Consider the following 72,089-nt stretch of genomic DNA (forward strand, 5'->3'; position numbering starts at 1 on the left):
CACAGAGAAACAATTAACAATGCAGATGCAGAAGGGAAGTGAACTTCATGTTGATAAATGTAACCACCAGTGGCCTGATCACTCAAAGGTCTGTTACCTTAGCGTGTGGTCTTCCACAATGCCAGCAGGAGATGGTTTTCCAGGAACTGGGGAGGTCCAGAGCCAGCATCCAAGCATCTGCTCCAGAGCGTCCATAGCCAGTGACTTCCAGGAACATTTCTAATCCCATGGTAAGTGATGCTGATGCATTTGGATCATAAATGTGTTTTTAGGGAGAAATTCTTCCTTGTGAGGGTGGTAAGGCCCTGTCACAGGTTGTCCAGAGAAACTGTGGCTGCCCCATCCCTGGGAGTATCCAAGGCCAGGTTGGATGGAGCTTGACCAACCTGGGATGTGGAAGGTGTCCTTGGCCTTGGCTAGAAGGAATAATTCCCATTGCAACCTGGGAACTGTGGGATCAGCAGGTGCTCCCTTTCTGAGCAGGGACCTGCTCCTGGGAGCCCCATCCCAGGTGGAAGGTGGAGGCTGGAGGGATGCTCCCACTCTGCGGAGGAGCCCCTCTCTGGGAAAGATAGGGGAGGTTTTCGGGGCTCTGGATTTCTTCCTTCCATGGAAGGAAGCACTAAGTGCTCCAGAAAGGTTGTCCAAACACTCCCCTGTGTGCTAGAGCCCTTCGGGTTTCTCTTTATTCCACTGGGAATCTCAGCTCGAGCCTCTCCCTAGGTCCGGGCAGTGCAGCCATGGAAGCGCCAGGCGGGCTATGCCGAGCAGGAATCCGCTGATGGGGAAACCCGGGAGATTCGGGCTCACCGGAGGTAGCCCCAGCCGTGCGCTGTGGGGCTGCGGGCCGGGCCGAGCCCTTCCCGGTCACTCTCCCGTTCCCGGTCCCGATCCCGATCCCGATCCCGGTCCCGATCCCGCTCCCGGCCTGGAACGGCCGCGGCCGCCGGGCCCGCGCCCCGCCAGGGGGCAGCAGCGGGCAGGGAAACCCCGCGGCGGCCGTGAGGGGACGAGGGCGCGGAGCGGGAGAGCCGGGGCCGCAAACACCGCCCGGGAGCCGCTCCCGGAGGAACCCAGTGTGCCTGGCTGTGTCCGTGTGTGCCTGAGTGTGTCCGTGTCTGTCTGTCTGTGTCTGTGCTCCCCACGCTTCACTCGGCCCACGTCAGGCCCCGGGGCTGCGTCTCCCTGCCTTGTGAGCAGTGTTTGCGCAGCATCATCTCTCCCTTCGCAACAGGCCAAAGTTTCTGCCTAAGAACAGCTATCCTGGGGTGGTGGCATGGCTGGAGTTACTGGGACAGAGTCCTCACAACAGCCACAGAATCACTGAAGTTGGAAAAGACTTTCAGGATAATCGAGCCCTACCTGTGGCCGATTCCCTTGTCAGCTAGAGCAGGGAATGGAGTGCTGTATCCATCATTCCTTGAGCACCTGCAGGGACAGTGACACTTCCTGGGCAGCCCTCACCTCCAGGTCAGGGCTGACAACAGGGGGTGATGGCAGGCACTGACCAAAACTGAGTCCCTGTGCGTTGGCTTAGGTGCATCTCAGCAAGCTGACTTCTGGTTTGCACCAGAGCCTACAAAGGGAACTCCATGACAGGCAAAACATCACAGGGAATGTGCAGACACAAATCTGAAGCCCTTTCAGGGAGGCAGCACTTAGTATCCAAGGAAGGAAACCAAAACCACGGCCGGGCCAGGCAGAAGTAACAGCTCAGCTCTGCCCAGGAACTCGTGTGGGTGCTTTGTGTGTAGGAGCAGAGGAGTCCTGTAGCTGTCCAGCAGGGATGAGGCTGTGGCTGGAGGAAACACCGCCTGTGGGAGGAGTGTAGGAGCTGGTGCTGGGTCTGCTGGAACACATCAGGAAACAGCGACTGCTGGCACTGCTGCCCAGGCTGTAAAACAGGGCTCGGCTCTGTGGGTATCCTTGCCTTGTCACATATTTACAGGCAGATATCACAAATCATTTATACACTTTTATGTTGCAGTGAAGTAAATCCTATAAAATACTGTTGTTTGAGAATGTGGGTGCTGTGGTAGAGTTATGTGTAAATGCACCAGAGCAGGCTGGAAGAAGGAAATCAGCCCCTTGCTGTCCTGCCCTCCAGGGGACGAGGCTCAAGCTCAGTACGTTTTTTCCATCAGAGCGTGGTCAATGGAACAATTGTACAACGTGTTGATCAGGAAAAGGATGTGGGAGCTTAAGTGGAAAACCTGATGCTATCGTGCTAATGGCAGAGAGCAGCAGGAAGGATGGCAAACAGGATACTCACCACGCTCAGAGGAAAGAGCTCAAAGTGATGCTGGGGCTGCAGGGCTGGAGTCAGCCAGGGTCCGTTCTGTGAGCTGGGACAAGCTGGACCAGAAAGCAGAACGTTCCTGATCTTGCACTCCTCTGCTGGGAACAAGGGCTCCCTGCTGATTATTTTGGGGAAAAGTGAGCAACTGTTCGGCAACATCCCAAAGTTGGTGTAAAAACCAACTGGAGAAAAGTTTACTTATAGTTGCCTTGGAGACTTGGAAATGAGAGCAGTGGGAAGCTGAACAAAGGGGTGGGGGATGCTCTTGGCAGGACGTCCTTGCATCTAGAGAGTAAATGAGAGCAGGGAAATGGCTTTCAGTTCTTTTGGAAGAGTGTCTCACAGGGAAGGGATCCCATATGGAATAAGGAGCAGTTGGTGTACGTGGGACAGTGACTGTGCGTCAGGAAAGGGTGTTTGGGTGAGGGGCACCAGCTGTGTTTGGTTCAAATTGCCTGTGTTTGTAGTCTTTTGAAAAACAGGTGTTTAAAAAGTTGGTATCTCAGCTGGACAGAGCATGGGGATTTGTCACCCTGGGTGGGCCCTGGTCCCCTTCCTGTGTCGTGAGGGGTGGCAGGTGATATTGCAACGTTGAAGTGATACTGGTGGTGGAGTCAAGGTGCACTGAAACAGATTGTTGACGTAACTTTCCCTAAAATCAGCCCAGAGGTGTGAATTGGAATCAGCTCCAGACCCCTCCTGTTTGCCTTTGCAGCTGGATGTTTCAAAGTGTGTTCCTTGGTGTGTTACTGGTACTGCAGTAACATTTGTGTGTGTGCGTAGCCTCATTTACAAATGCTTTGCATCTGGGTTTGCCCACCCTCCTCATGTGCTGACAGTTTTATACTGATAAGATAGTGGCTATTAATTAGTTTATTTTAAAAGCAGCCACGTGCTTGTCATTCCTTGTCGGGTCAAAATGCTCTGAAGTCACCCATTGCTCAGCTTGGTGTTTTAATTAAAAAGACCCTTAAAAGAGGGTGGTTCTGTCTCCCTCTATTGCAGTCATGGCAAGTGCTAGCAGCAGTGTGCATCACTGCTGAGAGCATCCTCCCCCCTGGCCTCACATCTATTAGCAAGAGTAAACTAATGAGCAAAGAGCTGGTGGTGCTCACAATATCCAGCGTAAGGGCTTCCCAAAACTGCTGTAGGCTGACATGGAGAGATTACAAAAGGCTGCAGCCCCTGACCTCAATAAAGGCTTCAAAGGAAACTCCTGAAAAGTTTTTGCTGCCCAAAAAGGAAATTCTTCTGGTAATGTAGCACTTTAATAGCCAAAATTATACCAAGGCTTCTGCTGACTGGGTGAAACAGTCTTTGTTTCGCATGTGAATGCTGTTCTGTAAAGCATTTTTTTGCTCCATTTATAAAAAAAGAAGACTTGAGGGTTAGAAGATGAAGGTACAGCTTGCTCAGGCAGCCACCTGCAGTGACCCAGCTGGGCAGGGTGTGAGGGCAGGAGCCGGGACCAAGAGCCACACAGGCAGTGCCTGTGATGGGCTGGGATGCTGAAATCCCAGCTCCCAAAAAGAGACAGGACAAGGGAGGAATGGCTCCACGCTGAAAGAGAGGAAGCTGAGGCTAGATGTTAGAGAGAAATTCTTGGCTGTGAGGGTGTTGAAGCCTTGGCACAGGTTGCCCAGAGAAATTGTGGTTGTCCCATCCCTGGAAGAGTTCAAGGCCAGGCTGGATGGGACTGTGAAGAATCTGGTCTAGTGGAAAGTTGGTTGGGTGGCAGCAGGGTTGGAATTAAATTATATTTAAGGTCCCTTCCAACCCAAACCATTCCATGATTCTGTAATTCTATGAAGACCCTGCCTCAAAGAAGATGGTGGGGAAATCAGCAGCTGCTCAAGCACCCACATTTGCAGCGAGTCTGGCCCTGGAACAGGAGCAGACTCCGTTCCGGGCAGCCCGGGCAGGAGGTGACAGAGGGACCCGACCCACGGGGCTGTCCCGGGGAGAGGCTGCGGGCCGGGCTCAGCGGCCGCGCCGGAGCCCCGCCGCTCCCCTCCCCGCAGCCCTCGCCGCTCCGGCGCGGAGCTGCCGCTGCCGGGCTGTGCTCCACCGCACACCAGGTCGTCCCCTTTGCCCCAGCAGCGTTTGCCTCTTGTCAGGCTGCGAGTGCTGAAGGCAGAGACCTGCGCTCCGCCTGCGCGCTGGACCGTGCTGGGCTGGCCGTCATTCCCGAGGCCGGGAGCCGCCGCTGCGGACATGCTGAGAGCTGGGGAGAGGGGAGACCGGGGCAGCTCATCCGGCCAGTGCAGTTTGTGTCTAATTAAGTTGAAAACTGTCATCCTGTCTCTCCTCCTGCCTGGAGCCAGCCCGAGGCTCGGCCAGGGGCCGTGGGCAGCTGACCCTCATCGCCACGGCCGCCCCGTGGTGCAGGGCAGGAAGCTCCCATCATTTTTCCAACTCTTTTTTGTTTGCAGATGTTTGAGATTTCCTATAAACCGCAAGCTGCAGCACAGAGAATGGAAGGTGACGAGCACCTGGTGTGGCTCTCCCACATCCCAAAGGCAATGTCCATGGCACGATGCTCAGGTATGACTGCTGGCAGTCAGCAGCTCCCTTTGTCTGCCCAGTGCCACTTTCTTGGGAAGGGAAGTGGCTCTGTGACAGTTGTGTGTGTATGAGAGAAAGATGGAAAATGGCCCAGCACCAGGTAGGGAAACCTATGCACATTGGACTGAGCTGGAAAACCACTTGGAGGCCAGTTCAGGAAGCTCAAGGTGGGAGCAGACACTTCCTCATCTCCTTTACACACATCGGGGGGACTTGGGAGATGTGTTCTCCTGTCTGGAAGGTGGAGGGAAGAGGGACAGAGGCAGGTAGAGAGAAAAGTGAAAGAACCAAATTTCCTGGCTTTTAGGAATTTAACCCTTAGTGCTCTCCAATCCTGGATTTTGTTTGCAAATCAAAAATGGGGAAAGATTTTGGTAACCTTATAGTATCACCAACAGTTTGTTAAAAGACTAATTGCCAAGTAGCTTATGCATGTGGGACCATTAGTAATTCTGTAGCTATGCAAATTAAAACAGTGATGTATGATTTATAGCTTTAATAATGTTCTGAAGGCTCTTAAATTTTAATCACTTGCAACATCCTTTTTAATATTCAATTACTTTATTAACTAATTAGGTCACTTGCTGAAAAAGCACATAAGGCTGGTGCTATTTTAATATCAGCTGAACATCACAAAATACCTTTGAAATGGTGTAAATGGTTTATTTATTTTAAATAGATCATTAAGATGCTGTAATTAATAAATCAATTACAGAAAAAAAGACAAGAAATTGATAGATGCCAAATCACAATGGTAGCAGCTTCTCCGCTTACTTTATAAATGTTCACAGAGATGCTGAACTTGGTGAACATGGCCACTGAAGCACCTTCCTGGATAATTCGTATTCAGCTGAAGGGATAAGGTTTGAGATATGCTTGGTTCATTATAGATGCTTTTTGTATGGATTTAGCTTTCTGATTGATAAAAGCTCCACAAATGACCTTGAAAAGTGAAAGCACTTAAAAGGACAGCCCTCCTTTGCCTCGTGCTCTTTTGTCTGCCTCAAAAAAGATAAACCCGTGGCAGTGTGAGAGCGCTGCCGATGCTGGGCTGGAAGGGAGAGCTCCGGGAGGGCGGTGGGCGGCTCTCGCTGACCACCCTGCTCCCCTCACCCTGCGCAGCCCTCGCTGCTGCCCAGGGCTGTGGCAGCGCAGCCAGGAGGGAAAATTCCAGCCCGGCTGTAGTGCAGTTTTACACCTCCCCTTTACGCCTTGAAAACTTCAAGGCTCAGAAGTTAAACTTGTCACCAGGGCGGCTGCAGCTCTGAAAGAGACTTTGAGTAATCTACTGTCTTAAAACTACGGGTAAGACAAACACTGTTCTAGGAATTAAGTCAATCTTATTAACAGATTTTCGTTTAAATTATATTGATGTGATGATACAGAGTGCAAATTTTCTCTCTTGAGAAGCTGCTAGTAAGATCTGCAGTAATTACAGAGCACTCATCTTCCCATTTTAACTTCTCTTGCTTCCATTTTCTAGTAACAAAAACCTGTAAATCCGGGGGCAAAAAACTTTGTGTTACGATTTCTGCTAAACTGAAGACTGCTTTTCACAATTGAGCTGCACAGAAAACTACTCCAAATCCCAATTTATAGAGTTTCCTGGGAACTGAAACATACATGGAGTAAGTCAAGGTGGGGTACCAGACTGTTACTCCAGGTCCCCAAAACCAAAAATAAATGCTGCCCCCATCCCAGGGGTGCCTGCAGCATATCTGTACTGCAGCTGACAGTGCTCTGTTCCAGCAGTGGGGCTTGAGCTGAATTAATGGATTTTCTCTTAGAAAAATGCCACCTAGGTACCATTCCTCAGCTGCTGTGAGAGGCCACTGCCTGGGGTGACCATCCCTGGAAAGGAAGGACACACTGCACTAACACAGGCTGTGCAGAAAGCACAGACACCTAAAATAAATCCAATTCACATTTTATGGGAGCTGCCACAGGAAACAAAGGCGCAGAACAACGGTAAGGTACCAAATGCTGGTACAGCTTGGGACAACATATGAGCTTCCCACCTTGGAACAAGCACAGACAACAGCTCTGGAGGGGTCAGAGATACCCGTACAGTCCCATGAGGTCACTGTCACTGTTTTGAGGGGATTTATTTCACCCTACAACAATCCTGTTGTACAACACGGCTCAGGGCTGTTCTGAGCGTCCTTACAAAGCCCCAGGTCTCAGTCAAATAGGTGCATTTTTATCACATTCCTGTAACTTCTCCCCAGCCGTTTATTCACGTGAGCGATTCCTTCGTGTGGGAAACCCCACATCCTCCAGTGTCAGACCCAGACAGACACAACTGCTGCAGTGGCAAACAAAAGGGCACCGGTGCCTCAAACCCAGCCGGTGCCAGGAGAAATGAGGAGGCAAAAGGCAGCAGGATCCACCCGCGGAGCCCGGCGGGCCCAGCCCGTCCCTGCCCCGGCGCTGGGGCCGCTGTTCCGCCTTCGCCGCCGCGGAGCCGCCGTTAACCTCCCCGGCTCGATTCAATGTGACAGTGACACTTCACAGCACATTGCATCCAATCTCATTTGAAGCTGACAAAGATTGTTTCTGTTTTATATCTATTGGTTTATTAATGGCCTACAGCCTCTTAAGCAGATGCATATTCATTAGATAGCCAGCTGTTAGGAGGTTCCCAGATGTCGAAAGTAGCTCTGTCTTGGTATACATTCTTTTTTTTCCCCCCTTCTCATGAAACAAAGTAATTGTAGCTCGATTAAAGAACCAGTTAATTACTGAGCCAGTACCTTATGGCACGATTAAAACAAAAAAAATCTGGAAATTTGCAAGGAGTAAAGACATTTTTAAAAATAGAGATGAACTGAGCCTTTGCTCAGCTATGTTGTACACAAGCAGGATTTATATAGAAATAGAGAGTGGATTACTAAGAACCCCCAGCTGCAGAATCCAGGGATATACTGAGTTTTGCAACCTTTCTTAATTTTCCCCATTCTGCAGATTTTTTCTTTTACCTCTTATTATTCCTTAGGTGAATAGTGGATGCAGAAACACATAAGAAATGAAAATGAGACACATCTCGGTTTTTAAAGGTCATTTTACATGGAGAAGAAAAATTCCACAGCATCCCAGCTAGATAAAACTGTGACCAGATCATTGAACAAGCTGTAGAGATTGACCTACAAATTCCAGGGACCATCCTTCTGAGTCTCACAACATTAATCCAGCTCACCGAGATGTCTTTGCAACTTCTTTGCTCAAAGCTCTAAAAGCAGCTCCCAGAAGCAGGGCTATCACCACCACCCCCCAGGAAGCCCTTTGCCCATGGAAATGTTTAAAACATTAAAGTCAGCTCCAAATCCAGGGGATCTGGGCAAAAAAGGTTCCTGGGGATTGTGGTTTCTGGCTAACTGCACACAGCAACAGCCCCACTCCATCCCAAGGAGCTGCACTTCCATCACCAGAGAGGAAGAAGCGGTTGAAACCCTGTAACAATTTAAAATCTGAAACAATTCTAAACTTTAGTCAGTGACACCTTGGAATAAAACTTCTGAGGAAGGAAAAAAAATTAAAACCAGAAGTGCCCTCAGCATAAAAAGCCTTAATCAGAAGCCAGCGATGGCAGTATAAAATGTCATCTGCTGTGAGTGTTTACAGTCAAGCACAGAGGAACATGGAGGCAATTTTGTAGAGTGACTCCTGGAGCAAAGGCCTCTGAGAATAAAAGTGTCTTTAGATATTTGTTATCCTGTTATAGCTGGTATCACCTTGAGTATACAATGCCTGCCTGCATTATGTAAACACTTCATTGATAAATCCCTCCCCCACCTCCCCTAAGCTGTGTCAGACTGTTCTTAGCTGACAGATAGAGCTGAAACAGATGCTGCTATAAATACCCTTGTTTAGCTGTTTTGAGTATAATTTCTTTTGTAGAACATGGTGGATGCTCTAGTTATCATTGAACTTGCACCTGTGCTGGAGTTTATTGCTACTTTGTACACATCAAGATGCATTTTTTAATGATTCTATAAAAAAACCAAACATAGGGCTGGGTTCTGCTGCCCTTTCTCCCCTTCTGAAGTAGAGACAGACTTTACAAAGGATTGCACTCATTTTAATTGAACTATTTTAAAGTTTAGAAGCTACAGAATCCAGAGGTGATAAAAGTTTAACTCTCAGGGCCAAACACACAGGTAATTTACAGAATAATGAAATTCTATATAAATTGAATTCTGTATTTCTGTATACAGATCTACAACACCCAGCCAGCCAAACTCTTCTGGAGAGATCCCAGGTACAGCTGGATCTGGCTTCAAAAATGAAGAAAGGAGTTGTATTAACACAGCAGTATGATTTTGAACTCTGTAATGCAGCAGTTGCTAACTGGTAGATCTGTCTCCACACAGCAGCTCATTTGTATTTTCACCCAGAAACATAATTTATAGCTTAAAGATATTATTTTGTTCATACCTGAAATATCAGAGATGGAAACATTTTATGGTATTTATCTTAAGCAAGTTCAATATTGTTTTAAGCAAATACCCATTTTATATTCAGTCTTTAAATAAAGATGTAAACCACATTCTGCTAAGCACTGCTACCTGTGATCCACATGCTTGAGCTGGGGAGAAACTTGCAGGCTCTCATCACTGCAGAAAAGATGCACAGGGATGCACCTGGCCCACGTTCTCAAGGATTCTTTCCAGGGTTTCTTTGCTGATGTTTGTTTTTGTTTGAAGGACTTTGTTCTCACCCACCTGCAGAGGACCTGGCTGGCTGACAGAGCTGCTTCTCACACTGCACACACTCCCGGCTTCGTTAGGAGGACACTGACCCATGGGAGGAACAGAGATCAGGTCACCCCTAGGGCTGTTCCCTGGGCCAGGGCACCCTTGACTGAGGTGTAATTGGCACAAAGGCCCAGCCAAAGGGACCACGCTTTCCACTGGTTACTCCAACCCCTGACAAATCTGCTTCGTTATCACCAATGTTAATTAGAAGCAAAACCAAGGGTTCCTCTGAAGAGATGTGAACAACCTGAACAGGGACATGGTCCTTCAACTCAGAGCTGCCTATTTCACTGGCCAAACCCACCTTAGAAGGACAGCAGGAGGAAGAGACTCATCCTGTTCTCCCAGAACCTTCCAAGGAGGATTGAGAAGCACTGCACCTTCCAGCACGACAGGATAACAACACCGACTCCAGTTTAGCCCTCCCCAGTCCCATCTCCCAGCCCTGGAAGGAGCTTCCTTCCCACCACAATTCTGCAGACACTGAACCAGTCTGAGCCTTCCCATCTGTTCCAAGGAGAGGGTTTGAAGATGATTATTCCAAATAAGTGTAAAGGTTTCAGAACAGGAACCAGAGCCATCTCTCCTACTCAGCGGTTGAAGGCTGCCTTGATTACTTTGATGTAACAACACTTGAAAGCTCCTATTCTTTGAAACTAATTTAAACACATTGAATTGTTGAAAGATTAAAAACCGCAGTCAGCTAATTACACTCACTCTCATCTCTTATTCAGCAAATGAATCACTTTTCATTACCACTTAGCTGAAGTACATGAATTTCTGCCTAATTAGAAATGTTGTAGATGGAGCATTAGCAAGGCTGGAGCGGGTCAGGATATCTTGCCTGCTTCATTTTTAATTCCTAACGGTAGAGCCAGATAGGAAAGGCTTCAGATAAGAAGTCATTAAACAATTTTAAATTATTTATAAAAATTACTTTGCCCAAATTATAATTATTTTTTTTCCCCAAATGCTCTCATAAACGTCAAATGGAATGAAAGGAAAAGCAGCCCAACATTGATTTTAATGAACATTTTAATGTTATGTATAACAGAACATTATGAATACAATGGAAACAAAGTTTTATCAATTTAATAATAAAAAAGAAATCCAACATAAGAAAAGGGAGGCAATAAATTTCATACCTATAGTATAGTGCTTATTCTTAACAATATTCCCAGCTTGTGAATATAACAATGTCTTTGTGTTCCAGATTCTAAAATCTTGATTCATGTGAACTTAAATGCAGAATTACAGAAGGAAAAACAAAACCCCCCAAAACCTTAATTAATTCTTTTGCTTTCAGTAAATCAGTAAAATCTTTGACTGCTACAGGTCTCCTTTATTAATATATATATTTTTTTTACTCCTCTATTGGATTCCACAGCTGCTAATGCCATATTTACACAAAAGAATCACCAAGTGTTGTATAAAAGTCAGGATCCAATGCCATTGGATTAAGTTAGGTTCTACATTTCCATCACTGAAGTGTGATTCCCCTGCTGCTGATGCCCTAAACCAGTGGCTCCTTAGGGACATGGGTGCTACAAAGGATGCCAAGTGCCACTGGAAAAGAACTCCAAGAAAGTGCATTTTCTGGAGTTTTCTGAAAGGAAACCTTCCAGCAGTCTTGGGTAAAGCTTCTCCCAGACTTGCATGGGATATCAGTTGTAACATTAGAAGCACATTAAGACCCCAAAAATCTGTTGATCACCAAATTGCTGAGAGAGGATCTTTACAATAAAAATTTGGGTAATACAGCAGTGTGGCTGGAACATTAGCAAAAGTATATATACATTCCAGGTCCCTTTGAATTAGCCATAGTCACATATGTAAGCCATTTTTGGACAAAAATATATATTCTTATAAAAAACTGATCATAGTACTTGAGTGACTTCACAATTGTGGACTCAGTGGTAGTAAAAGGAATGATCCAATTATGACAAAGCGATCAGGGAGAGGGGGAAAAGAAAGTCAAAGCTCTTCAAGAAAAAGAAAAGTATAAAATTAGATTCAAACATTTTTACCCAGTCCCCAATCCAGTCTTCCATCAAGTCTCAAAGTTAAAATTGGTTCTTCTACGTAGGAAAGGTTTTCTGATGGTCTTAATACAAATTATTTTGCAAAATCATCCAACACATTCCTTAGAAGAATCTCTGACCTCTCCAGAATTTGAACACTAGTTATTTCAACACTTAGAAAATAGCTTTTGGTTCTTTATGTAGACACTTTAACTGATAAAGGAAAAAAAAACTGATCAGTGTTTCCCATCACTTCCCCAGCTATATCTGTGCAGCTAAAAATCCTTCATTCAGTCTGCCCATTTATTTTATTTTAATCTCATTTTATTTATTTATTTTACAATCTTTATTTGCTAAAATTGGCAAAATTTGCAAAGGCATCTTGCTTGGGTTGTACAGTCCCAGGAGTCAGAGAGGTCATAGCCATGTTGGGTACCCCCATTCCTATCGAGCCCATTCCTGTGGCCGGCACTCCCATGTTGATGCCCATCATTCCCTGGTTCATCATGGGCGCGGGGGTCATGGAGGCCATGCCCATGGTCCCTGACATCACCCCGGGCACTGCCAGCCCCATGGGCCCTCCCAGCAGCGCGCTGCTCTGCGGCCGCACTGGCATCATGTTGGGCTGGGGGCTGAGGTTCACAGCTGCAAAGTTCTGGGTTATGACATTCATCGGTTGTTGCATATCTGCAGCGAAGAGAAAGAGCACAAAAATCACTGAGTGCAACCTGCTCATGCTGAAGGAGCTCGTGTGATTTAAGGAACACTGCTGTGAACACGGGTACCATGGCCAGGCCTGCAGCTGTTTCCTGATTTGGACATCAGGAGCAATTTCTTTACTGAAACAGTGGTCAGGCACTGGAAGGGCTGCCCAGGGATGTCTGGAGTCCCCATCCCTGGAGGTGTCCAAGGAAGAACTGGACGTGGCACTCAGAACTCTGGGCTGGGTGACAAGGTGGGGATGGGTCACAGGTTTGACTCAGCAATCCTTGAGGTCACTTCTAACCTTAATGATTCTGTTGCACTCGTTTCCCTATTTTCTGCATGAAGACTCAGAAAACTTCTATAGAAGGTATGAATATCATTTTATACCAACAAATATTCTAGAGATGTTCTAAAGATTAGGAAGCCCAAAGTCAAGATACAGCCACAGTGCAAGCTCTACAGCAGAACCTGCACAGACACAGCCTCCTGACACACCAGTCTCCATTTAAAGAACACTTGTGTCACAGTGGTTTATAAAATAAGTGTGACTAAAGGAAGGAAAACAGTATGGACAGAAGATTTGGATCTCAGGGACAGCCTGTGGAACACAGACAATGCTCAGTGTGCATAACAGTGCAGTGATCACTTACTCTGTTGCTGCATCATGGTATTAAGCGATGGCTGTTGGGGTTTGGAAGGCTGCATCCCAGGTACTAAATTGTCCAAACTGATATTTACACTGGGATCTGACCAAGTCGAGGGTAGAGTTTTGCTTGCATTTTTCTGTACCATCTCTGTCCTTGCATTATAAAGTGAGTTAGGCTTCGGCATCATTGGGTTCACACTTTGCAGAGGCTAAAAAAGAAAAGTTTGTTGGGATTCACTTGAAACAATTTATTGGTAGGAAATAGGACTGAACAACAAGTATTTAGTTCTCCACAGAAGATAATAAAACCCACAAAGCCATGAACTTTAGCTCTTCCAAAGCAGGGCTGCCAGGTGCTGTTCCACAGTAAGATTAGAAGAGTATTTGTAAGCAGAGGTTAAGTCCCACATCAATGTGGAGTGACAGTGACCAGCAGCAGCCAAGTTTTGAACTCAAAAGTTCTGATTCTTTCCTCCTAACACCAAGTTGATCCATTAGTTTCCAAACCACTCTCCACAGCAGAAGGCACTTCTGTCTTTTGGAGAACAGACCAGTCCTCACCTCCACCTACGTGAGGCTGGGAACCTGTAACATTCTGTGGAGAATGGCCTTACGCTACCAAACTCAACTGCTCCAAAAAAGCAGCTACACTTCCTGCAGGGACGAAGCCCATCTTCAAGAAGAGACTTTCCTGTTTAAGAGGCAATTGAAACATTTTTGACAAAATTCTGATCCCATCTGACTGACCAGGTCTAATGCATTCCAGGAGAGGAATGCATTAATTTTCAAAGCTGTGACTAAGGAGAAGAAGGTCATTAGCAAACTAGCAATAGCAGCATACCTGTGACCTGGACATGGGTAAACTGACGCCCATGGAACTGGAACTCATCATAGAGAAATTCATGCTTTGTGAGGAGGTCATGGTTGTCTGAGAGGGTCCCATCAAATCAAACAGATCCATAGAATTGGAAGCAGCTGAAGGCTGGCCCGGAGCTGGCTGTGAGCCACTGAAGAGCTCTAGAGCTGGCTGCTGTGCTGTGCTGCTGAAGAGCTCTCCAGATGAAGCACTGGCACAAGGAGAAGCTTGGTTGAAGGCACTCCAGTCACCAAAATCTCCATTTCCGCTTGTTGCTGTACCTGAAGGAAAGACAACAGTGTGGGAGGAAGGAAGACAGAGAAGAAAGACAAGACTTAGAGAAAGGCACTGAGCAAATGCCATATTCCATGAACCGAAACAAATGAGAGCTGATCTGTGTCCGTCCAGATTAACATCTGCAGGTAGAACCTCCATCTGGACATCACTCCCTCTCATGAATATTCCAACAATTTTAACAAGGTACGAAAGGAAACATGAAACACCCGTACACAGAAAGTAGAGGATGTTTGATGTCACCTGTGGATGCCAGGCAAGCAGGGACAGGTTTGTTTCAGTTGAAGTACAACTGGAAGATAACTTGGGGTAGACTGGAGACTACAGTCAGTCAGAACAACACTGAGAACTTGGATAATATTTATCAACCTCTTATCTTGGCATTCTGGTATTTGCAGAGGGAACAGTTGCCAGGAACAGGCCACTGGATAAAGTAAATTCCATCACAATAATGACAACTATATCCAAATTTGGTTGTATACAACTGTAGCTTTTTGTATAAAACCACAGTGAGGGGAATAAAACCCAGAACTTGAGAGCAGGTTGTCAGGAAAAGCTTATTTGAGGTGATAAGGAATAAGTACTTCCCATCCATGGAGTGCTCAAATAAAACACATTAGTTTTTTAAAATTTGATTCCTGAACTAAATGCCTTGATTTGAAGCAGAAATTCAATCTTGCATCAATCATTTTTCTCAGCAACAGCTTTGCTGAACTCTTGTAGTTCATCACTTAAACACTGATCCATTTCAACAGTTGGGGTTTTTGGAGACAAGTGTTTAAATCAGAACACAGAAGTCAGAGCTCTCTCTCTCTATTTCTCTGTGAAGGCAGAGCCAACAGCACGAGCTGTTTGTAGACACCTGCAAGGGCACCTCTTCAGCATCACAGATGTTGTGACACAAAGCAGTGAACTGAGAGCGTGTCAAAGCTTGGAGTCAAACAGGAGGAGATGTTCCCTCCCTCAAAACACGTGTTTCCCTATTAACAGGGAAACTGTTGATCCACAGCACTGATGGGGGAAGAAAAACTTAAAACAGCATTTGCAGAAGATGCTGAATATAAAGCAACACCATTTTAACAGCTCACAGGCTACACAGTGAATCACACTCCAAGCCTGGGCCACTGGCCAGCTCAGCTTTTTGATTCTCCCACTGATTTGCTTTTGGTACTTCAGCTACCCCACAAACAACAGTGCTGCCATAGGAAATGAGCTTTGAGTGCTGGTGAACATTTAAATAATCTCTTGGATTTCTTTAGCTGACTGAACAAAGACTCAAACACTAGAGCTGGGGCAGATAAAACCAGTGCCAGTTTCCATTTCCTGCCCTATGCAATGGCTGCTTCCATAATGTATTCCACCCACTCATGGGTGACTGCAGCAGACTTTGTGTAAATATTTATCAACATACACCTTCAACCTTTAGTCATGTCTCTTCACCAACACATTACAATTTAAAGAAAAGCAGAAGAGTAAATTTGTTCACAAAATCCAAGTATTGCCAACAACTTCAGTGCATGAAGTGGGCTAATATTCATTAGCTCAGGGCCTTACTAGAACATTTGCTTTGATCTTCCTCACAAAGAGGCACTATATTAGAATGTTTCAATTAGTATTACATATTAAAAATTAAAACCTACTTTAAATATTCCTGATAGATAAGTAAATGCTGAGTGTGCTCCTTCTGTGTTCAGACCTGTCCATTGAGCACCAATAATGGAAGAGGGGGTAAAAGGGAGGAGGTTTTGCCCCTTCAGTAGGACTTCAAAGATGATTAATCAAGAAGGAAAAGATTTCTAGAGGGGCTTACACTGTTCAGGAATGATTAATAATTTCACAGGACTCCTTGTCCCTTGCATAATGGTGATTGGAATAGATTAATCATGTTAATGCAGATAAAGGATTATATCAATTTAGACTGTATTAACACAGGAGTTATTTGCACAGTAGGCAGCTCTGTGTTTGCAAAACAACTTGGGTTTGACTGTGAAAGCTTGTAAAAAAACAGAGTAGTTCTTTCCTACCAAGTACACTGAAGGTTTATTAACTAACCCAGGCCCAGCAGAGCCTTCCCAACACAGTAAAATAAAGGAGGAGAAGGAAACATGCTGACTAAAAGCTGGCTCCCAGGTAGATTTGCTGCTCAGCCTCTTTGCTGTTCTTTTCTCATTTTGTACCTGATGCTACACCCTGGCTGAGAAGCCCTCATCACAAACATCACTCCTGCTCAGATTAACTTCACAAAGGACAGCCAGCCAGCTCTCCCCGCTCCAGGGTTTTCTGCATCCCTTCGTAGATCCCACAAAGATTCCACCAAAGGAAAATGGATCACTTTAGGAGGTTTCCAAGCATATTTTATTGATTTCCAGTCCAATTTTAAGGGAAACCTTTTCAGATGGTGGCCATGTCTCCTGATAAGCTTGTCCTGTCTGCAGGTAAAATGTCTGCACATGCACTGAGCCAGGCTGCATCTTCCTTCCTCCCAGAGTACTTGTGGTCCAGTTACACACACACTTTACCCTGGAAAGGGAAGGGACTTTCAATAATGCCACATGGCATCTCCTGCCCTCCTTCCACCCTTCAGCAGCACTGCAATCCCTCCATCAATCCTACCTTGTGATGATGGGAAACTCGCTGAAGCAGCAGGTGAACTAAAATCAGCAAATCCTCCAAATGGGTCACTTGATCCACCTAGGAACAGAGGGAAGCCAAAAGCTGTTACAGGACTGTGCAAAGATCCATTGCAACAACTGCATGTGGGGTTTAGGAAGAAAAGCTGTTCTGCACTTGACACGATGCATTTATTGATTCTGCTCCCTAAGTCAGCTCTGTTTTCCTGTTCATCCCCACACTATGTTTACACAATCCTGAGCAACAATAAACTGGATTATTTCCAACGGTTTTGCAAATCTTGCAGTTTTGTTTTCCATAGGAAGAACTAAAACATGCAAGTTTTTGTCACCTCTAAAAATATAGTCAGAGATATTAAAATGATTAACAAGTTTTTAACTGGGGAGTGATGCTACCAGCTTGGCACGTTGTAAAATGAAAAATTTGGAAGCATAATATAAACCAACCATTCCTATTGTATAAAAGTTAATTTATTATGCTTCCTTATGAAAAATTACATGTCAGCTTATATTTAGTTTTTGTGTTACTTAAAGCATGAATGATTCTCCAATGATCTTGAATTAGGATTTCAGGGACAGAGCTTCCATGTGTGTTCATTTTTTTATAAGTTTGCTTCCTTTCTACAGCAAGAACATTAAGTTTTCCAACTAGACATTTGTATACAGCATATAAATTATTGACTTCTGAATACAGCACAGTAACAATTTTTCACTAAAAAAAGATATGGCCAAGGTATAAAAGCAGAAGATTTAAGAACCATATTGTAAAGCTAATTTTAAAAATAAACTCAGAAAAGTTATAAAAATCACCTAGTATGGTTGGTACTGCTTTTAAGCAGGGATTCCAGTGACCAGAGGAAGGCAAGAAGTTGACCTTTATTTGTTTGTCCTTAAAGATTTCACCTCCAAGCAGTCCCACCCTCAGAAGATGCTGCAGCAGTTCAATTACTGCTTTTAGTGTTCTGCATACATTATATAGGTTACATCACAGCTGCTTAGCCTGCAGTGCTTAGGAGGCAGCCAGGTGGGACTGGAACATCTGTGCTGCACTCAAACACCACCAGGGACAGCTTCCAACATCTGGTGCCATTTCGGAATTGTCTTATCGCTGCAAGACATTCTGCCCCATCTGCTACTCTCAACTGGGTTAATTAAAGCAGAACCATCTCCTTTTTAATAAATGGCCAGCAGTAATAAAAGGAACCATTCACTTCCTAATACATGTGTACTTGTATTTCTTTTTAATGTTATTTTACTGTAGACATTGCCAGGAAGGCGACTGCTCTTCCAAGGGGAAATGTCTTCTTGCTGAGCGTGTAGTGCAGGATATAAAACATGAGCAGAGAATGAAAGGATGGTCTCTGAATTTTCAGACACAGCACTACAGAAACTCTTTCAACACCTTTTCAAGAGGGAAACAACTTCACATGAAGTAAAGGAATTTCTTCAACACAAATTCTGAAGTGATCTAATAAACATCTCCTGTGTGTTTGTACACATTTTATTTTGACACCCGAGAATGAAAAAGGGACAGTGAAATAGCAAACTAAAAACCTGATCTGATCCTGTTTACCCTGTCACATTTTCAAGTGATTTTTCCCCCCGCTTATGTGCCTACAGAGTTCAGAACAGGTTAATGGTTTGAGAGTTTATATGCTGAATGAGAAACACAGATGACACACTCCTGACCACTTGCTTGAAGGAAAAAATAAAAATCAATGCTCCCTGCTACACCCATTATCCTTGGGCTGCCTGACAGTGCTTAGGGATTAATTTAATTTTAAAAACAGAACTAGGTTCAAACCTAAAATAACCCCTTAACATCTTCAGTCAAGTTTAACTTCTCCTCCCCATCTCTTCCCTGTTTTCAAGTGAAACAGAGTTTCAGAGAGAGAAGACAGAGCTTAAGCTGGATGCAGCAATTCTCTAAAGAAAGGTTAAAAAACCTCAGCTCAGTAACACCAAAAAATCCTCCCAGCAGGTCTAACCTGGGATTTTACATCTTCTCTTTTATGGCAAACAAGCACCCCCATACAAACTGTGTTGCTCCAGTAAAGAGTAACTCTGAGCCAAATCAACCCTTTCACATCTCTGCACCTGAAAATACACAGATAAGCAAACCCAGAGTTCCCTGAATTGACATCACTTCCCTGCCAGTTCCTTCACAGGACACATCAAAGGCTGCATTTGACCCTTTCCTCTGCCTTGCCTGACACAGGGATGCTCCCACAGCCTGTGCTGCAAGGAGCAGTGGTCATAACAAGTGACCTGCATGTGAAGGACAGTGCTAATCCTCTCAACGTGAGCAAGCCTCAAAGATTCCCACACGAGATCTGTCACTACAAATGAACCCTTTCCATCTGCCTGCTCAGGTCAGCAGAGGTTATTTAGCAGGACAGCTGGTAATGTGCCTCTTCTCAGCACCATTTCTAAATGCTGCTTTGGAAAAAGGAGAAAAAAAGATTAAAAAAAGAGAAAAAAGGCTGACTACAGCAATGAGCCATCTGATGAAAGATTTAAATACATTGTAATACAGAAGCTGCCATAGTTCTGTTTGAAATGTGGGCAGGTTCACTTTGAAGTGGAAACATCTATTCTCAATGAGATCTTTTTATAAAAATAAAAACATACACACTGTATATAAAAAGGTTCTAAACCTTTCTGCCCTAAGAATTAGGTAGAAAAAAATTCAGTATTGACTTGGGATAGTGGTTCTGATCCAGGATCTTAACTTTCATGGAAATGTGGTAACTCTGGTGTAAAAAATCCTCTGTACTCTTAGTGATCCCATAGGAATGCACTGAAATTTAACACACTCCTAAAAAGAATCTGCATTTTGGGAGCATAAGGTAAGTCCATGTGAAGATTAATAGATTTGCTACACATTTAGAGAGTGAAGGATGTGTTTTAAATGAGTAATTTAATTTATAGATAGCAATTTCTTTTTGGTTCTAGAGCTTGGATCAACCAAGTGCCAAGAGAAAATAAGACAAAGAAACAAGTTTGCCATATACCTCAGATGAAAGCTTCCATGAAGATCCTCCATCTCCACCTGCCCAGCCTTTGAACTGCACTATGAGAAATGCTTGAATATGAATGGATTGCACTTGCTTTTAGAGTTAATTATAAATAACTGCGTTACATACACAGTTTCTGACAGACTGAGCTAGCAGTTAATCTTTGTGTTTCTAACATTTATTAGTCTCATGCAATAGCACACACAGTACATTGCTACAAAGGGTTCTTTCTAGGCAGTTTCACATTTTTTCAAGTATTCATTTCTCAACTTATCTACTTTATTCCAGCAACAAACAAACTTCTCCTCAAAATGGGAAGAGACTCCAAACCTACCTGTGGAAGCTGGCTGGCTGGCTCCATCAAACAACAGGTCCACCAGGTCGTTAGAGGACTTGCTGCCAGAGGGGACAGCAGCCTGCAGAAGAAAGGACACCAGATCTCAACTCATGATGTTGTTCATCAATCAAATGACATGAAGTTTTCTGGGGTTTTGAAGGATTTTGTTTGCTTTTGCTTTGAAGATTTGGCATTAAAGCCAACGATCATGTGGCTAAATACTGAAAAACTAAAGGGTCATACTTTTTAATAACTGAAGAATTTGGTAAGTTTTCAGTAGGTGTGCAGCTTCATAGAATCTTTAACACTTCATGCCAAAATTCTTTTGCTGTCCTGTTTTTATAACTGAAGAATTTGGTAAGTTCAGTAAGTGTGCAGCTTCATAGAATCTTTAACACTTCATGCCAAAATTCTTTTGCTGTCCTGAAGAGAGCAAAACGTGCTAATGACTGTATCTAAAAAATTCTACACCTTAAAACATTTACAATTATACTGTTCCACAGACTGAGCTAAACAAAACATTTTTGATAAAACAGCTCCCTTGAAGGCTGCATCACAAAACCTACCCTAAATCATCCTGAAGAGAGCAAAACATGCTAATGACTATATTAAAAATATTCTACACCTTAAAACAATCACAATTAATTACCATTACATTGTTCCACAGACTGAGATAAATGAAACATTTTTGATAAAACAGCTCCCTTGAAGGCTGCATCACAAAACCTACCCTAAATCAGAAATAGTCTCAGATAGAAGGAAACAGCTTCCAAAATGATGTGCTGTCCTGCTGCCTCACCTTTGTTGTAGGCTGTGCAGGATGAGCAGCAGAGTTCTGCTCTGGACTTGCTTTATCTCCTGTGTAATGAGCTGCTGCTCCCAAGTCAATGGTTTTTGAAGGATTTGCTGAGCGTTTCTGTCTGATGGTGGTAATTTCTGTAGCTTGTGCAATATGAATGTGTTTTGTTGTCACAGTCTCCTCTTCATCTTTAAATTCAGCTTTGGGAGATTTGCCTCTTCTAGATTTTTCCTCATCACTGTCACTAGAAAAACAAAAGTGATAGCACAGCATTCGTGATGGACTTCTCAGTTCCCTGAGTGGACATTTGGCTTAAGCTACAGGAGTTTTGGTAACTGCAACAACAGTAACAACAGCTCATGATAAAATGCTGCTTTTTCCTACATTTGAGAGAGGAACTGTTCCACCCTTACATAACACATCACACCACACAGCATTGCACCTGCTGTACAGCAGTAGTGGAGAAAAGCAGGTTATTTTGTTAAGCATGAACTGCAAGTCCACGACAGAGGATAATAGGAAATCGGTGTTTAAAGCCAGTACATTGAATCACCTTCTGACAGGAACTCCCCCACACATTATGTAACACTCCAGCAACAGAAAGTGAAGTTGGCAGGTGTGCTCAGTACTTACACCAAGAGACAGAAAGCAATGAACCACATTCTGTACTGTCTTTCAGGTTTGCACAACTCCACTTGTATTTCAGCTCATTTCCTTTTCCAGGGAAACAGGCTCTCATATTCTTTAAGATGTTTGTGGGAAGAGACTGCTTACAGAATTATGCAATGCAATGTTACCATTATCAGAGCACGCACAGTTGTTCTCAAAATGTAAAAAATAAAAATATAACCCTTTTAGACAAAAACTTTTTAGTTGTTGTTGCACACTATTTGATTCATTTGTTACATTTTCTACTTTTGTATTTTAAGTCTTTCACAAAGAAAGTAATTGGCCCCCACCACCAGTCATGTTGCCTGTTACCATCAGGATTTGTACATAACAGTGAGAATTGCTGTAGAGAAAGCTTAAATACATTGGAATGTATTTTGAAATCATAATTCCCTTAGCAACAGAGTTGAAAGTGGAAGGGTTTTATATTTTAATAATGCATTAGAATACTAAAACTGAAAAATTTAAGAAAGGCTGTCCCTTTGTCAGAGGAAATGTGACAGTAACTGCAATATACTCTGGGGGGGAGCCTTTGTTCTCTGCTAACAATGGTGGCTTTTTGGGAACACACTGCATGTACATTTCCTCTGTGCATGTTACCTGCTCACCACTGGGGATGGCTCAGTGCAGTAACATCACTCAACACAAATGCTCACTCCCTTCTGCAATTCTTTTACTGTTAAAAAGATAAATTTCACAGCTGCTGACCAACCAGCAGCTCCTGGCATTAGCTTGAGCCAGAATTTCATAGAAAAGGGAGCCCAAATGGAATAATTTAACTTTATTTTTCCAAAGCACTTCAACCCTGCAGTGTGAGCCCAGCCCTGCTGCCCCACCTGTGTGCACAGAGGGGACCCCAGAGGACACCACAGCCACACCTCCACTTGTGACATCAGGATTTTAACAGGAGCCCCCAGAGCAGAGGGATCTGCACATTATCATGGTGTGCACAGGGCATCCAGCCCTGGAGGAGGGTGGAGGATGCTGCTAGAAACATCCAAGACCAGACAACAAAACTAAGGCTCAGTCTGTTCATGTGTTGTATTTAATATCAGCAATGCATTTCTTGTCCACACTACAGAGTCCAGCAATGTTCTGTGGGCTGAGGAAACAAGTGACAAGCAAAGTCTGATTGATACAGAACTGCTATAGATCAATCTCACTAATGCAAGAATGAAAAAAGTCAGTCTTTGGTGATATACAGCAAAATAAATGACTAAAGGCTTTGAGGAAAGACATTAAACATATATGCTAGAAAGGAGAATAAATATTACAAGATTCAATTTTCTATGACAACCTGTACTACTTCCAAACTCTCTCAGGAGATCCACTTTTTATTTTTCTTTAATGGTCACATTAACAAAAAAAATTTACAGATTAATGTTCGCTCTAAGTGTGTTTACTGTGCTCAGTAAAATTGCAGTGAGAATCTGAGAATTGCACAGAGAACTTAAAAATAAAATTACAGTAACATACCAAATAATTAAAAAACTTCTGCAAAGAAAGTATACAATTACAACTTTGAGAAATCAAAGTATGTTATTTTCCTTTGCCTTAAGTTTTTTGTAGTGAGGTATTTTTTTTTAAACAAACTTTAAGAAAACAAAACCAGTTTACTGAGGCTTTAAGTATAACTAAATTACACCCCAATATAAAAGCCATTCTTTAGATACAAGCTGCCCTTTCCTTTCAGAGCAGTACTGGAAGCTTTGCTTCCTTTCTATTCTGTTACCTGCATCAACCTCTCTCAGCACTGGAGAAATGAGGATTAACACAGTTTTAAGAATTCTTAGGAAAAAAAATGCAGTGTTTCAGAAGCACCTCCCTGTGTCTGCAGGTAATTCAGAAACAAGAATTTCAGTGTGCAGTGCTGGACTCAGGACAGCTGGTTTATTCACCTAAGAACTAACAAGCACTAAGAAAGAAAACCAGAGGTTTTCCCACCCCATGGGGTATTGCCTGAGGTTTTCACTACTTCCACAGGGATATATTACTGGAAAAAAGAATCCATTTCCCCCATAACACTGTTAGAATTTTTCATCTAAATTAGAAAAAAAAAGGCAGCAGACTTGGCTTCTCTAAATCTCACTGTGTAAAGTAGTTGCACTGAAATCTACTGTACACTCATCATTTTGCACCATTTAGCTCTCTGGTAAAGTTCTTATTTCCTTAAGCATTTTTTTCCATCTATGCAAACCACTGGCTTTGCAAGTAAAGTCAGAAATGCACAAGTTTGGCCAAGTTCTTCTGGTGTGTAAAGACCAAGGCTTCCAAGTTTTATTGGCCACAGGTAAGATGTGTAAGACACATTTATTCTTTGTGCTTCAAGGCTTTTATTGGCTTTACAGTACTCAAGCAATAATGGTTTATAAAGTTATTAAGACTGAAACAATAGAACATAACAGCACGTTTGCCAGCTGAGTGAGTATCACCATTTAGTCACTTTTCCAAGTGAAATGGCAACTTAATTGTTATTATATAGCAGCAGGCTACAAATAAGCCAGTACATTTTTGGCACTTTTTTCTACAAAAAAATTGCTCAAGTGTGAAAACACAAATGCAGAGATTTCATGAGGCATTTACAAAAGAATGTTATTTTGAGCCTAAGTTATATGATAATTAAAATTTTATGCCACCTTCAGCTTTAATATTTAAATATAGTTTTTTGCTAATAGAGCATGCACTAAGACATGTATTTACAGTATCCTTAAGGATAAATACAGACATTCTATAACCATCTGCTCAATCTCCTTAGGTCCTCTGATGGTTTCTGTAGAAACAAACCTCTTCACTCAAACCCTTGGATAAAATCCCTTCCATGGTATTTGATCCTCATGGCAGGAGAAGAGAAAAAGAAACTCCAGGCTAGGATTTGAAGCAATGTTAGAGGAGTGAAATGCTGAAATGCTGTAGCCTGAATTCCTTCTTATAGGAGAATAACCTGCAAGCACCAAACTGCCTTTGCTTATGTACGTCCCAAAAATTCCTCCTTTTATTTCGAGTCCCAAGTTTATCACTTTTATAAATTTTGAGACAAACAAAACCTGACACAGACCAAAAAAATAGGAGAAAAAAATCAAATAGAAGAGACAAGGGTTACAAGAGCAAAGCAAAAATGTAAAATGTAATATTAGCCAGAGAAAAAGAGCAGTGTTACTTGGGGCAGAGATGTACAGTGGAGAAGTTATCAAAATACACTGCTTTTGCTGAAGATCAGACTTCAGAAAGAACTGTCTACACCACTGAAAAACACAAGACTTCATCCAGCACAAGTATGAGACAGTTTTTATTCAGAAATAAAACAAATGAGGTAAGACTAAAAAAAAATGTTTACTGTACATCCCCTATGTGAAACATGGCTGGTGAGGTCTGCAGACATCATGGGACAAGTTGCTTTTAAAGAGAAGTACAGAAATGCACACAGAAATGTACCATTGTTACATGTGAAATTGTTTACTTTCCTTCTGATCCCTTCTCTTTGTAGTCCATTGATATTAGGTTCTAAGAGGGAACCCTGATGTGTGCAAAGAACACCAGTTTTATGATTTATTAATGCCCCAGCAAGAGAACCACATGGGCTTTCCCCCAGAAATGCTGCCATTATTATTATCTTTTTGTTTCCATGCAAAACTGGTTTAGTTTTCCATCACACAGATGTGTGCACGTGGATTTTTATGTTCATATACATGTGTGACAATCTAAGGATATTCTTGTAAAAAACATTAATCAAATCTCAGTGCAAATTTGATTTTTCACTTGTTTCCCAAAAGGGAATTATTTCAATATACTTGAGCACTTTCTCTACAGCAATTTCAGATTCTGTTAAGTACAAACTTGATCTCCAGATAATTAAATTCAATGCACCTGTTGAAGTGTGACAGATGTTAAGTTCTTTCTGTAGCCAAAGCAGAGTAGACTTTATCCCTTACTGAAGAAATTTAATGACCAGATGTAAAATACAAGAATTTTCCTGAAAAGCCCCAAATGAAATTGACTTTTTTTTTTAAAGAAATCACCTGCAGGCTGTTCTTCCTGAGATCAGCTCAGGGAAGCAGCACTGTGTCAAAGCAATTTCAATTTTCTTCCTTGGCACTCCAGCATTCAGAGTGTGTGCAGCATTAAGTGGCAGCCCTCAGTACACTGGCACATGAGCACTGAATTGCTGAGACAAGGAAAAGCTTTGGATGTTTCAGCCAAATTCCCTGCTTTGCCAGCAGCTGGGGCAGTAATGGAAGGCAGCCAAGAGCAGTTAACTACTGCCAGAGCCACACTGTTCCCCCAGGCCAGGGGGAGCTGCAGAAGCAGGTACTGAACCCAAATATGCTTCCCCCTACAGAAAAAAGAATGGCAGGGGATTGTAACTTATATTCAGCAATGTCAAGCTGCTTCCTAAGAGCAATCTCACAGATAAACTCAGGGTAAAACAACTCCAGTACCTGCACCTTTCTGGAGAGTCTTCTCTATCTTTCCTTCGGAACTTGCTGATGGTGTCATCGATGGTGCTGCCGATCTTGTCACTGAGCTCCCCTAACTTGTCACTGAAAGGGAAAGTTGACTTTTTATCCCATTCTTCATCCCATTTGGACTTGGGCTCAGGATCATATCTTTCACCTGGTAAGACAAAGATAAGAACTATTAAAGGTCCCCCTGTTTTGGAATCCTTTCTGGAACCCCTCTCAAGCCCCCTGCCCTGCACACCTGAGCTGCACAAGCTCAGAGCAAACAAAGCTCCCTCAGCTGAATCAACTCTATTGCAGCAAGGCACAGCATGGAATGCCCATCACTAAGGGCAGGAATGAAGGCTCAAAGACTTTTGTTCATGGCAATGACACAAACTCAATGCCCAGCACATCAGGATGCTGTTGGGCTCTGCTGGAGAAGCACCAGAGGCACGAGCAGCCCTGGCTGCAGACACAGCTGATCAGGAAGGGCACATGGCACTTCTGGAACAGCCCCTTGGTGCAGGATATTCCATTCCTGGCTGAGCTGTGTGATCACTGGGGGATTTATACATTGATATGAATACACAAAAACACAGTCCCAGAATACTGAAATAATGTGCATAATAACTTTTCATTTTCCACACTTAGCAATTAAAAAAATTTTTGAGAGATGAAAAAAGAAAAGTCAGTAAACTCACCTTTTCAGGGGCCACTGGATACCCTGAACATCTTTCCTGAACACTGTTATCAAGAAATCAAAAACTTTTTCTTCCAATTAAGTATTCTAGACCTCTATACTGATATTTTAGATTATAAACAGCTGACAGTTTTACTTGAAATTAGCCCATTTGTTGTACAATCCCATCAAGGAAGTCTAAAACACTGAAGTCTTGTTTGTACACACAGAGCCAACTTGAGTTTAATTCAAAATGTTGGGTTTTTAATTTAACAAAGACTTGACTATCAGAAGCACTTCACACTTCATCTTGTATTGTGATATTTTATCAGATCTGATAAAAAAAATCTCAAAATATAGGTGTATAAAGCAAACCAAATCAGTTCAGTTTCTAGACATTTATAGGCAAACATTTTATATTCTGGGCTATCATACACATGAAATAAGCCATTTTTTGTGCATCTTTTAAAAAATGTGAAACAATAGTGATTTTTTTTTTTAACTTAGGCTGAGTAAAATTGAGTAGCAAAAAGGAAGGACAGTGAAATAATCCCTACGTCAAATTACATACAAATGATATTGCTCTTGTGATGTTCAAGGTGCATTCAATCAAGCCATTTTAATAAAAATTGAGTAGCAAAAAGGAAGGACAGTGAAATAATCCCTACGCCAAATTACATACAAATGATATTGCAGCTCTTGTGATGTTCAAGGTGCATTCAATCAAGCCATTTTAATAAAAAGAAAATGATGATTGCAGCACTACAAGGTGCAAAATTTGAATTATACCTGTCTGAAAACTTCCTATCATATAGGGTGTATATTCTTAGTAAAGACATAGGTGCAAGTTCTCCCACGACAATTGTTTAGATCCATAAAACTTTTCCAGGGGAGATCCTGCTACAAATCCATGAAATACTCAGTGAGATCATCATTGGAAAAGGAGACACTGCTCAAAAATGTACTGCTCTTAAATTTTGCAGGAGAATAAAATGGCCTTGTTTCAGTTTATGTCAGGCTCTCAAGCATTTTAATGCAGATTCCTTTAGAGGGGTTTTCCTGTGCAATAGTAATTTTAAAATTAAAACAGACACCAACTAGAAGCTCCGTATTTTCCAAATAAACAATGAAAATAACTAATAAAATAAACTAATGAAAAATCTTAATATAAGCATTTTGTATTCAAATAACTAGAGTCTTTTGATTAGAAATCTCACCTGGGAAAGTTTGCTTTGTGGTGCTAGAAAGACTTTTTAAAAATCTTTACTCAACAAATGAAGGAATAATTCAAAACCCTTTACCACAAAAAGTAAATACAAGACAAAGAAATTAGTCCTTTAAATTAAAAAACCTGAATGATACCTAAAGAGCACCTGGAGAAATGATTCTACCCAGCTTACAAGGATAGATCACGACTCTGCACAGGGAAGTCAAAAGATAAGCTCAGTGAAAGAACAAAGGGACATGTACTCAAAGTACAGATACAGCGACTCATAAGTATTGCCTAAAAAGAGAATTAGCACAATTCCAAGCAGGTAGTAAAAGCCTAAAGGAATGTAACAAAACAAGAAATATCCTGCTTTGGAAATTTTTAACTACTCTACATATGAGAAAAAGGGAGAATGGAGAAGCAACCTGTCAAAAGCAGGAGGGATCAAGTCTAAGTGGAAAGCTCATAGGGAAGTAAAAAAAACAGAAAGCATCAGACACAAACAGGTAAAGTTTAAGCCCTGCACAGCTACTACTGAGCTCTTACAGCAAACCCTTCTCTCAAAGAAATCACCAATTCTAGCAAATCAGAGCCTTGTGCCATTGGGACTTTGGTACTCATCCCTTACTAAAAGCAGCCAAGGATTTACTCAGGCCAAAGAACACACAGACTGGCAGCTGGATCATGGATGGCATGCTGGGATACATCAGATGGAAGCTCCAGTAAAAGCTCAGACCCCTGCTACACACTGTTGCAGGGACTGGGAGCAAGGAGTAACATACTTGGTGCCTGTATTTAAAGTCAGCTCTGACAGACCCCAGGAAACTCACACAAAATCCACAGATGTATTTCAAGGCTCCAAACAGTATTATTTGGGAAAGCAAAAGTGGATTGGCAATCCCTGCCAAGGCAGCCCAGTACTCACTGTATCTGAACCCTCCGACACTGTCTGAGGACACCCCAATGTATTTGTCTTTGTTCTTCTTTGCTTTCTTCCTCTCCTCCCGAAGCCGATCGTCGTCTTGAGCAAACTCAACCATTTCTTTCACCTTCTGGCGGATGTTTATCCCCTGGTCTTTGCCATTCTCATCTGTGCAGGTAATGCAGGACAGAGATGATGGATGGAAGATGGGAGGAAAAAAGGAAAACAGTAAGTAAGAGGCAGCAATAGTGAACACTAAATTGTTAAAAAAAATTGAATCATAAACACAACAGTCAAAGACTTCGTGACTACTGCATGAGGTCCACTGCATCTCTTTAAAAGGGACTAATTAACATAAAATTTAGATAAATGAGTTTGCACTGAATGGTGTGCTTAAACATAGGAGAGATTAATAAACACTGAGACAGAACTCGTATTCTCCCCTTGAACAATTTTAACCCCTCAGAACATCACCCTTTTCCCTCAGTCATTTTAACACAGTTTTTGCAAGTTTCACTGCAAGAACTCTGTCTCATGGCAGAACTGATTTTTTGAAAAATTGCTTTCAGTTGGGAAGTACTACAAGCTAAATGTGCTCCTTTCCAGCCTTTTTCACATTCAAAACACACACTGGCCTTGCTGCCTTTGCACTGTAAATATTATTTGGTGGGAGGAAAAAAAACCCAGCTTCAAACAGATGTGTGTGTTTTGGAGCTCTAACCTTTTCTTCCCATATGATTAAAGCTATTCCTTTACGGACACCACAGGGGACCAGTCTCTAGTGCATATTTTAATATAAACCCCAACATTCATGTTGTGTTGGTTCTGTTGTTATTAGCCAGTCTTTTCTGCAAGTTCTTGTCTTCACTAATTAATACTCTAGGGCCCCACGTCTTGGATTCTGCACTCTTCACACAACTGGCAACAGTCACATTTTAATTAGACTGGGGAAGCTTCTAAGCTGGTTCAGGTGACTGACAACTCCAACTACTGTTTTAATTTGCTTATAAGATTTTTCTATTGCTCACCTACAAAGTGGTAATTTTCCAGGGATCGCAAATCATAAATGTGTTCTCTGGCACTTGTAACAACACGCTCTGATCCATTCCTTATGAGGTAAGCTAGGAGCAGCAAAGACTATAAAAATACAAAGCACCTTATGATTGCATGAACAAAAACTCTACCTTTTTCTTTTTTTGTAAAAACCCCAAACCTACCCCCCTCCCCAAATTAGTAAATACTAACCTTCCCTTTTTAAATACATGCTTATTATATGAATCCCATGGAAACACTTTTTCCTCACATGAATCTTTTGCTCTTTAGACTATCAAGACTATTTTTAAAACTTTAGCTTGTTACTACTAAATCACAAGTAGTTACCTTTATCAGCTACTGCTTGTTTTAAGATAAAGTAGTAGCAATTAAGGAGGAAAAGTTGACCTGTGAAATGAGGCATTTTCTTTTGCCTCTTTTGTTCACAATTTTCCAATGGCTTTCACTAAAAGGTAACTCATACAGGAATTTAAGAAGCCTTCTGCAGGATTCAATGGATATACAAAACTGCATTTCAGGATGACTTTAGACAAGTGACAAAACAAATTAAGTTTAAATAATACTTTCATTTCAGTTCTCTATGTTGAGCATTTATATCTAGAAAGAAATAAGGCACTTTCTCTGAAGTAGTGCCTTTATCAGCTAAAACTATCATTTTATTTCAACCAATCCAAACCTGATAAGCAATTCCAAGAAGTCTTTATAACATTAAGTAGCTATGTGTGATAGCATTAAATATTAATTTCTATTGTACTTCAGGGAAAACAATTACTATGACTACAAAACACCAAGCACCTGTGAAAAGCACAAACCATGCTTTAGAATTAATTGTGTCTTGCTACAATTCTGGCATCAAGAAAAACAAAATATAACCTAGTCTAATACATCAATTCTAAAAAAGGAGGCTATATTTGCATAATTCAGTGAACACTGAACACCACTTTAAGTGCAGCACAACACAATCTCAAGCAAAAAGTTCCTGTACCAAAGACAAGAAAAATGCAAATAACTCTGATCTTTTCCAAAACACAATTAGGGCATAAAACTGTCATGTAAGATCTGCAAGGAAATTTGGCCCACTCAAAGGTAAACTGTAACTTTTAAAGCATTACAAATTGGCAGAAAATTCAGATTAGTTTGCATTTTATTTTAGGTATTCCTGAATTCCTTCAAAAAATGTTTTCCTAATAGCATAGTAACTTCTCACGGAGCTCATAGCAATTCCTTTGGGTAAATTGAAACTGTGAGTGCTACTCTAATACCTGAATAGCAGCAAAATAGAATTGCTCTGTTGTGTTCATTAAGTAACATCTTACCGTGCTTCTAAAACCAGAAATTCTGTGGGTTTTTTCATAGACAGCATTTGAAAAACACCTTTGATTTCAGCAACAGAATTATAAAACATTTAGGGAAGAAATTCTATGTTGCTAGAGGAGAAAGTGCTGTAGGATTATCTAAACAAGAACTCCACCAGGACACAGCATGAGCCCCAAGCTCTGATCCTTACACACCTTATAAACTCTCCTCCAGTTCTTTTTGTTGTCTTTCAGCATCCGAGTCCACAGCATGTTCATGAGCTCTGGAAACTGCTCGTACATAAACGTAGCCCTGAGGAAGGGAACAAAAGCAGCACAGAAATGTCGTTTGCCCGGGTTGGCCACAAGAGCTTGTTCACTCTCGGGGCTGGCAGTAGATGGCAGGAGTGATCTAAGCCCAACCACATCGGATGACATTAAAGGGAAAAAGCTGTCCCTGTTTTAACTCCCAGATCAGTCATTTACATCCCAGGACTAGGAAAGAAAAGAGTAATTCTAAATATCTGAGGTAGTAAAAGAACCTTCACTAATTTGTAATGAAAATAATGCTGAATATGAATACCCTAATAACCAGTGCAACTGATCAAACACGCAACTTCCAAACTGATTTTAACAAAAAAAACAACCAAAAACTTCAAGGAAGAATTCAATATGTTTTGCTGTTTTTGTAGAAGTTACAAGAAAGTGCTTTGAAAATAAATACTCCAAAAAATCAGCTATACTGAAAGAATTCTGAGAATACATAAATAACAAAATCAATTTAAGAAAATAAATTAAAAATACCTGGGCTTCATTTCTTGTTTGACAGTTTTCAATACATTCTATGATTATGCATTAAAAAAACTTAAGACTTTATTTACAGCAACTTTTGGGCATTATCAGTCTGAATACCACAGAGTTGATTTAGCATCAAATTTCACATTCTTATATAAAATGTACCTTTCTTTTCTTCATCACTGAGTCAAATTATCACTTACTTGGCAATCTCTCCCATGAGTTGCCCTGAAGGTCCCCACGGATCATCATTGGTTGCTTCTCGAACCTTAGACTCTATTTCTGAATAATTCATAACCACATTGGTGCTGCAAAGGAAAAAAAAATTCACACACATGAAGATTAGCATCAAAACTGAGAAACACATGAAAACTTAATAATGACACTAGTGCAGATCTCACTTAATGAGATACCTCTACAGAGTGGGAAAGAAAACAGCTTTAGTGCACAAGTTACCCTGAGGACACTATACACCACATTTAAGTTATCTTTAAGAAGGTTTTACTATTCTATTAGTCTTCAAGAATACAGATGAGAAACTGGGGATTACATTACAGCTGGATTCAGTCCAGTAAAAATGGCTTTGGGTCAAATTAAAATGCAAACCAAGCCACCAGAGTCAAAGCTGATGGCTTCTGCAGCTAGGTATGGTTTGCTTACAGGTTTGTAATGGTACAAAGTTATTTGCACCATATAACTCAATCAGAGGCAATTTTTTTGGAATGATGATTCAAGAGAAAATTAAGAACATTGGTACCAAACAGGTGTTAGTGAAAAAGTAACAAATAAAAAAATCACATGGAAGACTAAAGTAAGGGAGATGAGATTCACTAGAAAGTCTGTTTCCTAGCTTGAATTTAATTAATTAAGGGAAAACAGCAAAAGAGAAGCTGCAGAGCACTCAGTCACAATTACAAATACTGCAAGGAGCTCGGGCTGTCTCTTCAAGAGGTCACAGAAAAACCTTACTTGGAAAAGATTTTTTCTGTGATGTTAATGTTAAAATACTAAACCTGTGATTTCTTCTTAATTAATCCTCAAAACAGGTAACATATGAGCCCAGCAAGCTCCTCTGTGCCCCTAAAAGCATCCAGATGTGTTTGATAACATGATCATTTCCCTCATCTTTTAAGGTGAGTGAGCAGCCCTAAAACGTTTGAAAACTGCTCTCTGCTTCTGGAGCACCAGATAAGCAGCCCTAAAACCTCACTCTTAGTGAGAACGTTTGAAAACTGCTCTCTGCTTCTGGAGCACCAGGACTCACCCCAGCAATGAAATCAGCAGTGAAAGGAGAGCTGCTGGTCTCTGCTTCCCCTTCCTACCTGGACTGTACTCAAACAATACATTTACACCTAGCATGTCAGAAGTTTGAAAGTTTACTTAAAAGAACATCATAACTGATTCAGAAGCTAAGAAAAACCCCTGTGAGTACTTTCAACAGAAACCAACCCACAACAACAAATTAATTAAACTGTAGTATAGATCTAATGATTTATAATGCAATGTGGAGAAAGCATTTGCTGCTTGAGAACTTCTGAACCTGAACGACCTAAAAGGAGAAAAAAAACCAACAAGATGCTCAGTAGTGATCCCAACAGTTATCCCTCTGTCCATGTAGGAGTTTGCACAAAGCAGCATTCAAGCAACTCCTGCTCAATTTTATTTGGCATAAGCATAGCAAAGATCTTGGAACTGGGAGATATAAACAGCAGAAACAAGAATGAAATCCCCTGAAGTCTGAAAGGGGACACAGAAGGTAATTGTTAAAACAGAATAAAATTTCTGGATTTAATCTTGGATTCTCAGCATGAGAATTCCTGCTGTCAGATCCTGATGTATGATTTTATTCAACTTTGTGTCTAAAGAGAGCATAAGCTCCATGACTGAATAAATAATCAGCAAGCTCCCAGAACCTATCTATATTACAACAAGCATGTAAGGACACAGCAGCAGTTTGGAACAACAGCAATTAAGGTTTTACAAATTCATTTATGCTGAATACACCTCAAGCTTCTGTTTCTGGTATTTTCTTTACTGTACATACAAATGTAAACCAAGCCCATCTTTATTTCCCACATGTATGGAAAAAACACAACCCCAAAGCTCCAGGATTTGCAGCTTCCAGCACACTGGGTCCCTTGTCCAAAGCAAGGAAGGCAGGGAACTGAATGGAAAGGTTCTGCTTGTTTTTATAACCCCTCCTCCAGCATTTGTTTGAGAGACTTGATGGAGACTTGGGAGGAGGAAGCATAAAATGAAGTATTTCCTTAATTTCTTAGAGCAAAGAATTTAAGAATGGAAAATGCTTGAAGAGATGCAAACTCAGTGTACAAAAATAAAAGGCAGCATTGGCTATGCAAGAGCTCAGGGCACGTGGCTAAGGCAGCAGCAGGGCTGGAAGGGGGAAACGGAAGGAAAACAAAGGAAATTAAGTAATGCCAAGAGCAAAAAGGTGCAGTTAAGCCTCTCTAAGTACAGAAACATGCTCAACTTCTAAACCCCTCCTGCAGAAAAGTTATTGTTCTCAGCAACTAGGAGAAAGCTTTTTTACAAATGCCAAGCTGAGATCTAATGGAATGAACCACTCCAAACCAAAGCATCTTAGAGCCACATTTAATTCAGGAACAAATGTAAACTTCAAGGAGAAAAAAAAAAAACCCTCACTGTTGTATAGTTTGGCATCATTCCAGGTCACTTAAAAATAACCATTTCTAAAAAGGTGGAAATACAGTTTTATTCTTCCTTTCCCATGTTTTCTATGGCCCTCATTCCCTGCCCTACCCATGATTCCTGTGACCTTTGCAGCAAAAAAATAATTTATGTCCAGATGTGAAGGGAAAAAGTGACTAGCTTGATTGCCAAGACTTCCTGTGATTGATATAAATTTAATATCCGAGGACACTTTCCGACACCAGGGGGGGCTCTCTGATTAGTTTATCCTGGGCAGCTTCCAGGGAATCGTGCTGGATCGCATGGACAGGCTCTGCAAACAAACGGCCCTGCAAGCTCGGGGCTGACAGAAAGGAACCTCAGGCAGGGCTGAGAACCCCCCTCATCTGCCAGAGCACAGCTGGTTCACCCCAAATCGTTCACTGAGACCCTGCAGCACCGCAATCTCGTGACAAGAACATTTACAGAAACTTCTGACACGGACAAAGTCACTAAGCAGGAAAGTGTATTTTGAAAGTTACATCCAAAATAAGGGTACAGCATAAAGGGGTGGACATGAACATCACAAACTGTTACAGTCTTCTGTGTCTTACATTTAAGACTATTAAAACAGATTAATGACAACAGATTATTTTTATTCTTTATTGTACTACTCCCAAGTGATTTCAGTATAAATCTACTTTTTAAAAAACAAAATTGTTTTCAAAAGCCAAGAGAGGGCACTGTCACATCTCAATGGAACAAGCAACACTGTGACAGTGAGCAAAATGCTTTTAATTTTCTTGCAACTTTAAATGTTTGCATCTGCAATTTACAGCAACACTGAACAGGTAGCTCAAGTCTGAGACTCAATCCCTCTTAAGTGAATAAATGGACATTGCTAACAAAGTCATTGGGTAATAGCTGTAAATACCTAACCATCTCCATCTGCAGCAGAAAAAACCCATTTCCCCTTAAATGTTTTACATGCATTTTATTAACTATCATATGACATATATTGAAAATTGTTGCACCATGTACCCTGAAAACCTACTTTGTCCACAATTTTGTCTGCATTTTTCAAATAATTTAGTCAATGGTAAATAACTTCAAATTTTGTTCTAAATTACATTTTGAGATTTGTACATTTGAGGTAAAGATATCATCTGGGTCCAGGTGGCATACCCTACAGTGTGCTAAAAAAAAAAATAAGCAAGAGGGGGAGAGGAGAGAGATATGAAAGGGGAGAGCAGTATTGAACATGTCTCATTTGTGTGATTTGAGCTAAGAATGATGTTTAACTGGCATTAGGGAGAATAGGCAGCAAGAGGGGACAAGAAGTTCTGTACCTCCTCATATAAAAGTCAGATCAGAGAATCTGTGAAGGTACAGCCAAAACATCCATCAGTATCTGCCACTTCAACATTTAAAGTCTGAGAGCACTTGAACTTTCGGGCATGAAGAGGATAAAAATCCTACGGGTCCGAGATTGTCCTCAGCACTTTTCTTTGAAACAGGGAAATGAAAGGCAGCTTGTGGATGGCCTGCATGAAAATAAAACCTTACAGACCGCAGGAACCCTTCCCAGATGAACCCTTCACACACACACCAGGCAGGCTAAGCCCTGCCTTCCTCCTCCCTATCAGCAGATACTGAATGTAACTGACAATGTGGGCATAGATGCACATGACCACTAGTAAGTGATAAATGTATCTGCGGAAAACTTCTATTTGTGTTTCATTTCAGACTCCAACAGATGTATCAGCCTACTCTGCACAGGCTTCTGATTTTACACATGAATTAAGCTGTAACATTCAGGACAATATTGATGGGTATGAAGTATATTCTACTCTCAGTAACATATTAGTGCTTCATCACTGTAAGTTTTTCTTTTTCCCCCCCATAAAATAGCCACAAAATCATTACTGAAAAATATTTTTTTCTATTCCAGACTAAGAAATTATTTTTAAAATTACTCTTATGCTGGCAAAATAAAATCGTTGTACTTCCACCCAAGATGCTAATAAAAATTAAATAAACACTACATGCTGAATAGAAATGTTTGTTTCAGAGTGAAGACTTTTCATTGCTCAGGACTACAAGGTGTTCTCTACAGATTCATATGCTCTAACTGAAGTCAATTATCTGTTAGGAGATTACAATCACTTATACACAACTACAACTGTACTGCTTCCAGTAATAGCTTCCAATTGGTAACATTACAATTAGTTTTGTTGTGCCTGAACTAATTATCCACATCAATCATTGCTGGTTCCACACTGAAAAAGAATCCCACCCTACTTCTCTCTACACCATACACCAATCAGAAACTCTTTGGAAACATGGATATGGGGACACAAGGCTCTGCATACAGCCAGCAACATAAATGGAAGAGTATTTTCTCAGCTAATATCTACTCTAAAATTAACCCTTAAACAACATTTCATGGCAATGATTTAAATACACTGCCAGCAATCCTGCTAAAGGAAAAGATGCAACAATTTTTATGTGATTGAACACTTTGGTGAGAACTCGAGATGCAGCATAAAACACTACAAGGAGTAAAACCTCCACTGCCCATGGTCTTCCCTAAAGAACATCACACAAATATTTCCCTTCATGGTTCCCCCCCAGCATCTTCTCAATCTTCCACATTTTCTCCTTGGTCAGTGGTGTTCTGTTCCCCCACCACACTGACAATACATTCAAGTACATGAAATCACAACTCAAAGGAAGCTTGCAGTTCATGGCCAGATTTTGGGAGCAATTGTTCTTTGATGTTCGTCATCAGGAAAGGAACAGTGTTATACATCGAATTTTCAGATCAAATAAACTCAGCAGTTTGTACAACTGCTCAAATACCAGCAGTATTAAACATGCAGAAACCTTTCAACAGCATGTGCACAGCTAACCTGCACTCGAAAAAATAGAAGGTATAAGAAGGTATTTATAGGCTAAAGATAACGAAAGATTAATAAATATCTATCCATCCATTCAGAATGGAACATACTTGAAAACATATTAAGGAATCAGAAAGCCTAACAGATCTTTGCCAATGCTTCTGCACAAAATGCCCTGGGGCGAGAGTCAGAGCTCTCCATTAAAGGCACGGTCAGGATTAGAGCTGCCATTGATGTGGGTGGCGTCACCCAGGGCACAGCTCAACTCTGGGCATCACATCCACAGAAGATTTGTGAAATGCCAGGTCTAATCTTATGACAACTAAAATAACCAGAAGCCACAGAGAGGGGACATTACAACAGTTTCTTTATAGTGATGATAAAGGTATTGGATTGGACAGGGTGAGCCTAATTAGAAACACTTCTCAAGCCTCTGGGAAGCTGCCCACTGTGCTGAGGGACTCGGCCGCAGGAACAAGAAACCTGGCTACACACTTCAATTTTTTTCAATGTATATTTCAAACCAATTACAATATCATGTATACATGGGACTCCTATGTGCATAATATTCTGCCTTTAACTATTACTCCAAGGACACCACTGGATTATGCACCTTCTGTTTTCCTTTTTTTTAATTTTACAACTGGGAACACTAAAATACTAAAAGCTGAGATGAGAAACTTTCTACATTTTACCACCGTTAACAGTTTCCAATGAGACACCATTCTGCAAATATGTGCTTAAGGACTAAGCACAAAAGAACCAAAATTTAAGCCTTACTCGTGTATGTACCATACATCCAGTATGAACATTAATGCGATTCAAACAAACAGCAACACTGAAGAATTTTTTATTTTTAAAAAATTTAGTCTATTAGAGCAGGCAGGCTCTGGATAAACAGAGGACAAGAGAAATTCTGTTACTGTACAGCAATATGAAGTGTGGTGCCAAAGTCTTACAAGAAGCAAATATTTAAACCTTTTGTTATTTAATGTGTCAAAACAGACACAACATGATTTTATCTTTTGAATAACATTTAACATTATCTCTTCAATAGTGAGTCTCACATACTAATAGTTTAATCTTATTCTTTTAGTAATTTTGTTTGCAGTTTCCTTATTTTTAGAAAGTCATCTCTGTGTTTCCGGTGACTTTCACAGTGAATAAAGGCAAAGCACACTTTAAATATGGTCAGAACAGAACAGATGTTACTGACTCTGAATCAAATCTCATCACCTCAACTGGTGACATTGCAAAGGAGACCATCACAGTAACAGTCCTTGCATTCCACATGGACAAAGCCCAGTAAGGAAACTATTCCACAGCTCTGGGCTGGTGCTTTTGGATCTGAGTGGACTGCATTATTCAACCAGAAAGATTCATAAAAGGCATAAAATAGTTAAGAAAACATTAAGTAATTACAGCACAAGGAAGAACAGAGAACACACACACGGTTCATTTATTCACCTTTCCTATCTCCACCTAAACATCCCACCATTTCTATGGAAGGCACCCAGGTGACAACTGCAGTGCTTTCTCTCAGGGATGGGGTGTTACCAGCAGGGAGGCAGCTCCAGGTAAAGCTCTGAGCCAAGCCTGCAGTAACTCACACCTGGAGCTGGGCCAGCTCCCTGCCCCTGCGGTTCAAGTGTCACCTTTGTCTCCCAGCAGCTGATTTTCCCACCAGCTCCCTCTCAGCTGAGAGGCCACAGTCACCCACTAAGACAAGAAGGTGACCATGAGTGACAGCTCACATGACCCATGGCACATGTTTTAGGAGTATTATCCAAATGCAAGAACAGCAATTTGTGCTCAGATTTCCCAAAAACCAGTAGAGGGGCTGACAACTTAAGGCAAAATGACACTAACAATGTAGAGTTGCTTCTAGACATTTGAGATTATAGCTATATTTGTTTTTTAAAAGAGTGAAGGACTGAATGCACTATATAATGAGCCAAGTGAACATTCACCATCTGGAGAAGAGACAAGGCAGGCCCTGGCAATATTTTCACAATACAGTTATCTAGAAGACCCCCACCCACAGACACACACGCAATTAAGATGAAGCCCTCAGAGAGGAGTGAACACCACCTCATCTCACCATTTAACTCCTGTGAGTCATGCATCTAAACTATTTTTAGTATCTAGATTAAAAGGTTTCGGTAAAGGAGGGGTGGAGATAGAGGGAAAGCTAAAGAGAATGCAAAGCAGCTGCTTTAATGTTAAATGATCCTTTTTTAAATTGCGTGCACAAGTTAGTTTCAACTACTGAGAACACACAGTAAATAAAAAAGCTACACAACTTGCCTGAGTACAGGATACATCTCCCCCACTCCCAGGTGTAGGAATCTTGGCATCTATTAAACTGTTAATTAGTTTCCAGAAACACTTTTGCCAATTAAAAAAATCATTTAATACTTATCCATCTGGGCATGAAATACTTTCAACAGAGCATTTGAATTGGTGAGCTAAAAAAGAACCGATCCCGACCCGCACAGCGCTGCCTCCCAAACCACCAGAGGCCAGGGCACCGAGCAAGCAGCACCCCATAACCAGGGGCAGCACCTAGCAACTCCACTTGTTTCTGTGAGCATCCCGTCCTTCAGGCTCTGAGGCATTCCAGATGATCGCTGGTCCAAACTTGCTCTCCAACAAACCGAAAGGATTTAATACAAAGTCAAACAGAAAAATGCATTTCAGGATCAGATTTAAAAACGCATTTCAGGATAAAATTTCACTATCCTATGACACTGTCTCTTGCTATCTTAGAGAGCTCAATGTGCAGACTGGTTCACAGACAGAGGACATAATTTATCCACCTGTTATCCCAAAGAATACAATGGATATTCAGGAATCTGTGCACCTAATGCTATTAACAATTATTCAGAGAAGGCATTAATCGCCTTCCCAATAAAGATGGGGCTGCTCTTCCCTTCAGTGAACTCATGTATTCCATCTCAGCCAGCCTCTCTCCCCTTGCTGGGTGAAGACAAACTAACTAAAAAACATTAACAAACTTAATGCACTTTCATTCTGCTCCTGTCAGTAATGTCACTTTTGTTATAAAACATGCAGCTTAGATTTAGAGCCTCACAGATAAAACATATGGATACCAAATAGGAAGCCAGGAGTCCACATTCAACAAAGAAACAGATGGGGACCCATCTGCCAAAATGTCTGGTGAAATACCTCAGGTTACAGAGAGGTAACAGCACAACGTTAGTGCTGTTGACCGTTTGAAGTTCTTTATTTTTCAGCCACTCCTCAGAACCATTACAACTATGACAGCAGTCAGTTTAGTCCATGAATGCCAGGTATTATTCCAGACCTTCCATGCAAGGAGCAGTCATACTCCTCCTGGTCAATGATACAATCTTCATTATATACAGTAGGATTTGAAATACATTTTCAGCTTTTCAAGTTCAGTTTCATAATTTATGTGGCAGATGTGCAAGGCAAACTGCACAGAAAGAGATAAGCCAAGAAAAACATCCTGATGGCCACAAATGAATTACAACTTGTGGGAGGAAGGAACTATAAAGCTATTTCCTGTGCCTTACAACTTCTAATCACAAAAGACTACCAAGTAAACAAAACAGCCCCAAATCCACCACACACACTGTCAAAAAGAACAGTGACTTTAAAAATTAAATTGCAGCCTGTTAGAGAATACAGATCTCTCACTTACAGAAACCAACACTGCACCTTACTGAAGTCTTCCCTTTCAAAGTTTCCCCATCTCAGAAGTTCCCAACTGCAGAATGCCATATCCTAAATGGTTTTGTAATCTCTTGCTACAGCTGAATTATTTTTTGCAGATGTTGGGAACATGAAACATGAGAACATGGCAGTTTTAAAGCATATTTGTGCAAGGAACAAACACTTCCTCCCCCACTTGATTTAAGACTGAGTTCACCTCTCCTACTGCAGATTCCCTGCAGTATGTCAGTGTTAATACTTTCATACTCTTACATAAAACAATTCCCTGTGGTTCAGCAACAGATACATGGCTGCTTTATGTATCTTAATATGTGGTAGTAAATAACTTCTCAAACTCATCAAGAATTTTGCCATGTTGATAATATTGATTGTGAGTTTGTATCACAAACAAACTTCTTGTACCTTCATTTAAAGTTCAGATCCATTTCTTTATTGCCATTTTTAATGGGAAATTTTCATTCCAAACACCCACCCTCACATTCTTCAGTTACCATCCCCAAAACTTTACCCATTACAGGCCACCATCCCTTCAAATGCATATTTCTGCAGTTCCATTTTTGAAGGCTTAATAGTGTTGTCATTTTATTATATTTAATACAAAAAACATTCTTTAAAAGGTAACTTACAAAAACAAATGCAATGTTCCAGCAAGAAGAGTGAATCAAAATATTTCCTTTTAATGTACATAGTAAGAGCACCATAATAGTATTTCCACTGGTTTTCAGTATTAGTTTTTAGGTCACATTTTTGTTGAAATTGGAGGACAACTACACACAAAGCATTCTTGTGACAAATCCGATTAAACTTAAGCATGAAAACCAATTTCACAAACAAGTGGAAAAAAAGCTGCCATTGAGGCCACACTTGACACTTTGGTGGGACAGTGACACACTGAACAGTAAGTCTGGTTTTGATCCTGACATAAAAATGATGCTGCTACTGCCCTGTGCAGGTTGTCAGTCTCCTTGCCTCTTGTGAGCTTCCATCTGGCACATCAGATTAGAGTCACTGCTTTGCAGCTCCTGTTCCTGTGGATTTAATCTCTTTCAAAGTTCAACACGCTATGGTCACACAACAGCAGCTGTATAGTCCAAAAAGAAATGGACATATGAAATTTGTGTAACCATCTGTAACTGCAGAACTAAAGAGACTTCCAGATGCATGCTGTGACTCAATTTACTATTGCTCAATCCTCACACTTATTTTGCCACTCTGCTCCTTACACTTCAGGTTTTTCCTTCTGTAACAAACAAGCTGCAACAATTTTAACTTTTTTTTTAGACTTAAGTATCCCTCATTACAGAATTCAGATTGCACTTCAACCTTCACGAGTCAGCAAATGCAATCACAAATTTTCCACCACGTGATTTATTTTTAATTTTTCCCTATTTGTGATCCAGTCAGGTAACATGACTCCTACTGGAAACAAAGGTTTAATCAAGTAGGACAGAGAATGTAAGTGAAATGTCATCAAAAAACCACTTCTGTAGAATGCTTTCTATATAAATAAAATACTAGCACAAAAATGTCAATCCCAATAAACCCCAGTAGACAATTACAACATAAAACTAAAATTTAAATACATTATTTTGGGGAAAGAGAGACTGAGGCACTTCTACCCATAGCTTACACCCTCCAATCAAGTGCGTTTCTTTGGGCTTCATAGCATTCATATAACTTTGAGTGTAATTTTCCCTGAAGATAAAAAGCTGGTTTCAGACATAAAGCTGCTCATAAGGTGTGGTCTAAGTCCTCCTCCAAAGGAGTAGCAAGTGCTACTTCCTTCCTTGTAGGCACACAGAATTGAGAGACCACATTCAAGCCCACACCTCAAGTATTTTAAGAAATCTTCAACAGATAAAGAAACTCACAAGTGCTCCCAGTCACTGCGTTTTCAGGGTTAGGGCACAATATTTTGATGCTGAGAGAAAAATATTTACAAGAAGGATAAGGTTCTATCCTTCTTTCAAAACAACAACAAAAGGGTAAATGTTTTCAGAAGACAAGGAAGTTGTAGCTACGCTCAGCGTGAGGCACTAGTGAGCTCTGAAGCTGTACAACTTCAACTCACTCATGTACCTGAGACTTCCTATTTCTGACCACAAAAAATTTAGTGACCTTGAATGGAGGCAGAAGATAGGGAGGAGAAAGAAACCAAGCAACCAATTTTACAGTAAAAACAACACTAACAGTAGGTATGACACGCCACACCCTCCCAAATGTTCTGTAGTGAGCTCTGCAAATTTGAGGAAGTACCTCAAGTTTTCAGAATTTCAGAAGGTGTGGCATTAGTGATTTAAGTTGATCCCCAAAAGGTACCACTGCTTTGATAAACCCCATGCATCCTCTAAAGCTCCTGCAGTTCCGTGCTCTTTGTAACAATTCACTCACTACTCATGGAAATGTGCTCACCAAAAACTTCATGCTAGTTTTCTGACACCATGAAGATCTTGCACAAGTTCTAAGCTCACAGTAATGCACCAACTGGCCAAGGAAACCTCCTGACACCATACATGCCTCAAGTGTATTAGCTGAATAGTTACAGGTAAGAGATTTTACTTGGAAAAGCAGGAACGTTGCACAGGAGACAGTGCACCTGTGACACTAACCACAGTGAATTCTAAATAATCCAAACTTTCCCTACTCAAAAAACTGTTTCAATTATCTGTCAGTTGATGGAGTTTTTGGTGAGGACAGAAGAATAAACATGTGGAGTTTAATATTGCCAAAAACCAACATCCCAACAGTAATGGGCCATGCTTAATGACTCTTGTAGTTTCAGCTATCCCTTCATTGCAAGCTGAATACCATTAAAACATTGCCCTAATTCCAAATTTATTACAAATTAAGCATTTCTCTAAACACATGCTTGCTGTTCCGCCAGGGAGGGCTGAAAAAAGTTTAAACAATGCAAGCACTGAAGCTTTTAACACCCAATATGATCATTCTCTGCTGCCATATCACCACTTTGGCACCGTGAATCCCAGTCACCCCTGTACTTTGCAATATCAATTGCCTTCTCTGATCATTTCTGAGGAATAAACCTGAGTACAGGTAACTCCTCTAAGCCAAAGTAAGCACCTGCTACAAGCTCTTCTCTGATCAGATTCAGGGGCAAAGTACAGTAACATGAACAGGTCAGTCTGGAGTCCCACTCTGGAAGTGTCACCCTTGCTGCCTCCAGAGCTCCAGTTCCTACCAGCTCCTCTCCCTGGCCCTTCAGGCTGCAGGCAGCCAGGATCAGACAACAGCATCCTGACTGCACATAAATCACACACACTGAACATACCAAACCTTCTACAACACAAGCTGCTCTCTATGCCCAGCACCCAGACTGCCTGTGAAGGGCTTGCAGCTTCCTCCTGCCTTTAACTCCACAGCCATGACTCTGTTCAGCTCCCCATTCCACCTGTGGGGTAACAAAGCATTACCATATTGCAGCTAGGAAAGCCTGGGACACCTATCTCATCAACACAAGCATGGTCCAAGTAGCAGACGAAGCAACAAAACCAGTAAACCTTCAACTGCACTTTTAATATGGCTTTGTGCCCTGAAAAATGTCCTAAGGCTGAGGCAGAAGCTGAACTGCACTTCTGAGCAGGAAAAAGGAAGAGGAAACAACTGTTTATACAAAATAATCAAATTGCAGGTTCATAAGCCGTTGTCTTCCTTCATTTATGCAAATGTCCTGCAGTGGAATTGCTAAGCAGGAGGTATTCAGGAGAAGTGAGATCACTACCTTTATCCTGGCTATGATAAAGTGAAGTGCATTATCATTTACTGAGCTTATTTCTAAGCTTACATGAATTAATTCTACAGTTCCTGTTTGCAAAAAGACCCAAAATGCACCACCTCAACATCAGATTTTAAACCTTTTATTTCTGGAAAATAATCAAAATAAAACCAGAAAATGAATGCTGATGTCACTACAGAGAAGTTGACCAGGTTCTCTTCTCAAAATTGGTTCCTTTCAGTCTGCTTGTTTGCTATTTGAAGATGAAAGCAAGAATTATTCCATGAAGTGCTACAATAGCTGCTACACTCAATAGCTCTAATGCACCTGCAGAATTTCCTTTCATATCCAATACTGAAATCCAATCCAGAAGACCATTACATATCAGACAATATAAGGAAGATGTTGTTTTTATGTAAGATTACACGGAATATGTCTGGATGTCAGAAACTTATTTCTCAACTCCACTGCACACAGAGAGAGAGGAACACACAATCAAGGTCCTTCAAACTTCTGTTTCAGTGTCTCCAAAACTATCTTCTCCCTCTTCCCAAGAAGGAAGCTATTCAAAACAATAAACCTTCCCCTGCATCCCAACTTGTTAAGAAGAAAGAACAAGAAATTCAACATCTTATAATTAAATTGCAATTAAGACTTTGCAATCTCACAGGAGGTACTTTGTACACCTTTAGCATAAGCAGGGCTGTGCAAGGGGAAATCTTCTCAGTATCATAATCTGACAATTTAAAAAGATGCCCATTACATTGTGAAAAGACTAAAGGCAAGTATGCAGTGATAATTCTGCACAATAATCTGGGAGCATCCAAGATTTTACAGCTAGAGAAAAAATACAGTCCTCTTCCTGAACTTGCTCTGCCCTCAGGACTTTAGTCCTGAACTGCCAGCTCCTAGGAAAAGCACAATTATTTAGTTTTCCAACAGTAAGTTAAAAAAACCCCATACAATCAAACAAAAAAACCCAAATACTTTCCTACTTCAGATCCTTCATCTGTTGATAAACCTGAATTACCACATTTCTTCTCTGATACAAGTTTATCCAAGAATAAAAAGTAGTCATCATAATCCTAAATAGACTAAAATTGCTTAATACCAATTGTCTTTAGTCATTCTATTTTCCATGAAGGTAGGTTACAACCTTGGAGCTTTTCTGCTGCTGTATTACGCAGCTGGACAAAGAAATTTTGGTTAATAGTTAATTAAAAGCGTCCTTTCAGAGCTATTCAGAGCGGAGTATGTGAAAATGGGCACAAGCAGTAAGAACACACCATTCAGAATAAGTATTGCAACGGCAACGTCACATTAATGGTATTTCATGAAAATTTTTAGGTTGGTATCTCACATTAACTAAAAAGCTTGGCAAACAAAACCCCACAAGTTCACAAACATGCACTCTGACTGAACTCAAGTGTTCTTTTGTGAAATGAATCTGGTCAATTACAGACAAATTAACTTTCACATTTCCAAGCCATGTTTATTTGTGGAGGATAATGATGTTTCCTCTCCTTTCATAGGTATCCCTTTGTTAAACTGGCTTCTCCAGGAGATCAAGTAACTCATGTCCTAAAAAGGTAACAGGAGCTGTTCCATCCGCCTCAGAGACCCAGTTTCTGGTTCCTGACCACACAGAGATGGTAATTTCAAATGACACTCTGTATTTGCAACAAACAAATTTCACAACGCCTCAACATGGGCACTATTTATTTATTTACTCACTAATGGTAAGATCGCTGGATTTTTCTGAGCTAATGTCTGCAGCTACAGGAGTTGCAGTTACTGTGCAATTAACAAAAAAACAACACTGGCAGTCTAAAGGCTGAGACTGCACTTGCCAATTAGGAGTCTATTAGCACTATGTTTTCAAGCTGTCTCGAGAAATGCAATCATCTGTTTGGTAGCAAGGAGAGCTAGAACACTGTAATACAAGTTAACTTATTTAGACAATTAACACCTCCGAACAGAGAGTTTCCCCCCCACACTTCATATGATCATATAGAGAAACAATTTAAATAATTCAGTAGTTGTCAAAACAAGGAATACTTTAAAGTGACAGCAATCTTTAAGATATCAGCTCTATTTGTAGATCTAAGTTACCAAGACTAATTTATTTTTCAGAAGATGCATTCACCCACTGCAACTCCAATAAAATTATCTAAGGTTATCAAAAAGTTTCTTCTCTTCACATCCCAAATGGTCTTAGAGAACCTTTCAACTGAGTAGTTTGGTAGGACGCAAAACACACACCTCCAAAAAATCACACAGGGAGGTATTTGTTTACCAAGTGTAAAGTAATGTCTTGAGAGGAAACACTGAGCACAGTCTGCAACCTACGTTAGGATGATTCTAAACGGCTTGACAGGATGGGGAGAGTAACCACCAAGAAACATATTTATTGCTCTGACTCAGAATGGAGCAGAGAAAAAAATCCCTCTCTAACTCCCAATAGGTCTCATTATTATTAAAACAGATTTTTAAAAAATGCAGGCCAGTCTCATTAAATAAATTGAATATACACTAATATTTCTAATTGTATCCCAAATGAACCGGTTAGTATCTATGAAGCATGCAGTCAATATTGAACTGGTCTGGATAGGACACACCCTTTGGATGAGCAGAGGAAAAAGTTCAACAACTTTGAGGTGGTTTCCTTATAACCCATAAACAGACCCTGACAATGTTGGTGTCAGGGTAGTTTCATTCCTAGTGGCAAACCAAACACCTCTAGAAAGATTTAATCTATTTAAACTAACAGTCTACACAGAATACCCACTTCTCCACTCTGATATAACCCAAATATACACCAACAGTATTTCTACTACAATAAGCTGCTGAAATTGAACTGAAAGCTTCTCATGTGAAGATCTGTTGGATCCTGAGATCAATTTGAACCTGAATCATTCCAAGTAGCCCCACACAAGTCACAAACTGTATTTCAGTTTATATCCTCTCAGAAGTTTGTGATCCAAGAGGGGAACCAGAATGTTGATGCTTACCTTCCCCATCACAACAGTGATACAAACAGAAAAGTTAGCATGGGACCTTCAAGTTGTGATACATGATAGGAAAACAAAAAGTTTGTGACGCAAGAGGGGAACCAGAATATTGATGCTTACTCTCCCCATCACAAGTGACACAAACAGAAAGGTTAGCATGGGACCTTCAAGTTGTGATACATGATAGGAAAACAAATTTAAACTTGCAACAAACTACTAACAGTACGGTTTTAAGTAAAAATACGTAGAAAGGTCTTATCATGGAAAAAGGCTCCACAGCCAACCTTCCTGTCCCTTCCCCATCACAAATTTAAATTTGCAACTAACAACCACTAACAGTACGGTTTTAAGTAAAAATATGTAGAAAAGTCTTATCATGGAAAAAGGCTCCACAGCCAACCTTCCTGTCCCTTCCCCATCACCACAAGCGTTTGTGGTGCCGTGAGCAGCTGTTTGTAAAGCGTGGCCAAATCAGTTATGAACCATAAAACCATTATGGGGCCTTTTTTAGCTGTTATCAGCAAGAGAGCACAAGCAAATACTGAACCACACACCAGCAGCACAAGGAAGGCAAAGACAAGGAATGGCCAGGTATAAAAATGCGTTAGTTTTCTATTAGCAGAAAAATAATCTTAAAGCTCTTCAAGCTGCTTGTGAAATCACATGCTAAGGGTGCATTGCTCTCAACTTGTACTTTGCCCCCAGCCACTTATTCTTGCCCAAACACCATTCCTTCCTTTATGCCAGTACAAATATTTGTGTGACGATGGAGTTAACTCTACCAGGGAACCAATCCAGCGGAGAACTAAACTGGCAAAAACAACTGGTTAGTCAGAGATTCTCTCATCGAGCAGAAAGTCTGTAAGTGCCAGCAAAAGGGAGAGAAGTGTGCAGGCTGTGGCAGACAGGAGGCTGTGAAACCTCTTTCACCATCAGCCTACGCTGACACCGACTGTGAAACTATAAACTCTGATTTCGTGGCTTGGGTTATGTTTTCTTATTGGTGAAAGTGCTGACTGTGTTTGAGATTTCAGGGCAACTACAAGGGGAGATTTAACCTGTGTCCAATGTTCTCCACTCATGTGAGAACTTTGAGGGTCCCTCTCCTCTCCCATCGCAACACTGCTTCCTCAAACGTGCAACACAATTGTATGGCAAATAAAGCTTTGGGAACTACTCTAACTCAAACTCAGACAATCTAAAAAGTCCTTTTGGGAGAGAAAGAGCTTCCAGTTGGGTCTGTTCCTCTTTCCAATTCCTCACACAGCAACCCAAACACCATCATTACACAGGACACAATGCAAGAGTAAGTAATGAATACTCTTTCTAACTGGTACTGAAAAAATAAGTGTACTCAGAGCACCACAGCCTACAGAGCTTTCTGAAAAGAAGTAAGGTAACAACTTATAACAATTTCACATGACCTTGCCTTGGAATATCTTTTGAAAAAATGAGTACAACCCAGTTAGAATCAGATCTTGTTTCCCAGAGGCAAAACAGGAGGACCATTTCATTCTGGAGAGTTCTGCTCTTCTACACAACTGCTCCTTCTAAAGAGGCTACCAAGCATCGTTCAAGTTTTAGCTGTGCAACAAACAGCTCTTCATTCCAAATGGAACAGGTAAATAAAGCTCCTGCTCCAAACTGACACATGACAGCAGCTGTCAATCCTTGTCTAACTGGGTCCATATTTGCCCTGTGTCAATGAGATCCAGATCACTACAAGGAGCTGGAAAAAGACCAACTGCAAATCTGACTACTTTATTCACTAGGTACATTTGCTACTAATTCTGCTTTTCATTATCTTGCCCTACATTAGTTTTGCCTTACAAACACAAAAAAACTGAAATAAGCATTTAAACAAAGTCTGTGAAACTGCCAACTTTTAACAAAATGTTATGCTGTTGTACATCATTACATCAGTAAAAAAACTATTAAAGGGAACAGTTCTTCTCAAGAAGTTTCAATTTCCTGCCCCTCTTCCCTAAATACCATCTCAGTTTAAGTTCAGAGTATGCAGTGGTAATTTGGAAGCTGAAGTTCCTCATCAAGCACATGCCAGCAAAGTATTTGAAACATACTTGAAGCAACAGGTCAACAGGCCAGTTACACCCTGGATGTTGGAGACGAGTTCACATTGGAATTCTTGTATTATGACTTTGGACAAGCTGTACTCACACTTCAGAATAAATCAATGAAAGATATTCCAAAAGTTCCAGAATGAGGCACACAGCTTTCAATCATTACATTTTTGTGTTCTTCATCCTGTGAAGCAATGCTTCACTCATTCTCCAATGCTCATCTTTGCTTTTAGAAATAAACATAATTTTCATATAAATACAGAAATTCATTTAACACTCAAAATGAATGGAGACAAATATAAAAGAATTGGATCAGCATTTCAAGATCGTATTTTAGGCCAACTGCAACACTTCCAGTTGCATACTGAAATAGCAAAAGCCTGAGGAGGGAAAGCAGTAGTGTGTCCAATGCCACAGAAGTAATGATACCTTGTACATGAAAAAATTATGCAAATCAGCTAATATTCTGTAATATACTGACTGGCAACACAACCAAGAGGAATTAACGTAGGAATGAGTTAAACACCTTGATCCTTTTGACCACAGCTGCACACAGTGATGTAGGTAAGGCTCTTATCCTTGACCAGTTTCATGCAGGAGCCCAGTCCTGCCTGGCAAGGACACACAAAGCTCTGCTTTAGAGACCATTTCAAGAACACAGAGGTGTCACACATACATCACAGATTCCTTGGAAATACATAGAGCCAACACCTGAGCTAGCCTTACACAACATAACACAGACTATTGTCAGCTACCACAGGGTGTAAAATGGCAATAACACATTTGAAAGAGCACTAACAAAAGCACCACTTGCAGTGCGCTGATGAAACTGCGTGCTTGGCCACAACTACCTAATGCCAACTCTTAATAAATCCATCAGCTTGTCATATTTGCCTGTTTGATGGATTACTCCACTAGCTGAATATTCAAACAAGAGAACACTGTACCTATGTATGTGAGATAACAGAGCAAATACTTTCACAGATGCTTATCTCCCATACTCAATTACATGGCCCAAAGACTAGAACCCTTTTTCTTCTTCATTAATACCAGCAACTTTCTGGAAGTCTTTTAAGGGAAGGAGGAAAGCCTGAAGAAGTAACTTGCTGTTACAAGTACTTGGCAGACACAGCCATGCCTGGCTGCAGAGCAGAATGCTACATTCAAATCCAGTCCTCCTCTGTACTACCAAGACTTTTGTCTCCCTCTCAGCTCTCTGGTAACCAGGCAAAGGACAAACCCTTCCAGGGCTGAAGATCATCATCATCATCTGGCTTGTAATAGTAATACAAAATGCTGGTTTTAAAGCAGTTATCAGCAGGACACCTCTTTAGCAGCAAATAGGAGAATAACTCATGCAGTGAGGGTTAACTAACTGTCCCTTACATAAAATTGTGGAAGTGTTCACTGCCCTGAAGATCTTGCTTATGCAAACCAAAATAAATCTTAAATATAGAGAAAACTAAATGATCCTGTGACTGAAGCAAAGGAGTTTACAGGAGATTCAGATAGCAATGGACAAATGTTAGACAGTCATTTACCCTTCTGCTGGATATATTTTATGATGGATCATTTACAATAATACCTGCTATTACTGAATGAGCAAATAGCATTTCATTTAAGAGCTCAGTAGTCTGGGTGGACAAATCCATGAACCACAACAAAATCGCCTGTAAATAAGAACAATTACAGGCACATAAAAAAGAGAAAGTAGTTAGGCTGGAGGATTGAAAAGCCCCAGCTAAGGGTACACAGGATCCTGCCTATTTCTGGGCAAACACGAGCATTCCAAAAGCAGAGAGCAATCAGAAGTCACTGTAAGGTCTGTAATTGTAGGGTAAATGACTGGGGTGCGTTTATCACATTAGTATCCTGCAGACATAGCATGAGGTAGCAGACAGCAACAGGAGACTGGGAGTCAACAAAGGCAGATTTTTAACTGTTACCAGCACAATGTGACTTGGTTAATTGACAGAATTATCTTACTACCTTCCCTCATCTGTGACCTGGGAGTGAAGTGCAGGGTGTCATTACATGCCTTAGGTTGCAACAGCAAGAAAGTGCAATGACAACAGAAGCAGTAATTCACGCTATTTTACCAATAATTCACCCTCCTCTTTACAGATTGTACAATTAGAAACACTAAAGAAAACATGCTGTTTATCAACCAGAACTTCTCCCCTGCCTAGTTCTACTGGAGCTCATGACAACAGCTCCTTTAATCTTTCCTTTTCCCCAAACACTAAAAATCCTTTCTCTTTGCACAGATGTAGCATCAGAATAAATAATAGAGGACCCAAGTGCCTACATGTAAAATAAACCTTAAGATGTTATAATGCTTCCTTATTACAATCAATTCTAAACAAGACTATTTGCTCTCCATTTAAAAAGAAATTAAACTATTATATACTGGGCTATTCATCAAGCTTGTGAAGTGTATGAAACAGCTCTGCAACACTTCACCTCCCACTCTAACACAAGGGAGTGCAAGCACGTTCCTTCTGGGCCACTAGAAAGGCGTGGCTAAGAGCAGTACTAGCAAAGCAGGGCTCAGTTAGGTGGACAAAACTCAACTGGAAGGAGCATGGAACAAAACAGGAGTATGGCAACTGTCATATTCCTATTACTAGCAAGAAATTCACAGGCTCTCTCCTTTAACTTTTTACTTAAAGTAAGTGACAACTACCTCACTCACCTGAGCTAATGAACACTTGGATAATACTGTCCTAACAACATTCAAATCTGTCACTTTCATTCCATTTTTTATCAAACTGTTTCTTATCCTTTGACATGTGGAAAGGTGCTTAAAAGGAGCTCTCTCACATTAAGGTCATGCATGCAGAAGATCACAAAAGCTAAGAATGGCAATGGAATCTTAAAGAAAGTGGCTGTAAGGTCTCACCACACTGTTACACAGGCAGCAATCTGATCTCAATGGGTCCAAAGGTTTTCCAGCCTGCCTGCTGCATGTCCTACAAGTCTGTGACAGAAATCAGGCAGCAAAAATGTTAACCTGACATATTAAGAGAAAAGTTATTCCAATGAGGGGTCCAGCTGGCCTTGCTACACACAAACACTGTGTTCTGCTTTGAGCTGAACCCCCTCGTGCAGATTAACAACATACAGGAACCTTTCAGTAAAATAAGAGTCAGCAGTTTCTGCTTCAAGAAGAGGAAATTCAACAGAACTAAACAGAGATGATGGCCTGGCTTTTAAACATGGCTACTAGGCCAAGCTGATACATCCAAGTTTCTGAGACATTAAAACCTGTTCTAACAGGATTTCTTAATATTCCTTGGTGGTTTTGTTTTTTTTTTTTTTTTAAGCTGTGGGGTTTTCTTTATAGAACTCTCCTAGAAATCTCACAGGGAACACAAAGCACAACATGTACATGTCCAGTAAGACTTAAAAGTGAAGTTACCAAATTGCATAACACTGTGTATTTCCACAGCCAGGACTCTTGAACTCACTCTCAGAGACTACAGCTTGTGCCAGTTCTGTTATCATACAGTGAGGAGAAACTTGGTTAAGGCCCTTGGTGATTGGATTATCAAAGTACTGATACACCTATAACAATAAAAATATGACTTTCCTTGTGTAAGCTGCTTCTACACAGTACCAGGCAGGCTGCAGATCCTCATCTCCTGCAGCTCACAAGCAGTAAATGCAACACTTGGCCTCAAGTTTCATCACAACTGCAGGATTGTTTCAGAGCAGGCACGGGGTAACCTGAACTCTGCCATGGGTGCCCCAATACCTGGGACTGCTCTCACCAGAGCATGCAGAGACAAAGCTGCAGATCCCCTGCTGCAGCAGAGCAGGGGGAGGGAGGGAGACCAGACTCCTTCCCACCTGCCAAATGTTCCTGCAGCTCACACTCCCACCAGCAGCTCCAGTGTGACATGTGCCTCTGTGCTCTGTCACAGCAACTGGCCACCTCCTGCCTGGAATGCTGAGGCACCACAGCTACACTGCAGCCCTCAGCTACGCCTGTGACAAAAGAGAATCGAACAAGAAATCTCTGCCATTGCCTCAGGAGTGACTCAGAACTGCCACCTGACTCACCAACTTTGCACCAAGCACCACCCTGGCCCTGAGCCATCAGAAACCTCTGCCATTTAAACAGGGTTCGCTGTCCTGGAGCCAGGAGCTGAGCACAAAGGGCTGCATTTATTTTCCAACTGTTTCGTTCACTTTCCAAATTCAGTTTTGAATTACTGGGGAAAAAGAACCCATACAAGTGAACACAAAAGTGAAAAGCTGCCTTCTTAAGTTAATTTATTCACATAATAATATGAAATAGAATTTACTCCAGAAGGAATAAGAGTATTAGACCTGCACCTTCTAAACTATAAACTAACCAGAAATTCAACAGAAATTCAATACAATTTCACACACTTTAAGAACTCTTGAACACACTGCAGTACCCATTAAGAAATTGAAGGGTGGAAGAATTTTGACGGTTATTTTGAAATTGCAAGAATAAACCTCATGACAAGCAGATTTTTTAGGTACATACAGGCTTTTTATAATTATTTGATTTAAACTGCAACCTTGTTTAAAATGCTCAGCCAGAAACACGGTATTACTGTTCAGTCAAACCTAATCAAGGCAGTTACTTAATATTTAAAAGAGGGAGTTGCATTGGTAATGAAAAGCAGGGAAGTTAACAAAGGGCAGAACAAAAGGATTCCACCACATCCTAGAACACTAAATCTAATACTCTACCACAGTCTTCCTCCTAAACTTCAACTACAATAGGACTACCACTCAGTATCTAAATAATTGTTTCATGCACAACAGGATGCAGATCCATACTTTGGAGCTACTAGAAAATGCTACCATAAAAACAAGAGGTGATTGTGAAGAGAATTACAAATCAGAATTTACCTGATTAACTTCATTGCCCAATTCCAACCACACCAAAGAAATACAGAGACCAAATACTTCAAAAATACTAAATATAAATTTGAATTTCTCATATGTATTTTGCAGTTGCTAACTTATTTTTTGGTTCTAGGACTTTGATGAATATTAACAGGTTACAATTTTTACCTGGGTTTTAGCATTTAAAGTAACTCACAGCTGTTTATCATCACCTACAGAACCTTCACACACCAAAGCATCTGAGAATTGTGTAAGAAAAAGTCCCTCATGTTGAAATAGCTGACCTAACCAAGCTCTCAGCCACTGAAGCACAAATAAGGATAAAAAAATAAACCCCAGATGAGTAAATTGAAACTCTAAGATAAGCATCAGCTGACTATGGAACCAAGATGCAGAGCTCTAAACCACTATCAAAGCTATCAAGGAAAATTTCAAGCTATTTGCACATTTCCCAAATCCTCATATAATCATATTCCCCTTTAAAGGAAAGAAGAGCAGTTTCTTGCTAAAGTTCAGTATGCTGCTGCCACAGCATCAGCTGTTATTTATGAGGCAGATTATATCATTTAGCTTCCTCTGCAGAGAATTTTGTAAGTCATGGCCTTAAGACAGAAGACATTATGACAAATCTGCACCACACACAATGGGACTATTGATCCTGATGTCTCTAAATACTATTTACTCTGCAGGCTCCACCTTCCTCCTGCCCCTCCTCCCCCTTTTTAAATAAACAATCTGCTTTATTTGGATAATGTTATTTCCAGAAAACTGAAGTTTATTCAACAAAACAAAAAAAATCGTTCACTTTTTGCACCTGCTCTAGAAACAGAATGTCTTTTCCAATTCTGGAAATAGAATGTCTTTTGCAATTCAGATTTTGATGTAGTGTTGGACTTACTTATAGCTTTAGAAGTAAACATTTTAAAACCAGTGACAATATTATAATGCTACAGTGATCATTAATCCTACAGACAAAAAAAAAGTACCTAAGTAAAACTTAGGAAAAAAACTTTATTTCCCTGAAAGGTCCTGGAACTCAAGTCAGGGCTGTACTTCTCATACCTCATTTGTCACATTATTAAAACTACTTTACCCCGGGCTGACTTTGTATACAAGAAGCTGTAAAAAGTAAATAACTTCCTCAGGGCAGAACTTAATCACAGTGGTTTTTGAATGTCATCCAAATTTTGGCCTAGAAAAGTCTCAGTCTAGCACAAAGCACTTTTAGCAAAGCAGTTGGGTATCATGAATAAGCTGACACTTCTCTTCAGTTTGCCATCTTTAAGCCTATACTTCACACAGGCCTTTTTAAAAGCTGTTTGGAAAAACAAAAATGTTAAAAAAAGTTCAAAGCAGAACTTCAGTTTTGAAAGACTTCTGATTTTAAGGGCAGGTACAACTGTTTGTCATTACTGTCATTTGGTATATATATGACATACCAATCTACAGACCTTCAGCCACTTATTTCTCTTAGCATTCCACAACTCACAGAACACAGAATGGTTTGGATTGGAAAATAACTTTAGGGAGCAACCAGGCCAACCTCCTGCCATGAGCAGGGACATCTTCAACCCACAGAATTACTGGGGCTGGAAGGGAGCTCTGGAGACCACCCAGTCCAGCCCCCTGCTAAAGCAGGTACATCTGGAGCAGGCTGGACCACATCCAGCCAGGTTTGGAATATCTCCAGAGAAGGAGACTCCACAACCTCTCTGGACAGGCTGTTCCAGTGCTCTGTCACCCCGACAGTAAAGAAGCTTTTCCTCATATTCACACAGAACTTGTGTGTTCCAGTTTGTGCCCGCTGTCCCTTGTCCCATCACTGGGCACCACTGGAAAGAGTGATGGAGGAGTGCTCCAAGCTTTCCCTCAAAGAATTATTATTTGAAGAGGCAAAACAATCTTTGCTAGGTTATTCACCATACCAAATTTTTATCATGCCAAAAATGAAGGAGTGGCTGACACATGCAGTAATAGCATCATGCTCTCCACCTGCAACACAATGATCACCAAGTCCACTGACAAGTATTCAGCGGGAGGAGGCTCTGTTCAAGGAAATAAATCTGTAAATATCTGAGCTATTTAAATGTGTGAGGGGTGCATCTCAGCCCTCTACCCTCTGAACAGCCCAGGGCTGTGAGTCAATGGCAGGGCAACCTGTTCTTAGGAAGGAGGGAAAGCCTTTAAAGAGCAAGTGGTGACTTGGGAAGCTCTATGAGAACGTGCAGGTGATTCCTCACCCCACTCCTGCTTGGAGAGACTTCTCTGCTGCCCCTCAGGGACCCAAGGGCCCCGCTGGGAGCCAGTCCAGCAGAGACAGATCCCAAGGGCTCCTACACCAAAGCGGGCACACGCAGACGGGGACCCTGGCACAGGAGGGGGCACCCGAAACTGAAGCGATGATCGCCAAGAGCTGGAAGGGCCCAGATGCTCCCGAAAGGGGCGGGAAAGTAGCCAGCCATAATGGAAAGGCCACAGAATACCTGAAAATCAACCCCTGCCTGCCTGCAGCCCCGGAGGGACCACAAGGCCACGCCGGGGGGACGCTCAGGGGCGACCCCGGACAGCCACCGGGGAACGGGGACGGGAGCAGGGAGAGACAACGGGGCCGGGGTCAGGCGGGCACAGAGGGGGTGTGAGGCCGCCACCTCAGCAGGGGAGGGGCCGCGGCCATGTTGGGGGGGGCGGGGGGAGCGCGGGCCCGGCTGAGGGGCCACGGCCGAGCCGCCCCCGGCCCCCCGCGCGCGCCGCGCCGTACTCACGCCTTGTCCACCAGCTCCCGCACTTTCCACATGTTCAACATGGAGCCGACCTCCCGGAGACCCGCCCGGTCTCGCTCCCTCCGCCGCCGGCCCCAGGAGGCCCCGCTCGCCGCGCTCCGGCCGCCTCCGCCGAGCAAGGGACGCGGCGCCGCTCCCGGAAATGAAGGGTCGGGTGGCCGCGCGGGCTGCAGGGAAATGGAGTCTCGGGGAGGGAGGGACGGGGCGCGGAGCCTGTGGGGCGCCGCGAGGGCTGCAGGGAGTGGTAGTTCGCGGCTGTGCGCGCGGGGCCTGTCGGGAGCGGGCGTGAGGGGAGCCCGGCCGGGGTGAAACTCGCCAGGGTGAACTGAGCGGGGTGAAATTCACCGGTGTGGAATTGACCAGGCTGAAATTCACCGGGATGGGGTGAGGCTCTGCCTGCCGTGTCCTGGGCTGAACGGGCGCTCTCACACGGCGGGGACACCGAGCGGGTGTGCCCGTCTGGGAGCACGGACAGCCCGCCTCGAACCCGCCCTCAAACCTCCCTCATCACGCCCCTGCAGCCTGCATCCGCAGCCCGGAGAGGCGCAGGATGGAAAAAGGCTGTGAAATAGTTGGTTAAAGTCAAAACACTGGCGTAAAACCCATGATGGACCAGAATGTGGTTTTATACTCGGCTTTTAGGAACTCGTTTCAGAGCAGCATTCTGCCCTTATGGCCGCCCATCTGCTGATCGTGGTGTATGTACGCTCCGGAGCGAATTGCCGCTGGAATTTCCAGATCCCCAAAACCCAGATTTTGGAAAGAAACTGCTGGAAAAGCAGAGAGGGGAGGGTGCAGCATGTGGGCTGCACAGGCAGGAACCTTGTCTGCACTTCTGGAGAAAGACCTGATTGACAAAACCCAGGGAACAGTCACCCACATAAAAAACGCCTCAGGTGAATATTGGCTGTTTTAACACACTTGCCATCTTCAAATATATTCATTACAATGAAAACAGTGAAGTCATCAAAGTGAGTTGACAATCCGGATTGTCAGTTTCATTACATACACTTATTTTCTTACAAGTTGTATTTAGTATAAGCTTTAAATGGCCCAGTTTCATTCTGGTTGTAAGTTTTGGTTTGTGTGTTTGTGTCATAAATATTTTGCCAAAACCCAATATACATCTGCAAACTTTTATCCAAATACAATGCAAAATATTTTCATTTTAGTTCTTCCATCACAGCTGGCAAAACAAAGCATGAGAAAGAGCAGTTGCAAAGGCACTTGCTGTTCTAGTAAATCACTTCTTTTAAAAGTTAGTGGTTCTCTGAACATGTCAGGAAAGCTGAACAGCTCAACTCCTGCCTGTTTTCTGACATCCCACTGTATCTTTTCACACAGACACTTTCATGGCTTCTGTCTGCTGAACATGTCCATGAAATCTATTTGAATATAAGAACTTCCTGAACAGGTCATCAAATCCAGCATCTTCTTCCTAGCAGCAGTGTTAGAGGTTCATTAATGTAGTGGATGGATCAGTCCTCAGGTACATCTTTCAAATTTAATTTTTCTGTGGCTTAGGAACTCAGTTCTCAAGTATTCATACTAAAACTTTCCCTTTCATACTAAAACTTTCCATCCAGGAGCACTGGATGGACTTTTGTTTTATAGATTTAACTGATTGCTTTTTGAGCCTTTTTAGATGAACCTACTCTACACCTCATGGCAATGAATTCAGTGTTGTGACTGTCACATGACAAAATAGTTCCTTTGTATGTTTTAAATTGTCTGCTTTATACCATTACCAGTTCAAGTAGTGTGAGAATTAGTACATAACAATTCCCTAGCACTCTTTTCCTCATCAGTTGCAAATTTAGAAATCTGTAGATTTCTTACTGCACTATTTTTTACTGCCTGACTTACAATGTACCTAATTTCTGCAGAAGGCTGTGACCAGCCTAGAGATGTTTTATGACTTTTATTCTCAGTTTTTGTAAGACTTCTTAACAGTGTTTTAATTTTTGAGTGCTACTGAACCCTGAGGTGATATTTTAACCTGCAGCACAATACCTGTGGTGGCTGTGGCTGGTGTGTAACTGAACTCAGCACCACTTTTGCTGCCCCACAAATGTGAGGCACGTGGCCATTGAGGACTGGGAGGAGGGAGATGCTAAATTTCATCCTGTAACACCTGGCAAAGCAAGCTGGGTGAGGACTCTTGCTGTTTAATAGCAGCCTTTTGGTTTTTTCTGTAAGTACACTGACATTTGTCTTCAGGAGCAGACGATGTTTATAACCTCTGTTTAATGAAGAAATAGCAGAAAGTATAATAATTGGAGCTTGCAGATCACACCTTTTCTGATTGGCTGCAAATGTTGTTATTTTTAAGTGTGGCTTCAGTCCATATTGGATCAAGATCAGATTTCTAAATACAGTTCTGATGAACTGCAAATTCCCCAGATTCTGCTGTGGTGCAATGAAATTGATGTTCTTGTTAGAGCTGGTTTCCTTGAGCAGCTGCAGAGTTCTGAGTGCTGGGGCAGAGCTGCCAGCTCCTGGGGGGCTGCCAGAGGCAGATTCCATGGTCCAGACTCAGCCACACCTCAAAATCAAATGCACTCACTCCTCACTATTTTCCCATCAGGAATAATGTTTGAATTGAAACAGTTAAGGGTCAATAAGACATCAGGATTTGGCTGATTTGTTTGTTTCATAGAAATCGTTGTTTCCACATGAAAAAAAAAATAAAAAATTGCAACTCACTGTAATCATATAGTTCAGAAAAAAAAAGAGAATGGTAAAGAGTATTTTAAGTGTAGGCATAAGAGAATAAAAATATATGCAGAAGAAAGAAAGGCTGAAGCAGGGATTTAAAAGATTAAGGTGAGTATCTTCTAAGCATTGCTTGCTGTGTCTGGATGCAGTAATGGGGCAAGGAGAGATGACTGGCATTTATTGTCAATTTTAAGGTATAGTAAAAAGCAGGTCTTTATGTGACATTGAATGCAACATGAGTGACAGTAATTTTGCCATCCCCATTCTGTCAGCTGCTGATAAAGTGCATGAGCATATGTATAATTTCTGAATGATGTGAAGACACTTTCTGGTTCATAAGTAATTCCTTTAAAAAAAAAGATCTGATCGGTGAAGGGAGAGGGTAATGCAGTTTCAAAGCAATGCAATATTCAGCATAACAGGTAGTACTTGTAACATATATCATGTAGAGGAACTGTACTTTATTATAATTTGAGCCATCAATTACAGGAGAAGCAGTTAGAGAAATTGAACTAATTTGAGCACTGCAATAGAGTTTGCACCTGGCTATTCCAGAAGTTAATATGGGCCATTTGGTGCACAAAAAGTCTTGCACATTCCAAATGCCTGGAGAGCAATATTGTTGTTAATATCAACCATATTAATGCACAGTAGAGACATGTCCAAGGCAGTGATTAATTTACAATTAAAATTCAAAGGGGGGGAAGAGGAATGTCAAGGAAAATCACATTGTGGCAGCACAGGGAAGCTATGGCACAGACTGAGAAAAATTTTTCATTTAAAGCAGTATTTGTTTCCAAGATTTCATAAAGCTCCACTTTTTACCCACTTACACAGCTGAAATCTAAATTCCATAAAGTTTGTTTGTTCTAAGAATTAGTCAGTAGGGCAGAAGCAACACTGGGATAATGTTTTCCATTTGTAGGCTGGTTACCATCCAGGTTTTTATGAAAAATTGCAGCTTCTCTGAGTCTAAATGTGTCTTTCTCTAACACATCCCAGCCACACAAACATCGTATTCCAGAGTGTCCCTAGGTGGGCTGTTTCAGAACCTGTCTTCCTGCTCTGCCACTGAATGGTTTTGACTCTGGTAGAATCCTCCAGTCCCTTCCATGGGTGCAGAACTGCTTGTGAAGCTTCCACTACCTGAGCCCACACCACTCATTTCAGGAGAGAATCTGGAGGGGCAGGCAGTAACAGGGAATTTTGGCAGGGAATGGTGAAAAGTGTGAAAAGAATACTGTGAGTGATGTTCCAGTGTTATCCCTTCTCACACTGCCTTGCTGAGATGATCCACCCATTTACTCCCAGCCTTTGCATGGCCAGGACCTGGCTCACTGTAAAGGAATGTAGGTAGCAAACTTCAAAGTTTTTTAAGAAGTGAAGACGATTCTATTTTAAGCTTTAGAACCAAGACTACAACTGCCTGTGTTGTGCTTGTGGAAGACTGGGAGTGCCAGGCAGAGGTGATGATTTATCTCAGGAACTGGGAGGACAGCCCTGCCCTTCAGACAGATTCTTCTGCCAGCAGAACATGGGCAGAAGTCCCTGCAGGGAGGCTGTGCTGAATGTTAACATCAGGCTGCATCCTACCCAGTGCTGCTTTTTTTTTCTAGCCTGAAGAAATGAAGGTTGATTCCATAGTGTGGATTTTCACTGTCTCTTCACAGTCTTTTGAGATGCCTGAACCAGTTCACTTAGATGAGGCAGAGGTGGTTTGCTCTCAAAGTGACTTACAAATTTATGCAGAATTCTTACAAGTTGTCTCAAAATAAATGACTGAACAGGAGAGACTTTTTTGTTACTGCTCCTGAAAAGATGTGCTCAGCCTCTAATGAAAAGCATTGAAGGTCAGAGTTCTCAGGGTTCTCCATTGTCCAGTAAGCAGTAAATTCTGGCTTTTCCTGTGCCTGGGGCATTCACAACGTTGCTTTTTTGTTGTGGATTCCCTGATGTCTAGAAAGGGGTGAATTCCCACTGCCAAAATATTACCATTTAATTATCAAGCCAATCAACTGTGAGACAAATGTCCCCAGGGAAGCAATCTTCATTAGTTCCAATTTTTACAGAGCTGCTTGGGGTTTTTTTGGTTTCTCATTTTCTCCCACATTAGTAACTAGCTGTGTATGCATGTCTCCAAATTAGGATGGAAACGTGGGGTTTGGGGATTGCTAGTTAATGGATAATATTAGATGTTCTGAGCTTTTCTTCGGCTGATGATGTGATCTGATCTGACACTGTTCTTGGGAAGGCTTTGGAGATACAGGTTTTAAAATGTTACCACTGTTAGAAGCTTAAAATACAGGGAAACCCCGTGTGAATTATGTCCTGATGTCACCACAGCTGTCTCTGTCACACCCTTAGACACCTCCTTCAAGTGGATATGGTACTTTCCATGGAAAATTTAGGAGTTTGTATTTGAGAACTGATCCTCAGTAGAATTCTCTCCTATGAACCACACATGATCTTTATTCTTCTCCCAGAAACTCATGTCCAGATTCCTCAGTCTTTTGTTACAACTCCAGTACATTCTAAGACTCTAGAGCCTGGATTGTTGCTGATTGCTGTTGTGCAGCTGTTCCAGTAAGTTCTTTTCTCTACTGACAACAATTCACCTCTCTGGCATTTGAACTATACAGGAGGAGGAGAAAAGGACAGGTCACTGTCTGCTTTTTGTAACAGTCAGCTGCTGACAGATTTGTCTTGGTTAGCAGGCTGGGTTTCAAGTTCCAAAATGCCTGTGACAGTGGCCAGAGTTAGAAAACTGGTAGCAGAACAGGGCTGAACCAGAAGCACATGCCAGACTAGTGAGGTCAGAATTCTTGGGGATGGCTGCAGCCTGTAAATGTTCCCATTTATTACATTGTCAGCTTGATTGTAGTCCAAGTCACTCAGCTTTGTGCCAGATCCCCCAGCCAGAAAGGTCTTGTTTGCCTGATTTCCTAAGGACACAAATCTTCTGAGATCTCCCTGTCTCTGTATTTGTGTCTTTCAGTCCCCTTGCAATTACTTGGGCCAGTTTCAATCAGATGAGATACAGGGATGGCTGGCTTAAGGATTTGAAGTTGTGTTTTGTGAAAATGCACAGCTGTGTGGAGAGATACCACAGGAAAGCTCTGTAAGGATGCAGTAGGAGAGGAGAGGCTGTAGTAGGAGTTCAGCTGGATACTGAGGATCCCCTTGGAGAGTGTTCTTACCCATGTTCCTCAGGGAATTTGTCTTACACACAGGAGAATCTAACCACAAGATACAAAAAGGAAGACAGGTCTCCTTTACTGCTCTCTGAAGACCTCATTTCACTTTGCCTAACTGATTAACTGGTGCCATAAATGTCTTACATAACCCATCAGATAAAGCCCTACTATGGCTTTCTGTCAGCTGTGAACATGAGAGGACAGAGTTGTAGTTTTCCTTCTTGGTGCATCTAATAGCCCCAAAACAGCCAAAAGAAATGGCAATTCAAAGTCATCTTCAAGCTGTGGCAGCTGCTCTTCAGTAAGGCAGAGAAACATGGTCAAAGAAATCACTGCAGCTTTTCCTCTTAAAGATCATGATATGTATTTTCATGGATGCAAGCTAACAAAAAACCCAGGGAGAACTGACAGCAGTGCTTGAACAGACAAAAATTAGTCTCATTTTAATTTTGACTGGAAATTACAACTGGCACGGTGACACTACACAGGATGGTCTTCAAAATCCCCTTTTCAGAATATTTAGCTGGGCTTGGATCAAAACACAGTAGATGGAGACATTCTCACAGACTGGCAGACTGGGACTCTCCAGGCTGGAATTATCCAGCCAGTTTTAGTCAGAGGAACTGGCTTTCTATCTCCAAGTGGGAGACAATGCCTTAAAATGCTGCTTTTTCTTCCTTTTTTTTTTCACCCACCACAGTTTTAATTAGGTTGTGTTTCAAAGAAAAGAATGGAAAAAAGTGCTGCTGATTTTTCTACATTCAAATAATAATCAAGAAAATACTGTTTAATGAGTTTCTTTTCTCTGTATTAGTTGACATAATAATTTATATGCATCAACAGGAAAACAGTGCAAATGCAAGTCCTGTCATGAAGAGTTCCCACCTGAGTAACTTCTGTTAGGGGGAAGAAACAGTGTTTTAGCAACTTTGACTTCCATGCTCCCCTCATTCCTTCTTCCCTATTTCCATTGCTTGCATGGAATAGAGTTGTTTTGGTTCATATTTTCTTTACAAGAATAAGGCTTTAAAAGCTGCTCTTGGCTATTAGTATTTTACAAAAGCAAAGTGCAAACACCATCACCAGCAGAAAAGCTACTGAGGTTTTAATGAAATAAAAGGAAAGTTGAAAGAGCAAACTCAGTTTCAAAGGTGAAATTGATAAGGTTTATTGTTAAGTTGGAAGGAATGTCAGATGGAAGAATATATCATAAATAAACAGCATGTATTTCTTGTTGTAAATCTTCTTGTAAACAGCAGCTCTGTTCCACTGGGATTCAAGTGGACAGTTTTTGTACTACTGAGTAACCTTATCCATAGTTATTTACTACAGCTTCTTTCTTAGGATTATTTAGCTGCCATCAGGTGAAAGACAGTGAATTGAGCATATCAATCACCTCCAGTTCCAAAGTTCTTCTGTGAGGTTCTTGGCAATTCATTCAGCTTCATTCAGTATTGGATTTACTCTGTCTGGACCTTCAATTCTTAGATCCCATCCAAGCAAGAGAGAGCCACCATCTACTCTTTCTCTGGTGTTGAGGATCACTTTGGGAACAAAGTCATGCTCATTTCCAGCTGCCTGTCTCCTTCTCCTGGAATAATTGCCAGACAGATTTTAATTTTTGCCTTGCATGCAGTACCAGGCAGTTAAACAAACATGTTGCACAAGACCAGAATGCAGTGGCTAGGTTAATTTTGTGCTTCTTTCTTGATTTCCAATATTTTCAATTCTTCTGGTTCCCATTGGTGTGACCTTTATTTACTGACTCCCACAGTGTCATGAACTAAATGCCTTTGGATGGAGGCTGAGGGCTGAGTTGAGAGAGGAGATATTGGCAGCCCTTAAGCTTTGAGGTGCTTGTTCATTAGAGTTCATCAGTATGGGGACTCCTTGCTGTTTTGGAAGAGAGGAACAGAAAAAAAAGAGACCATAAATGCTGCTGGACTGAATAAAAGGTTCTGTTATTGGGAAAAGGGGAAAAAAAAAATCAACCTACCACAGAAGCAAAGAGGTAAGAGCTCTAGAGAGGCAGGAGTTGTCAAAAAGCCTTCCCCATCAAACAGACTTCAGAGAACCATAGCAGACGGATTTTCAGTACCAGTCAAATGTAAGAGTGTAGGAAGTTGACATGCTGTCCCTTGGAGAGCTGAGGTATTGACAAAAGACATGCAAACTTGAAAAATGTACATTTGTGGAAAAATCCATCCTGACAAGTGACTGCACTTAAGTCGCCAAATGGACTTCACCCCTGGGATGAAACTCAATTATTGTTGCACATCCAATGAATCCATCCATGGAGAAAGCACATGGCCAATAAAAGGGAACCGTTCAGTAATCAGATCTTTCAAAAGCTATTTAGCTCTTTGCCACTGAGTCCCTGCTCTAAGTGACGTGTGCTTCCCTGCAAACCTGCTTGGCTCCTCCACTGCCTGGTGAGGAGTGCTGAGCCACTGGGAACTCTTCTGCAGCACAAACACATCCTGCACGAGCCACTCAAAATCATTTCTCTAAGCCTCTGAGCTGTCTGACATCAAAGCTTTTTCAATTTCAGCTTGTATTTAGTGCACATGAAGGATGCTTTGGTTTGGAGATATTTTTACAATCCTGTGAGTAGAAGCTATTTATTGCCTAAAGGATTGTGTTAAATGGTTTAACCCAGTCAAGGCTCCATTAAGTAAGGAGCTTGCAAGCTGCAGTCATTAAGACAGTCTTTCATTTTGAGTGAGGCAGTGTCTTGTGTGCATCTGCTGCTCTGAGTTTATCTTTCCATACCAATATTTACTAGGTACCATCTCTCTTCTTTTGAGATTACATTATACATTGCACAATCTGTGTACTTTTTATTTGCCATCTTCTTGATTTCAGCAGGTCCACAGTTATTATCATGAATAAATCTCTCTTAGCAAGAAGTCTATTTTGGGTAATTTTTATTTTCTGATTCATAAATGAAAGCCAGCCCCACTACTGGCCTCGAAGCCATTTGTTTTGGGATGCACCTGCACACACATTGTTTCATAACAAAAACATCTTTGTGAAACTGAAACACTGCAACTGTTGTTTGGGGAAAACAGGCAACAGTGGCTGACAGCAGATGCTTTTAAGAACATGTATATTATGTGCAAGTGTTTCATAAGTTTACTTAGTTGCCATGGCCAGATTTGAGACCTTTGCCTCTTTTACAACCATCTAGTTCACTGCTGTTTCTGTCTGTTCTCATAGATCTGCCATTGTGATTTTTTGAAGATTGTGTTCTCTAGAATAAATTGAATATCCAGTTTTTCATGACAATTCAGAATGCAGTTTCCCTCAGATATGTGAAATTTCAATACCAACACTGTGTGCCCACATTTATGACATGAACACAGACATCTGCCCTTCCACCTATCAATAAGAGGAAAAATGTCCTGGTGACAAAGCTGAACAATTTTTTGTCTTAATTTATTTTTTACTCCCATTGTTTCAACCATTTCATAATCTGTCTGCCTTTCTCTTTCTCTTTACAAGCTGGCAGTTTGGTCTTGGAACATTCTCTGGGCTGCCAAGCAGCAAGCTTCTTATTCAGATTTTCAGGGAAAAATGTAGCACATCTGTTTACACTGTCACCCTGACATAAGTTTGAGCCCACTCTCCAGAGTTATCAGGCATTATTATGTCAAGAACTAGCGTTGAAGGAGCATCAGCCATCAAGTCTTGCATCATCCCAGCCTGAGAGAAAACTCTTTAGCACAATTTTATTCATATGCTATGAGTGAATATGAGCAGGGCACTGGATTTAACTCTTGTTTCAGCCAAAGACTGTTAAACATTTCTAGCAATGACATTAGCAGTTTTATCTCAACAAGCAAAAAATCCACATTCTTTGACTCCTTGGGGAACTGAAAAAAATAACCTGCCTTCAAACCCAGTAACACGTTTTCATAAAAACACCCCATATTTGTTTCATATTTATGACAAATCTTCATCACACTCAAAGTCTATCCAGCAGTGTTTTCTCTATCTAACATTCTTTTCAGCATTTGCCTTTGCTGATACAGTGACTCAGCACAACAGGAGCATGGTATGCAAGTCTACCATTAGGCAAATATTTCTCATTGTTTGCAGAATCCCTAGAATTCAGCAGAGGAATAGACTGGTATTTGAGCCAAGAAACATCTGAATGTCATGTAAAGTTCAGTTAATTATTTTCTAAATAGTCACCAGCACTGCTCTAGCTTAGAGTAGAGTTCAGCTGGTATTGTTGTGATCACACTGGAGCCTTTTAGAGGGGGGGAATGTTTGCTTTCATTTTGGCCTGCCTGGTTCCACATTGTGACAGAGCCATTCCACTAAAGGATGCATTCAGAAAAACTTCGGAAAACCATGGCTGTGGTCTTTTCAAAATTGCACCATTGTGCTTCCAGGGAATCAGCTTAGTCTGATTAGCACTCTGCACATATTCCACATGCCCCTCAGCCAGGAGCACACAACCCAGCTGTGGCCATGGCAAAATTCAAGTGAATGTGAATTCAAGTCATTGTAATCTGCATCTGTGTTTATGGCACCATAAAATAAAGAGGAAGCATTTTTGAGTGTTTAGGTTCAGCTCTACAGGGCTTGAGCTTTCTGGCTCTGCTCTGGGCTCCCTGACCTGTTCTGGCAGTGCTGGAGGGATTGGGAGCTGATGATAAAAGGGTTGCTCTAGCAGCAGTGACTTAACACTAGTGAGCGACCTCTGAACACATCTCAGCAGGCATTCTCCAACGTCAGAGGTTCCAAAGGTAGCAAAAAGTCACCTGATCTGCAGTTCATACTCCAAATCTTGACTTCTACAAAATAAGTGAGAAGGTCTGACTTTGTTCTATTCCAGAACCCTGGAAAACAAGATGAGGAGCATGGGAACACAACCTTGCTCAGGTTTACAAAGGTATTTAAACATACAAAGATGCAGACAGACACCTAATAGGATTTATAAAAGTGCCTAAGGGAGTTTGGGACCTAATTCCCATTGGCTGTCAATGGGAATTAGATGTGTAATCTACTTAGGCAATTTGAAAATCCCACTGGCTGCATCTTTTCATGGCTAAGTACCATTACAAGCCTTAGCCTTAATGAATAGAATTATTATTATACTTGGTTTCATTTCCTTAAACTCTGATCTTGGTATGAAGGCTCAGTGAAAAACTGCTTGAATCCAAGTGTAGATGTGTGCTATGGATATGAAGTGTCAGGAAGGAATAACTGAGCTGCTGAAACCATCTTCATATCACCACTGCATCTGCAACCAGCCCAGAGAGCTCCCAAGGGGTCATGTGTTGGTCAGCTTGGCTTTAATATGTGTCATGTAAAAAATGCAAATGACTTGATGAAGGAAAATTCTGCTCACTCACAGCAAAGTAATAAAGAAAACAAAATCAAAAGTGCCCAGAGGCTGTGACTAGCCAGTTGAAAGGGTTTCATTTTTCCTGCAAGGAACGGCATTGGAATCTTCTTACCATCCATGGACTGAATTAAGTCCCATCTGGTGCTGGAGAGAACTTACAGCTTTGGGCAGTACAAGGACTCTTTGTTTGCCCTCTTTTGCTCAGGCAACCCAGACACAAGCTGCAGTGCAGAGTTTAAGCCAACAACACTCTCTTCCTTTCCCTTTTTCTTGTCAGGCTTGAACTCAAACAATAACCAGAATTTCCCTATCCATACAGCTTTACAAAATCTGTAAAAAACTTGATTTCCCTGGATTTCTACATGGTGTACTTTTCATTAAACCCAACTTGAACGTCTTGTAATTGTTTATCCACTTAACTTTACATGCTTAGAGTTGTCTTGTGCAAATCAGCCAGCATACAAAAGAGTCAGAATGACATGTTGGGATAGGAAAATGTTGGGATGGATTTTTACACAGTCTGAAGCTGCAAAAAGTTACTAATTATTTACAGGGCTTCAATAAATGTCTATGAACAAAATGATGTGTTTGAAATGCTCTTTGAGCTTGGTGGAATTTGAAAATACTGTTTGTGTTCAATAAGAATAATTTGACACTGAAAACTTTAACAACCAAAACTCTTTTAAAAATGTTACATGTATTGCTGGTTGAGACCTTGCTGGGAGTCAGATGGCGCTGGGAGTTGGGGAGGAGTGTTGATGTGCTGGAGGGCAGGAAGGCTCTGCAGAGAGATCTGGACAGGCTGCATTGATGGGTCAAGGCCAATGGTGTGAGGTTCAACCAAGCCAAATGCTGGGTCCTGCACTTTGGCCTCTTGAAGTGCTCCAGGCTTGAGGCAGAGCAGCTGAAAAGTGTCGCAGTGGGAAAGGACCTGGGAGTGCTGGTGAACAGCAGCTGAACAAGGGGCAGGTGTGCCCATGGGGACAAGAAGGCCAATGGCACCTGGCCTGTATCAAAAATAGTGTGGCCAGCAGTGCTAGGAAGGGGATTGTCCCTCTGTCTGGGTACACCTCGAGTCTTGTGCTCAGTTCTGGACCCTTCAATTCAGGAAGGACATTGAGGTGCTGGAGTGTGTCCAGAGAAGGGCAGTGGAGTTGGGGAAGGATCTGAAGAATAAGGCTGAGGCTGAGGGAGCTGCTGGGGCTCAGCCTGGACAAAAAGGAGGTGCAAGGGGGACCTTATTTCTCTCTGAAACTCCCTGACAGGAGGGTGTACCTGGGCGGGTGTTGGCCTCTTCTTCTAGAAGATTAGTGACAGGACAAGGGGAAATCACCTCAAGCTGTGCCAGAGGAGGTTCAGGTTGGACACCAAGAAGAATTTTGTCATAGGAAAGGTTGTCAAGCATTGGAACAGACTGTCCAGAAAAGTAGTGGAGCCACCATCCCTTGAAGTGTTGAAGGAACACCTAGGCTCAGGGCTCTGGTTTGGTTGACAAGGTGGGGATTGTTCACAGGTTGGACTCAATGATCTTGGAGGTCTTTTCCGACCTTAAGGATTCTGTGATTCTTAGCAGAATTTCTTGATTTCTTGATTTTCTCCTATCAAAAGTTCTTACTGTTCTGGAGCATCTGCACATGCACAGAGCTGAGCAGTCAATTTGCTGCAGGATGGTCTCACTTGAGGCTCAGTTTGGTTTTTTTAATCAGACAGGGTCACACACTGAATGTGTCTGTAATGCCCACTGACACAGTTCAAGACAAGGGAAGAATGTCCTGTGAAAATGGGTCTTTTTTTTAATCAGACAGAAAGGGTCACACATGTGTCTGTAATGCCCACTGACATTACAAGACAAGGGAAGAATGTCCTGTGAAAATGGGTCAGTGCCCAGGTGCAGTCAGCACTGGGATCTGGGAGTGAATTGGCTGGAAAAAAAACCAGGAACCCACACAAGCCTTGGCTGTAACCAGCTGAATTCAGCTTAACTGCAGACAGCAACAGCCTCCTGAAATCTTGCCACAGCTAGAATTTCTTCCCAGCACACCCATTGCTGAGCAACAATGTGTGTCCTTTTCCAGAGAATGGGATCAGCCCAGACTGGCTCTTGAGAAACACCCCAGCTGCACTTGAGAGAGCACTGGGATGAATGTTCAAGGAGCTGTGCAGCCCAGCAGAACCCTGGGACTCCATAGCTCAGGGCACTTAGGCAGTGTAATCCCCCATGTGAAAGAGACACCCTCTGCTCCAGGCACTGGCATTGAGGTGCAAGGGGGATACAGCATTACAGGGAGGAGAGGGGATTTCTGTGTTGAGAAGCCAATTGATCAGGAATGAGGACAGTCAGCTTAATTTTTTTTCCTTTTTCCTTTTTTTTTTTTCTCTAGTAAGTCGATTTGATGCTAATGAACTGGAGGCGCATTAGGACTAACTGCTTCCTGGCACAGACTACACAGACATTGTGCAAGATTCCTTTCAGCTCAGCTTTGCTGACATGTTTGGTTCTGACCTCAAATATCTCAAGTTTTTCCAGTTCTGACCCTCTGCAAGTGAAAAGGCCTCTGTCAGTGTACTTGTGCCAAAATACCTGGGGAGCTGGGGCAGACTGGAAAGACTGGGTTGTTCTGCCTGTGATCTCAGGCAGGGGGTTGAGCTGCTCTGCAGCTCTGGGAGGCCACTCTGCACAAGAGGGAAGAGGCATCAGGTGGGATGTGGAGAGTTGGTTCCAGTGAGATGAGTGAGCATACTGACAGCCAGCAGGCAAATGGCTCAGTTCCTTATTTCCAGTGGAAAATATTTCAATTACAGTTTTTTGTTTCATTAACATTTTTCTTAGATCCTTTTTCATTTTCTGTATAAAAGGAAATCATCCTTGGCATAATAATGGGTGAATATTGTCATGAAAAAGCCAGTTCCCACTAAATGCCCCCTGCTCCTCCAGTAGACATTTTCCAACAAAAGGCTCTGAAATTTCAGCTGTCCCTGTATGTGCTCCAGATGAGTTTTACTTGGAATTGTTCATGTTCATTCCAGTCTCTGCATGTTCTGTTTTCAGTGTTAGTCTGTTTCAGCATCCCT

General features: G+C 41.7%; 1 protein-coding gene across 1 annotated transcript; it reads right to left on the bottom strand.

Moving 5' to 3' along the window:
- Positions 1–10,635: 10,635 nt before the first annotated feature.
- On the bottom strand, positions 10,636–57,896 carry CLINT1 (clathrin interactor 1). Its single transcript, XM_039701337.1, has 12 exons — positions 57,729–57,896; positions 32,189–32,293; positions 31,407–31,503; positions 29,871–29,979; positions 28,846–29,010; positions 26,029–26,203; positions 20,924–21,167; positions 20,122–20,203; positions 16,754–16,831; positions 13,832–14,127; positions 12,995–13,199; positions 10,636–12,326 (listed from the first exon to the last, which is right to left on the bottom strand). The coding sequence occupies exons 1-12, from the start codon at positions 57,767–57,769 to the stop codon at positions 11,986–11,988; spliced, it is 1,938 nt and encodes a 645-aa protein (XP_039557271.1). The 5' UTR covers positions 57,770–57,896; the 3' UTR covers positions 10,636–11,985.
- Between the last annotated feature and the right edge of the window lie 14,193 nt (positions 57,897–72,089).

Source organism: Passer montanus, unplaced genomic scaffold (assembly GCF_014805655.1).
Source record: "Passer montanus isolate IOZ18808 unplaced genomic scaffold, ASM1480565v1 scaffold15, whole genome shotgun sequence".
Taxonomy (NCBI): domain Eukaryota; kingdom Metazoa; phylum Chordata; class Aves; order Passeriformes; family Passeridae; genus Passer; species Passer montanus.

What these genes read in the sequence shown, in the direction of transcription:
- CLINT1 (XM_039701337.1), bottom strand. Translation starts at nt 57,769, where the DNA reads ATGTTGAACATGTGGAAAGTGCGGGAGCTGGTGGACAAGGC. An exon ending in TGTCGGAGGGTTCAGATACA is followed by an intron (nt 26,204 to 28,845) that starts GTGAGTACTGGG and finishes TTGTCTTACCAG; the next exon opens with GTGAAAGATATGATCCTGAG. An exon ending in GACTCTCCAGAAAGGTGCAG is followed by an intron (nt 21,168 to 26,028) that starts GTACTGGAGTTG and finishes TTGTTTTTCTAG; the next exon opens with TGACAGTGATGAGGAAAAAT.